Source organism: Rhinopithecus roxellana, chromosome 10 (assembly GCF_007565055.1).
Source record: "Rhinopithecus roxellana isolate Shanxi Qingling chromosome 10, ASM756505v1, whole genome shotgun sequence".
Lineage (NCBI taxonomy): Eukaryota > Metazoa > Chordata > Mammalia > Primates > Cercopithecidae > Rhinopithecus > Rhinopithecus roxellana.
The window spans coordinates 67,529,370-67,601,458 of record NC_044558.1 but is presented as its reverse complement, the minus strand read 5'-3'; the positions used below and the strand labels follow the sequence as shown (position 1 = coordinate 67,601,458).

The 72,089-nt window shown below is 40.0% G+C and overlaps 2 protein-coding genes and 1 long non-coding RNA gene across 5 annotated transcripts; 2 read left to right on the top strand and 1 right to left on the bottom strand.

Annotated features, from left to right (window-relative positions):
• Positions 1-19,154: 19,154 nt before the first annotated feature.
• Positions 19,155-33,883, bottom strand: SLC38A2 (solute carrier family 38 member 2). Of its 2 annotated transcripts, XM_010375008.2 has the most exons (16): positions 33,502-33,883; positions 32,163-32,363; positions 31,763-31,844; positions 31,499-31,614; positions 28,246-28,319; positions 28,049-28,141; positions 27,837-27,918; positions 26,048-26,130; positions 25,592-25,650; positions 25,338-25,505; positions 24,853-24,932; positions 24,655-24,755; positions 23,963-24,087; positions 23,430-23,574; positions 23,222-23,319; positions 19,155-22,144 (listed from the first exon to the last, which is right to left on the bottom strand). In XM_010375008.2, the coding sequence occupies exons 2-16, from the start codon at positions 32,276-32,278 to the stop codon at positions 22,046-22,048; spliced, it is 1,521 nt and encodes a 506-aa protein (XP_010373310.1). In that variant the 5' UTR covers positions 32,279-32,363; positions 33,502-33,883; the 3' UTR covers positions 19,155-22,045. The 2 variants fall into 2 exon arrangements, with proteins under 2 accessions (XP_010373310.1, XP_010373311.1); XM_010375009.2 differs by lacking the exon at positions 31,499-31,614 and having other exon boundaries at positions 20,321-22,144; positions 33,502-33,836.
• Positions 33,884-44,708: 10,825 nt separating this feature from the next.
• On the top strand, positions 44,709-52,790 carry LOC104671513. Of its 2 annotated transcripts, none has more exons than XR_004059664.1 (3): positions 44,709-45,023; positions 48,528-48,754; positions 49,568-52,790. It is a non-coding gene; the product is annotated as an uncharacterized LOC104671513 (long non-coding RNA). The 2 variants fall into 2 exon arrangements; XR_004059665.1 differs by lacking the exon at positions 44,709-45,023 and adding an exon at positions 45,526-45,778.
• Positions 52,791-55,318: 2,528 nt separating this feature from the next.
• LOC104671512 (60S ribosomal protein L31) lies at positions 55,319-55,864 on the top strand. Its single transcript, XM_010375013.2, has 2 exons — positions 55,319-55,588; positions 55,681-55,864. Exons 1-2 carry the CDS (start codon positions 55,356-55,358, stop codon positions 55,823-55,825), a joined length of 378 nt encoding a protein of 125 aa, XP_010373315.1. The 5' UTR covers positions 55,319-55,355; the 3' UTR covers positions 55,826-55,864.
• The last annotated feature ends 16,225 nt before the right edge of the window (positions 55,865-72,089 follow it).

Sequence of the window (72,089 nt, the reverse complement as noted above, 5' to 3'; positions counted from 1 at the left end):
GCTTTGCTGTGGGGTATCACTCAAAAAATCTTTACCCACTGTAATGTCCTGGAGAATTTCTCCAATATTTTCTTTTAGTAGTTTAATAGTTTGAGGTCTTGGATTTAAGTCTTTAATCTGTTTTGATTTGATTTTTGTATATGGCAAGAGATAGGAATCGTTTCGTTCTTCTGTATATGGATATCCAGTTTTCCCAACATCATTTATTGAAAAGACTATCTTTCCCCCAGTGTATATTCTCGGCACCTTTGTTGATAATGAGTTCATTGTAGATGTATGGATTTGTTTCTGGATTTTCAATTCTGTCCCATTGGTCTATGTATCTGTTTTTATGTCAGTAACACGCTGTTTGGGTAACTAGCTCTGTAGTACAATTTGAAGTCAAGTAGTGTGATTCCTCCAGTTTTGTTCTTTTTGCTCATGATAACTTTGGCTTTTCTGGTCTTTTGTGATTCCGTATATGTATTAGGATTATTTTTTCTATTTCTGTGAACAATGTCACTGGTAGATTGATAGGGATTGCATTGAATCTGTAAATTGCTTTAGGTAGTATGGACATTTTAACAATATTGATTCTTCCAATCCATGAACATGAAATATTTTTAAATTTTTTTTGTATCCTCTTCAATGTCTTTCACCATTGTTTTACAGTTTTCCTTGTAGAGATCTTTCACTTCTTTCCTTAATTCCTAGGTATTTCATTTTATTTGTAGCTATTATAAATGGGACAACTTTCTTAATTTCTTTTTCAGATTGCTCTCTGTTGGCATATAGAAATGCTACTGATTTTCATATGTTAATTTTGTATCCTGCAATTTCAGTGAATTTCTTTGTCAGTTCTAACTGTTTTCTAGTGGAGTTTTTAGGTTTTTCCAAATAAAAAATCATATCATCTGTAAACAAGGATAATTTGATTTCTTCCTTTCCAATTTAGATGCCCTTTATTTCTTTCTCTTGTCTAATTGCCCCAACTAGGACTTCCAGTACTATGTTGAATAACAATAGTGAAAATGGCCATTCTTGTCATGATCCAGATCCTAGAGGAAAGTCTTCCAGTTTTTCCAATTCACTATGATACTACCTGTAGGTGTGTGGTATATGGCTTTTATTATGTTGAAGTGTGCTCCTTCTATACCCAGTTTTTTAAAGGGTTTTTACTTGAAGGGATGTTCAACTTTATCAAATGCTTTTTTGGCATCAATTGAAATGATCATACGGTTTTTGTTATTCATTCTGTTGATATGATGTATCATATTGATTGATTTGTATATGTTGAACCATTCTTGTATCTATAGAATAAATCTCACTTAGTCATGATGAATAATCTTTTTAATGTATTGTTGAATTCTGTTTGCTAGTATTTTATTGAAGATTTATGCATCAATATTCATCAGAAATATTGGCTTGTAGTTTTCTTTATTTGATATGTCTTGGTCTGGTTTTGGTACCAGGGTAACACTGGCCTCATAGAATAAGTTTGACTATATTACCTCCCCCATCATTTTTTAGAATAGTTTTAATATGATTAGTATTAGTTTTTCTCTAAATGTTTGATAAAATTCAGCACTGAAGCCATTGGCTCCCGGACTTTCCTTTGCTGGGACACGTTTTACTACAACTTTGATCTTGCTACTTGTTATTGATCTGTTCAGGTTTTGGATTTCTTTGTGGTTCAATCTTATATAAAAATTTATCTGGCCGGGCACGGTGGCTCAAGCCTGTAATCCCAGCACTTTGGGAGGCCGAGACGGGAGGATCACGAGGTCAGGAGATCGAGACCATCCTGGCTAACACGGTGAAACCCCGTCTCTACTAAAAATACAAAAACTAGCCGGGCGAGGTGGCGGGCACCTGTAGTCCCAGCTACTCGGGAGGCTGAGGCAGGAGAATGGTGTAAACCCGGGAGGCGGAGCTTGCAGTGAGCTGAGATCCGGCCACTGCACTCCAGTCCGGGCAACAGAGCGAGACTCCGCCTCAAAAAAAAAAAAAAAAAAAAATTATCCATTTCTGGCCAGGCACTGTGACTCACTCTTGTAATCCCAGCACTTTGGGAGGCCGAGGTGGGCAGATCACCTGAGGTCAGGAGCTTGAGACCAGCTTGGCCAACATGATGAAACCCCATCTCTACTAAAACACAGAAAAGTTAGCCAGGCGTGGTGGTGGGTGCCTGTAATCCCAGTTACTCTGGAGGCTGAGGCAGGAGAATTGCTTGAACCAAGGAGGCAGAGGTTGCAGTGAGCAGAGATCATGCCACTGCACTCTAGCCTGGGTGTCAAGAGCAAGACTCCATAACAAAAAAAATTCTTCTAGGTTTCCCATCTTATTGGCATATAATTGCTCATAGTAGCCTCTAATGATCCTTTAAATTTCTGCAATATCAGTTGTAATGTTTTCTTTTTCATCTCCAATTTTATTTATTTGAGCCTTCTCTCTCTTTTTCTTAGTCTGGCCAAAGTTTGTCAGTTTTGTTTGTTTTCAAAAAAACACAACTTTTTGTTTTATTGATCTTTTATATCATTCCTGTTTCAAATTAGTTATTTCTGCTCTGATTTTTGTTATTTCTTTTCTTCTACTAACTTGGGATCTGATTTGCTCTTGCTCTTCTAGTTATTTTTCTTTTTTGAGACAAGTCTCGCCCTGAGGCCCAGGCTGGAGTGCAGTGGTGCAATTTTGGCTCACTGCAACCTCCGCCTCCTGGGTTCAAGCGATTCTCATTCCTCAGCCTCCCAAGTAACTAGGATTACAGGTGTGCACCACCACACCTGGCTAAATTTTTTGTATTTTCAGTAGAGACGGGGGTTTCACCATGTTGGCCTGGGCTGGTCTCGAACTCCTGACCTTAAGTTAACCACCCACCCACCTCGGCCTCCCAAAGTGCTGGGAGTACAGGTGTGAGCCACCACGCCTGGTCCACCCTTCTAGTTATTTAAGATGCATCGTTAGTTTATTTATTTCCAGTGTTTTCTTTTTTTTTTTTTTTATGTAGGCACTTAGAGCTATAAACTTTCCACTTAGTACTACTTTTGCTGTATTCCACAGATTTTGGTATGCTCTGTTTCCAGTGTCATTTGTTTCAAGAAATTTAAATTTTTTAATTAGTTTATTCATTTACCCACTGTTCATTCAGGAGTATATTGTTTGATTTCCAGGTGTTTGTATAGTTTCCAAAATTCCTCTTGTTATTGATTCTTAGTTTTATTCCATTGTGGTTAGAGAAGACACTTGATATTATTTCAATTTTTTGAACTTTTTAAGACTTTTCTGTGACCCAACATATGGTCTATCCTTTAGAATGATCCATGTGCTGAGGAGAAGAATGTGTATCCTGCAGCTATTGGATGAAATGTCTGTGAATATGGATTTGGTCCATTTGGTCTATAGTTCAGATTAAGTCTGATGTTTCTCTGTTAATTTTCTGTCTTTAAGATCTGTCCAGTGCTGTAAGTGGGGTGTTGATGTCTCCAGCTCTTCCTATATTGGGGTCTATCTCTCTCTAATAATATTTGGTTCATATATCTGGGTGCTCCAGTATTGGGTGCATATGTATTTACAATTGTACACTCTCTTGCTGAATTGACCCCTTTGTCATTGTATAATGACCATCTTTGTCTGTTTTTGTAGCTTTTGTCTTAAAATTTATTTTGTTTTATATAAGTATAGCTAACTTGTGCTTTTTTGGTTTCCATTTGCATGGAATGTGTTTTTCCATCCCTTTATTTTCATGTGTGTCTTTTTTGTATTTTATTTTTATTTTTGTATTTGTTATTTCCATAGGTTTTGGGGGGAATGGGTGGTATTTGGTTACATGAGTGAGTTCTTTAGTGGTGATTTGTGAGATTTTGGCGCACCCATCACTCAAGCAGTATACGATGAACCCAATTTGTAGTCTTTTGTCTCTCACCCCCTTCCCCCCACCCAGTCCCCAAAGTCCTTTGTATCATTCTTATGCCTTTGCATCCTCATATATTGGCTCGCACGTGTGAAGTGAGAACATACAATGTTCGTTTTTCCATTCCTGAGTTGCTTCACTTACAATGGTAGTCTCCAATCCTGTTCAGGTTACCGTGAAAGCCACTGATTCATTCCTTTTTGTGGCTGAGTAGTGTGTGTGTGTACATATATATATATATACCACAGTTTACTTATTCACTCGTTGATTGATGGGCATTTGTGTTGGTTCCATATTTTTGCAGTTGGGAACTGTGCTGCTATAAACATGTGTGTGCAAGTATCTTTTTTGTATAATGACTTCTTTTCCTATGGGTAGAATACCCAGTAGTGGGATTACTGGATCAAATGGTAATTCTATTTTTAGTTCTTTAAGGAATCTCCACAATCTTTTCCGTAGTGGTTGTACTAGTTTACATGTCCACCATCAGTGTAGAAGTGTTCCCTTTTCACCACATCCATTCCAATATCTATTATTTTTTGATTATTGCCATTCTTGTGGGATTAAGGTGGTATCACTTTGTGATTTTGATTTGCATTTCCTTAATCATTAGTGATGTGGAGCATTTTTTCATATGTTTGTTGGCCATTTGTATACCTTATTTTGAGAATTGTCTATTTGTGTCCTTAGCCCACTTTTTGATGGGATTGTTTGTTTTTTTCTTGCTGATTTGTTTGAGCTTCTTGTAGATTCTGGATGTTAGTCTTTTGTCAGATGTACAGATTGTGAAGATTTCCTCCCACTCTGTGAGTTGTCTGTTTACTCTGCTGACTGTTCATTTTGCCGTGCAAAAGCTCTTTAGTTTAATAAAGCTCTTTAGTTTAATTAAGTCCCACCTATTTATCTTTGTTTTTGCTTTGTTTGCATTTGGGTTCTTGGTCATGAATTCTTTGCCTAAGCCAATGTCTAGAGGGTTTTTCTGACGTTATGTTCAATAATTTGTATAGTCTCAGGTCTTAGATTTAAGTCCTTGATCCATCTTGAGTTGATTTTTGTTTAAGATGAGAGATGAGGATCCAGTTTTATTCTCCTACATGTGGCTTGCCAGTTATCCCAGCACCATGTGTTAAATAGGGTGTCCTTTCCCCACTTTATGTTTTTGTTTGCTTTGTCGATGATCAGTTGACTGTAAGTATTTGGCTTTATTTCTGGGTTCTCTATTCTGTTCCATTGGTCTATGTGCTTATTTTTATACCAGTGCCATACTGTTTTGGTGGCTGTGGTCTTGTAGTATAGTTTGAAATCTGGTAATGTGATGCCTCCAGATTTCTTCTTTTTGCTTAATCTTGCTTTGGCTATGTGGGCTCTTTTTTGGTTTCATATGGATTTTAGAATTGTTTTTTCTAGTTCTGTGAAAGAATGATGGTTGTATTTTGATGGGAATTGCATTGAATTTGTAGATTTTTTTTATTTTTGTGCATCTCTTGTATGTTTTTATATTTGAGGTTACCATGAGGCTTACAAATAATATCTACAACCCATTACTTTAAACCGATGAAAACTTAACGTTGATTGCATAAACAAAGAAACTAACAAGTAAGCAAAAGGAAAACTAATAAAAACTCTCTCCTTCAACTTTGTCTCCCCACCTTTAAACTCTTTGTCTTTTCTATTTATATCTTACTGTACTATGTCTTAAAAAGTTATAGTTATTATTTTGATCAGTTCATCTTTCATCTTTCTACTTAAGATATGAATAGTTTATATACTACAATTACAGTGTTTTAGTATTCTGTGTTTTTCTCTGTACTTAATATTACTAGTGAGGTTTGTATCTTCAGATGATTTCTTACTGACCATTAATGTCCTTTTCTTTCAGATTGAAGAACTCACTTTAGCATTTCTTGTAGGACAGGACTGGTGTTGATAAAATCTCTCCGCTTTTGTTTGGGAAAGGCTTTATTTCTCTTTCTTGATTGAAGGATATTTTTGCTGGCTATCCTTTTGTAGGATAAAAGTTTTTTGCCTCCTTCAGTACTTTCAATATGTCCTGCCACTCTCTCCTGGCCTGTAAGGGTTCTACTGAAAAGTCTGCTGCCAGATGTATAGGAGCTCCATTGCATGCTATGTATTTCCTTTCTGTTGATGCTTTTATGATCCTTTCTTTGTCCTTGATTTTTGGGAGTTGAATTATTAAATGCCTTGACATAGTTTTCCTTGGGTTAAATCTCCTTGGTGTTCTATAACCTTCTTGTACTTGGATATTGATATCTTTCTCTAGGCTTGGGAAGACCTCTGTTCTTTTCCCTTTGAATAAACTTTCTACCTTTATCTATCAACCTCCTTGTTAAGGCTGATAACTCTTAGATTTGCCCTTTTGAGGCTAGTTTCTAGATCTTTTAAGTGTGCTTTATTCTTTTTTCTTTTTTCTCTTCTGACTTTGTATTTTCAAATAGGCTGTCTTCAAGCTAACTAATTCTTTCTTCTGCTCGATCAGTTCTGCTATTAAGAGACTCTGATGTATTCTTGAATATGTTAGTAGCATTTTTCAACTCCAGAGTTTCTTCTTCTTGTTTTTTAAAAATTATTCTATTTCTTTATTAAATTTATTTGATAGGATTATGAATTGCTTCTCTGCATTATCTTGAATTTCTTTGCGTTTCCTCAAAGTAGCTACTTTGAATTCTCTGTCTGAAAGGTCACATATCTCTGTCTCTCTGGTATTGGCCCTGGGTGCCTTATTTAGTTTGCTTGATGAGGTCATGTTTTTCTGGATGGTCTTGGTGCTTATGGATGTTTGTCGGTGTCTAGGCATTGAAGAGTTGTGTATTTATTGTAGTCTTTTCATTCTGGACTTGTCTGTACCTGTCCTTCTTGGGAAGGCTTTCCAGGTATTTGAAGCAAATTGGGCATTGTGATCTAAGTTTTTGGTCGCTGCAACCATATCTGCATTAGGGGGCACTCCAAGCCCAATAATGCTATAATTCTTGTAGCCTAATAGAGGTACTGCCTTAGTGGTCTTAGATAAGATCTGCAAGGATTATCTGGATTATCAGGCAGAGATTCTTGTTCTCTTCCCTTGCTTTCTCCCAAACAGAGTCTCTCACTCTATGCTGAGCTGCCTGGAGCTGGGAGTGGTTGTAGTGACACAAGCACCCCTGTGGCCTCTACCACTGGGACTCTGCTGAGTCAGAACTGAAGCCAGCACAGAGCTGGATCTTGCCCAAGGCCCACTGTAATCACAACCTGACTACCTCCTATATTTGCTCAAGGCCTCAAGGCTCTACAATCAGCAGGTGGTGAAACCAACAAGTCTTATGTCCTTCTCTGCAGTGCAGCAAGATCCCCCTGGGCCCTGGGTGGGTCCAGAGATGATGTCCAGGAACTAGAGCCTACCGTCAAAAGCCTTAGAGATCTACCTGGTGCTCTATTCTACCGTGGCTAAGCTGACACTGAAACTACAAGGCAAAGCCCTTTCCACTCTTTTCTTCCCTTTCCCCAAGCAGAGGAGTCTCTCCCTGTGTCCACCAGCACTACCAAAAGCCCCAGGGAGTACTGCCATGGTGCCACCAATGTTTACTTAAGGCCCATGTGGTCTTTAGTCAGTTCTTATGATGAATGCTGCCAGGCCTGTGACTCACCCTTCAGGGCAGTAGACTCCCCTCTGGCCCAGGGTAGGTCCAAAAATGTGATCCAAGAGCAACACCTGAAATTGGGGACCCCAGCACCCCACTTGGTGCTCTTCTCCACTCTGGCCTATCTGGTACCTAAGATGCAAGACAAAAGTCCCCTTTATCTTCTCTCTCCTTTTCTCAAACATAAAGTGTCTCTTCTTGTAGCCACAACAGCTGTGAGTGTGCTGCATCATACCTGAAGCCAGTACATCTCAGAGTCTTACCCATGGGCCACAGTGAGTACTACCTGGTTACCACTGCTGATTATTCAGGGGCAAAGGGCTCGCGGTCAGTAGGTGATGAATTCTTCCAGGACTCAGTCTTTCCCTTCAAGGCAGCAGGCTCCTTTCTGGCCCAGTGTGTGTCTAGAAATGACATCCAGGAGCTAGGGCCTGTAATGGGGCCTTACAACTCTGCCTGGTGCCCTATCCTACTATGGCTGAGTTGGCATCCAAGTTGCAAACATGAAACACAGGCCTTTTTGACTAAGGTCTTTAACTTTACCAAGCATCATCAGCATAAAGCAATTAAAATGACCAAATTTCCACACAAATCTGAAGGGAAACAAGCAGTAGGTTGCTTGCAGAACAACAAACAACATAAAATTCAGCATTAACCAGAATATATCTGAAAGAATAATTTAAAACTGCCAATAGTAGTTGCCTCTGGAGAACGGAACTAGAGGTTGGGGGATTACAAGTAAAAGGTGGGCTTTTAATTTATACATGAGCTTATATTGCTTTTCTCAATTAAGCAAAATACAATTTTAAAAATTGTTTTAAAAGTATTACTAAAGTTTGTTCTTCTTAAAAGTTCCTTGACCAATCTTTTACTCTAAAACATTCCCCTGGCTGCCTCTTGTAGTATCTCTTACAGTAAGTATCTCAGTTTCCTGCTGTGTAGCTGGGCCCTCTCCTTCCCTCCTACTACCTCTGCCCTCAACTGTCATTTTTTTTTTTCCTTTTTGAGATGGTGTCTCGCTCTGTTGGCCAGACTGGAGTGTAGTGTCACGATCTCGGCTCACTGCAGCCTCTGCCTTCCTGGTTCCAGCAATTCTCCTGCCTCAGCCTCCAGAGTAGCTGAGATTATAGGCACATGCCACCACACCCGGCTAATTTTTGTATTTTTAGTAGAGACGGGGTTTGACCATGTTGACCAGGCTGGTCTTGAACTCCTGACCTCAGGTGATCAGCCTGCCTCAGCCTCCCAAAGTGCTGCAATTACAGACATGAGCCCTGCTCCTGGCCTCCTCAACTCTTTATTCTCCACAACCCCCACCTCTTTTTTTATTCTTCCTTAATTTTATCCTCTTCTCCAGCTTTCCAAACCATGCCCAATAGGGGGCAAAAAGGGAAGCTTTATCTTTTATGTCCAAAGAGGTCATCCTATAATTCTTCTCCATGAATTATACCATCAAATTTAGGAAGGTTCAGTTAGTTATTATTTTAAATCACACCTTCTAGGATGTCTGTAATTAAAAAATAAAAAACAAGTGCTGGCAAGGAGGTGGAAAATTGAAATCCTTGTGCCTTGCTGGTAGCAATGCAAAATGATGCAGTGGCTATGGAAAATAGTTCAGCAGTTTCTCAAAAAGGTAAACACAGAATTACTATATGTCCTGGAAATTCCTCTCTTAGGTATATATCCCAAAAATTGATAGCAGGGACTCAAACAGGTATTTGTATACCAATGTTCATAGCAGCATTATTTATAATAAAGTGGAAACAGCTCAGTGTCCCTCAACAGATGAATGGATAAACAAAATATACCTTATACATACAACAAAATATTATTCAATCATATAAAGGAATGGAATTTTGAAATATGTTACCACATGGATGGACCTGGAAAACACTGCTTAGTGAAATAAGTCAGACACAGAAGGACAAATATTACATGATCCCATTTATACGAGGTACCTAGAAGAGGCAAATTTATAGAGACAGAAAGTAGAATAGAGGTTATCGGGGCTGAAGGGAAGGGGTAAGAGGAGTTACTTTTTAATGAGTACAGAGTTTTTGTTGAGGATACTGAAAAACTTTTGAATATGGATAGTGGTGATAGTTATGTGACATTGTGAATGTATTTAATGCCACTGAACTATATATTTCGGAATGATTAGAAAATGGTAAATATTATGTGAGATATATTTTACTATAATACTCCTTTCCCCCAAAATACCATGTTTTTTTCTAATTGCTGTGTATTATTTCCCTTATGCAGAGTTTTTTTTTTTTTTTTTTTTGAGACGGAGTCTCGCTCTGTCGCCCAGGCTGGAGTGCAGTGGCCGGATCTCAGCTCACTGCAAGCTCCGCCCCCCTGGTTTACGCCATTCTCCTGCCTCAACCTCCCAAGTAGCTGGGACTACAGGCGCCCGCCACCTCACTCGGCTAGTTTTTTGTATTTTTTAGTAGAGACGGGGTTTCACCGTATTAGCCAGGATGGTCTCGATTTCCTGACCTCGTGATCCGCCCGTCTCGGCCTCCCAAAGTGCTGGGATTACAGGCTTGAGCCACCGCGCCCGGCCATGCAGAGTTTTAAACTCTAGGAAAGTAATATTCTCAAGGCCGCACTGCTAGGGCAGCACTGCAATTCAAATCCGGGTATGGATTCAAGCCTTCTCTCTTAATCCTATACTACACTAAATCATTATTCTATCATTTACTGTACTGCTTTAATAGCACTTCTAATTTCAAGTTATAGTTAACTATTTTCCCCCTACCTTGATTGTGAACAAAAAAAGCCTTCTCCGTTTTTGGGTGCTTAATGTTTATCTGAGGGTGTGACGTAGAGTCATCTGAAGGCATTGCTAAGGGTTAGGCCAAGACTCAGCTGAAGGCTTGGTCTGAAATGGGGCTATAATGGATTCCATCTAGTAACTCAGCAAACGTTCATGTGGCAGCTATTCCTGTCACTGTTAGGTGCTGGGGTGCAGGAAAAAAGAGCACACAGTCTCTGACCTAGATTCAGTCTAATGGGTTAGGTGGACAGGGATAGTCTCCCACTAGCTTTAGTCTAGTCGGTCAGGTGGACAGGAAGACAAAGTCAGACATGTGCTTGGCTAGAGCACAGGAAACCCTGGGAGCCCATGAGGAAAAACACAGGCGGGAAGTTAGGGGAGGCTTTTTGCAGGAGGTGGTGCTTGATTTGTGTCTTGATTAAAAATGGGTATTACCCAGCAGAAGAGCAGGAAATAGCATTCCAGGCAGAAGACAAAGCATGTACAAAGGCATGGAGGTGTAAGAGGATGGTGGGTCTGGAGATCTGCAAATAATTATTTGTGATTGGGACATGAAGTAAGAGGTGAGAAAATGCTATGATGCAGAGCTGGGGAGGAGGGAAGAATTCGGGTCATGAAGTGCTGTGAAGATTTGAAAGTTTATACTGAGAGATACAGGAAGCCACTTTAAGATTTTAATGGAACTGACATGATCACATTTGTTACATGGAAAAAATCAGCCTGACTGCCATAAGGGAAATGAATTGGAAGGTGGCAAGCCTGAAAGTCAAGAGTAGATTGTAGAAATGCCAGTGGCCTGAAACTAACAACAGGGTTGCAAGCCAAGGGCTACAGGAAGGGTCCTGTCTACAGATGCGAGAAATGGAAACAGCCTCAGAGGTCAAATATAAGGTCTAGGAGTAAGGCTGACTAGGAAGGCAGAATTGGATGCCAGCATGGGGTATGGATTTCAAGATTAGGTCCTTGGAGGACCTGCAGAGCCTTTAGCATCTTAGAGGAAACCTCAAAGCAGCAAGGCATATCTCCTTGTCACAAGGGATAGGACTAGAAGGAGCCAACTATTTAGGCCTGTGATCTTTTCTAATATATTTCTCTGTGCCTAGACTTCTGAACCTATTCTGTATCTAATGTAATCTTTTTCTTCTCTCATTGAACTACTTTGAGATTTTGAGTGATCATTGAATCAGTAATTATTCAGTATCCTAGATGAACCTGTCCCTTTGACGGAACCTTTGGGACTCAGGCCAGTAATTAGTGTTGGGATTGGACATCACCTATCTGACTCGTAGCCCACATTGGGGAAGCTGATGCGTTCAGGGCACTGTGGAATCATGTAGGCACCTCATTATATCAAGCAAGCTAGAGAAAGGGTCAATAGAGGAAACCAAAATTCATTAATACATATCAGGTCACACCATATAAAATTTCCAGTTTCATAGGTCAAAAAATGATAGAAAATTGGAAATTTCTTATGATGCAGCCTGAATAAAAGTCACCTTTTTGTCGACTTCAAAAATACATAATTGGAGTAATGGGTCTGCTTCACAGCACACTCGTGATTGGTCCATATGGGTCCTCTTTTGTGCGTCTATTTTTTTCTCCATCTTTCCCCTAGGAACACCAACAAACTACAACATTGACAGTAACTTGCATCTGCCTATGCACTCTCCCACCATACCCTTTCTCCCCCTTTCCAAACTAACCACTATCTTGAATGCTGTGTGCATCTTTCCTTTGCTTTTTTATTTAATTGTTGTATCAAATATGTAAGTATGCTAATAAAGATATCATTTCATTTTAGTTGTTTTGAACTTTACAAAAAGGACATAATACTAGATGTTTGTGTTATTGTGGGACTTGATTTTTTAAAAAATTTTGTTTATTACAAAAATGAACTGTAGTTCACTCATTTTCAGTGCTGTATAATATTCCATTGTGTGGTATATACAGTGAAAGCCACTTTCTGGGTTGCTTCATTTAATATCCAAAATAACCCTGAAAATGACTGTTTAATATTCATACTTACTTTTATTTCTTGATAATTTCTTATTTTTATGTTTTTTTTTTTAAATCTGTAGTCTTTTATTCCTCATTCCCCTCCCACCCTTTCCCCCAAGTCCCCAAAGACCATTGTATCATTCTTATGCCTTTGCATCCTCATAGCTTAGCTCCCACTTATAAGTGAGAACATACGATGTTTGGCTTTCCGTTCCTGAGATACTTCACTTAGAATAATAGTCTCCAATTCCATCCAGGTTGTTGTGAAAGCCATTATTTTTTTCCTTTATATGACTAAGTAGTATTCCATGGTATATATATTCAATCAGTGAGTATTCCACTCACTGATTGATGGGCGTTTGAGCTGGTTCCATATTTTTGCAATTGCGAATTGTGAAGTGAGTGGATTAAGAGCATGGGATAAGGACTAGGGCTTTAGTTTCAGTTGTACCACTTTCTAGGCAAGTTACTTAACCTGTTAAGGTTGAGGCTTAAACTAAAAGCTTTAGTTTCTTCTTCAGTAAAATATTGATTAAAAAAGTACCTGCCTTAGGGGATTAAGGTGGTTACCTTCTGTGCAGTACCTGAAGCACTAAATCATGTGAGTTACATTAAATTTTATTACAAAGTGAAGCAACTGAAGCATGAGTAGGTTAAGGAACTTGCTGGAGATCACACAGCTAATAATTGCAAACCAGAACTTGAATCCATCTCTGCACAACTGCAAGATCATTCTCTTTCCCCATGACCGGGAGAGCTTTCCAGAAATAGTATGGTGCTGTGAAAACTAGTGTGGAGCAATTACTGACATTGTGGATAATTAACTCCTTTACTGTAAATATTACAGTAAAATCTGTGATAGTTTATTGGGAATTATAGGCTTCCAAGTGTATTATTGTTTACATGTTTTTTTTTAAAAAAAAGAAGAAAGAATGCTTGTTTAAAATATAATTCATTGTCTCTCCCCCACAAGAAAGAAGCAATGTTCTGTTGCTTCATTGCCTTCAATATAGGCTGTAAGTACTAAACATTTCTTTTTGGAGCAGTTTATGAGAGAAGAATGTTTCCAAATTTATGAGGCTCTCATGCATTTTGAGAAGAGATTTTCATATTCCACATATTTCCTTCTTTGGATCTTTCTATTTAGGGATCAGTTTAAAAATACGATTCCTCTATCTGAAGCAGAAGGGTTGTGAACCATGAGTTCCACATCTCTTGAGACTTTCAGTCACTTTAAAGGGAAATACAGAGAAAATGAAAGGAAATAAAAAGAAATACAGCTTATTTTTGGTTTAGAACATACCATGATTCCATGATAAGAATTAAACTGATGACACTGGAAGAAAATTTATCACTTACCAAAACTTAAGGGGCATATTTCCCTTTTAGAAAAATAAATAGGTCATGCATGGTGGCTCATGCCTGCAATACCAGCACTTCGGGAGGCTAAGGAGGGCAGATCACTTGAGCCCAGGAGTTCAAGACCAGCCTGGGCAACATGGCAACATGGCAAAAAAGAAAAAAAAAAAAAAAAACCATCTTTACAAAATTACAGTAATTAACTGGGTGTAGTGGCATGGGCCTGTGGTTCCAGATACTTGGGAAGCTAAGGTGGGAGGATTGCTTGAGCCTAGGTGGTCCAGGCTGCAGTGAGTCGTGACTGTGCCACTGCATTCCAGCCTGAGTAACAGAGTGAAACTCTGTTTAAAAAAAAAGGAGAAAATAAAAATAAATAGTTGCTTGTTGGAATTGTATCCTCAAAATGGGCATCCTTGATATGTTATTTGGCTTCTTTCATTGCCTTATTGACCAGATATCTCTCTTTTAAAAATTATTGGTGTGCAATTTTGCTACATTTTCAGGAAGAATATATGATAACTTCAAAAGTTTAAGTTGCACATTTAGGACCCAGGAATAATTCCCCACATCTTGAGAAACAAATGATTCAGTATTGGTTTATGATTACTTGTCATAAACCATTAAAGACCTTCAGAAATGAATCTAACTGAAGGTCAACACATTCTTCTTTAAGATGTCTTCCCTTTCCTATTTAAAAATACCACCATTGTTGACTAGGGAACAGGAGGTAGGATTACATGACATCTGTGTCTATTTTCCACTTTGACTTCTTCACTTGCCCTGTCTTGGAGATACCTGGAAAAACTTGAGTATCTACTCAGCAACACATCTGCAGTCCAGGACACCTGGCCTCTATGTGAACCTCACGTCAATCTTAAGGTTATTGGGTTATACCAAGCTAAAGATAATTGTGTTGTATAAGGAGGCTAAGGCCACCATCCTGTCAATAAGGAGAGAAAGAGGCTGTTCTCAGAAAATGGGGACTCAGAAGCTAAACCTAAACGTCAGGCTAGTAGGAATCTTATCATCATGAAGTCTTGTTCTCTTGAAATAATTTAGAGCCATGTTTTTCAAATCACATTACATAGAGGCCCAGGTTAAGGCAACACTTCATGGACCATTATGGGCAAATGGAGGGATGAAGCAGGTGAAAAGCAGTTGGGAGGCTGAGTTCTCAGTCTCTAGATTTCACTCATAACCCTGTTTCAACAAGGTTGAGCTCAACAAGAAGAGCTCTGTCTTCACCTACTTTATAGATTAGGATCTACTGCAGATATTTTAAGGTAATCTGATGAAAAAGTTGAATTTATTTACCAGAGCTCCTTTTAGAAAAAGTACTGTAAGTTGCTAGAAACAATACTTAGAAAAGTCATTTAGGAAGTGTTGGAGTAGAAGTGAGGTCTTCAAGAGCAGAATGGAAGCAAAAATGTGTGGCCAGTAAACTCTCATCTCAGGAAGGTAAGTTCTGATAACTTCAAAGCTTTTGTTTTCCTGAGAAGAATAGGCAGATTTGAAGGCAGAGCTGAACTACCCAGGAGAAGAGGGGACAGGCCATAGATGGTGTGGGAGGAAGGGCAGACAGAGACAATCTCTAATTCACAACACCACCAGAGGGACTTGGAAGATCTGTCAAATGGGATTTTATAAAGCTGCATGCAGTAAGGTGTGCAATGTAAAACCCTCCTTTGCTATCTAATCCTCCTGATCCCCAGTATTATTTAGTAAAACTTGCACAATAATGCTTGGAGCTTTTACTGAGAATAGATTCTTTTTGGAGAAGCCAAGAGGCACTGAGATTTCTAAACATGGTGTAGAGAAAAAACAGAGACCGCACATTTCATTTTCTGATTCACCAGGACTCCCACGAGGTAGCAGGTAATACTCACTGCTAAGGTTTATTACAGGAAAGGATACAGAGTAACAGGAAAAATATATGAAACAGTGGAGTCTAGCTTTAATACAGGCTTTAATACCTTTCTTGTCCGAGATCACACAGGTGTGCTCTTTTTCTAGCAGTGAACTATGAGGACATGTGTGGATTTTCTCTGCTCAGGTAAGCCCAAATGGCTCAGGGATCCATGGCTTTTTGGAAGGGTAAGGGGGTGGCGTGCTAGTTAACATAGGCATATCCAGTTGTGCAACCATCCTTGGCCACCCAAAATCAGGACCCCAACAATGAAACCATGTGCACATTATTAACCCTGGTGTTTGTGCAAAGCAACCTGACAAACCAGTTCAGCATGGTCCATTGCTCCAGGTGAATATAACAAAATCATCAGTCACTAACATAAAGAACCTTCTGAGGGCCACATTCCCAGTAGTTAGTCAAGGGTCACTCATGGTTCCCTTGAAGACATAGGAGGGAGCCACCAGACTTGCTGTGTTAACTCTTTCCTCACAATATGTAGGGGAGAACCAAATCTGGCTAGAATTTGAAAAAAGGATTTCACTGCCACAAAATCACTTATGTGGTAGAGGTTAAAGATGGCTTTGCCACCTGGAGGCCGATCACACGTGAACTAAGAAAGCCTTCCTGTTGTGAGCCTCTGGTTGAAGGTAAGTGAGCTATATTATATCTTTTAAGTCAAAGTGTCTAATTTCATAGCACATGCAGTATTTATCTTGCAAGCGTTTAGTAAATTCTTGCTTAAAAGTTGGAGCCTCACCTCCACTGTACTATAAGAAACTGTAAGAAATCAAGGGTACATTTATTCATTCAACAATTATATTGAGTACCTGTGCAGCATTGGCTAGATACTGTTCTGAGTGTTGGGGATTCATTTTTTTTTTTTTTTTTTTTTTTTTTTTTTGAGACGAGTCTTGCTCTGTCGCCCAGGCTGGAGTGCAGTGGTGTGATCTCGGCTCACTGCAAGCTCCACCTCCCAGGTTCATGCCATTCTCCTGCCTCAGCCTCCCAAGTAGCTGGGCCTACAGGCGCCGGCCACCACACCCAGCTAATTTTTTGTATTTTTAGTAGAGATGGGGTTTCACGGCGTTAGCCAGGATGTTCTCAATCTCCTGACCTTGTGATCCGCCCACCTCAGCCTCCCAAAGTGCTGGGATTAGAGGCGTGGCCACTGTGCCTGGCTGTGTTGGGGATAAATTGATGAAATGATTGACAGATGTCTGTTCCTATGAAGCTTATAGTTCTTGTGGTGGGGAAGTCAGAAAAAATGTGATTTGAGGAAGCAATCAACCATTGAGTTGGGGCGAAGTCATAAAAGAAGGTTGGTGTCCTGCATGGAAGCCTAGAAAAAAGAAATTCAAAGAAAATAAATGTATCGATATCTCTGGATTGTTTCATTAAACATTTTGGTGGTTGCCTTCTTAGCTAGGGTTCCCAAGCATTCCCAGTTTGCCTGGGACTAACGGGGTTTCCAGGATGCAGGTCTTTCAGTGTTAAAACCATACAGTTGGTCCCAGTTTTCTAGCCTATTTCTAGTGCATGATCACTGTACCTCTCCTCTGAAAACTATTCTGTCCACTATTCGGGTAGGTCCTGGCAGCTGTTGGTACTGTGTTACCCTGCCCACCTAACTACATTTGAGATTAGGGTGGAATCTTGATCCATTATTGACCGATTTGTTTATATTGAGAAATTGAACTGAAAACAAGCAGCTCAGAATCTAGTCACATAGCTCTATAGTGAAATTTCACACACTTCTGTCATTGAGGTCTCTAAAACAAAGACAATTTTTGATTTTTGGGAGCTGTTTATCTTTTAATTCTCTGAGGCATCCCAATCTCAAGGAGTTCTCTCCATCTGACATTCTTGCTTAAATTAATTTAAATGGATTTTTTTGTTATCAGAAATTTGACTAAGCCAACTATCCAGGTGTATTTCTAAGTCAAGACAAACAGCTCTGGTTCTTTATTTAGAAATGTTCCTACAATATTCCTTAAGCTTAATGGAAATCTCTCTGGAATAGCCAGCTCCCTGGTTAGAGTACCGTATTTTTATTCAGTGGACCTGTCAACCCACTTTCTTTCCTTCCTTACTCCCTGCTTTCCTTCACTCCCTTCACTCCCTTTTTTTTTTTTTTTTTTTTTTTTTTTGACAGGGTCTCACTCTGTCACCCAGGCTAGAGTGCAATGGCATGATCACGGCTCACTGCATCCTTGACCTCCCTGGGCTTCCAAGTGGCAGGGACTACAGGTGCATACCACCTGGCTAATTTTTGTATTATTTTGTAGAGATGGGGTTTCACCATGTTGCCCAGGCTGGTCTCTAACTCCTGGGCTTCAGCAATCCACCCTCCTTGGCCTCCTAAAGTGCTGGGATTAGAGGCATGAGTCACCATGCCTGGCTTCACCCAGTATATTTCTAATTGTAAATAAATTTGCATTCTGGTTCACTTCGGTAATTTTTTGTATTTTATTTGTTTTGTTTGAGACAAAGAGTTTCACTATGCTGTCCAGATTAGTCTCAAGCTCCTGGGCTCAAGTAATGCTATTGCCTAAGCCTCTGGAGTAGCTAGGACTACAGGTATGCCACCACGACCAGTTGGTATCATTTTTTTCTAAAAATTAGCACATTTGAAAGTGTATGGATTTTGTTAGAACTCATCTGACACATAACCCTACCCTCTTTCCAATGAGCATGTTAGTTCCATAATGGTAGGTATTCAGTTAGAGCTTGCCTATGAATACATGAAAATTCCACAAATCATTCTTCAATTGATTTGTTGCAAATTCTGCTGCCTTTCTTAATCCTTCTCATTTGACCATCATTAGTAACTGCATATTAAGTTTCTTGGAGACGTTTCCTGACTTTGGAACTACCATCGAGCATACTTGGCTATCCCAAGGTGTGGTCTTTTTTGTTTCAGCTCTGGTTATTTCATTTCACAAGCCTCAAGCTTTTCAGACTTATCAGTAGGCCATACCTAAACTAGCCTGTGTATCTTAGTAACCTTCCCACTTCCACTGTCACTCAAGTAAAACCATGCTGTTACATACATCAGCTTGTCAATTAATTCCTCTTTTCCTGTGGCTTTTTCACCAAAGCTGAACATATCCCAACTTCTTTCTAGGCCACTTCATTGCTCCTGGAGTTTGTGCATCAGAATCACCCGAGTGACCTTAAGTAAAACAAAAACCATATCCTGGGCTACCCTACAGCTGGACCTTTGCCATCAGAGAACTTAGGCACCTTTTAGAAAGCTGTGGTTTTAAGGCTCTCCAGTTGATTCTGATACATTATTGGCCTACTTATTTCCATCAGCAGGGCTGAGCCTGGGACCTTAAGATTGGCATCTTCCCCCAGGTCTCCAACTTTCCATTCCTTCTCACTTTGGAAACTTAGAATCTCTGGGAACCTAAAGTAAAATAAACTTTTTTTCCTGACCATTCTTTTGTTCGTCACAAACATATGGACACCTAGCAGGTGCTAGGTACTGCAGTTACAATGCAAATTGCATTAGACACTGCCTATTCCATTACCTGAAAAAAAAAACAAAAACAAACAACAACAACAACAAAAAAACACTGCTACTCAAGATTAAGCATGTATTTATTTTAGTTCAGTTAAAACAAACATACATTGTTTCATTGAAACGGTGTAGCACTCTTTGCCAACAAGCCATACTAGAATTGTTGGCCTCTAACAGTACAGTAGGGATATTTACACTATATACACAAAGTTAATACACCCAGGTTCTCAAAGGTCTTCCATTACACTAGATCACACTTTATTTCATTACACTAGATCACATTTTGATTACTGCATTTTGAAAATTTATACCTTATTTAAATTTTAAATAAGAGATCTGAATTTGCACCAAGATTTCATGAAAAAATTTAATGTTGTTTATTGCAAATACAATTTAAACACTTTTTTTAGTGTTTGTACACAATTTGTCAATTTTTCAATATTCAATTTTCTGTACAGGTACTTTTGGGACAATTCTTATAGTTACATAATATGAATTCATCAAAATGCAGTTAAGAAACTTATAGGAATATATACACTTGAACCCAAGACCCAAACCTGACATTATATACAACCTATTTACAAATACATATGGACAGACAATATATGTACATAGATTATCATAAATATTGAAAAATAGGTTAGCTTTAATGGATTAATGTTGTTCTATAAATAACATTACAGTTATAACTGAAACATCCACGGAAGACAGTAATGCAAAATGAGGTGACAAGACAGTGGTTTTAATACTGAAGACTGCTCATTAATGGGAATTCATTGTTTAGGAACCTCAAGGCAGACAAGATAGCTCCAAGAGAATCATGCATTGGAATTTTCCCTAGGTAGTTGATTTTGAACCTCAAATAACCAGATGATTGGAGGAGCTTCCTCACATTAATTTGCTGCAGAGAAAAGAGTTTTTTTTTTCCATTCCTTCCTGGTTGCCACAGTATCTTCTGTAGAAACAACTGTTGGTATTCCCTGGCAGGTCTTAGATACAAAGTCAGTAACTTATTCCAGGAGCTCATGCAAATGTGCCAATTCTTGGTCTCAACTAGAGGTGAGGTTCTGCATTCGAATGGAGTGTCTAAAGCCCAATTAAATGAAAGCAGTGCTGTAGAATCTGTCTTCCCACTGCCTATTTGTAGATGGTCCCCAATTATTTTATCTTCATAGGAACAGACAAAAGTGGACCAATGGTTTCACCCAATGTAGCACTACAAGACGTCTTCCAGTTCCATAAGGGTCCTTACACATGTATCTTGTTTGTTAATTTAGTCACATATAATACAAGAATGTGTAACAAAAACCACGTCTGCCACGTTTCTGGCCCTTGCCCCAAACTCAACATTTTTAGTTCAAGGGCAAACCTTAGAGCCAGATGACCAATTGACAATTCCATTATTTGCTTCCCTCAACCACTTAATGGAATTATGTATATTAGATTTTAGACATTATGCCTGATGAGCAAAGTACCACATTACCTTAATAATATATTCACCATACACTGTGACGTACGATAAATGTGCTCTTAAAGCCAAGTTTCAAAGTAATTATTTTCACTTCTAACCAGGATTGAAATGGAAGGGTTGACATGCAGTTGGACCAAAACGACTAACACTCAGTTTGCACTGTTTTCCCTAGCTAACCATTTGTTGGATGTAAACAAGTAATTCTACGTTGTACAAGAATGAGATGACAGTCCAGTGCAAATGAGTTTTTATAAAGCTTACTGCATGAGAAACCCAGTGGCCTACGCAAAGAGAACTTACATCATACCAAACATAGGTGTACCCTGTGGATTAGACCTCTACTGTAGACAAAACATGAACACAACTAAGCCATACATTGTCAAGTAATTCACACTTCCAGTAGGTGAGCATTTTGAAAAAGTGTACTCTCGGGACACAATAATTTTGGCCTATTGCCATCAAATGCCCATTTTCCACTGCTGGAAGCAATGTCAAAAAAGGGCTGGCCCAAAAAAACACCCAGAGCTGTCAATACAACACTGGAGACAGATGCAACTGAATAAACCCTGTCTTACCCAATTGCACTATTTGGTACCTCAAAATTAGTTATTTTATTTCCCACAGAAATATCTGCATTATCTTCCATTCTAATAAGCTGAAGACACAAACATTTCAGTTTGAATGAACCAAATTGTTTGGGGACAGAGAAGAAAAGTGATGAACAGAGTTCATCTGATTTGGTATAGCAATAATCAATCAATCATCTTTTAAGTAATGGTGACGTTTAAATGGAAAAAAACTACGCTCCTAATTCATGGTACAATTTTTCATTATATCATTTTCTCTAAAAATTATTTTGGGTAAAAAAGTATTTGGCTTATTATGCCTACAAAAAGGCAAATCATTTCATTATAGTAATATGCATTTTTAAATACCAATGAAATTATTTTATGGAATTTATTGATAACTGCTTCTGAATAAAGTTCAAAAAAAGCAATTTTTTAAAAGTAAAAGAGTGCTTCTGAGGTCTTTAAGTATTTTTGGTACAAAAAATAATAGTGTTTTTCTCAATGGTTATTCAATACTTTGCTGTAAATTAAGAAGAATTATTTCTCACATCGAATGGTTCCATTAGGCACATTCAAGTAAAATCATAAAATATCCAAGTTAAACAATGACACAGCCAAGCATGTGGCTTGATAAAAGTTAAGAGTTCGTCCATTCTCTGGAATGGAATAAAATTGTCACTTCCCTTAACCCGAGACTCGTGGTTTTGTTGTTCATATCCATTTCTAACATACAGATAAGTTTCTTTTAAAAAAAAAAAAAAAAAAGTTCACTTATTCTGCACTCAGAAGAACCAGCGAAGAATCTGCACTTCAAAAGGAAGTGAAACTGAAAATATTAGGTGAAATTTCATAGTAGTTGAGTTTACTCAACACTGGCATCAGATGCACTGAGTTTGAGTTTGAGTGGTGCCAATTAATGACCACCTCCAGGTGCATTGTGTACCCAATCCAAAACAATCAAGGCCATGCTTCCAGTCATCACCAGTATGCCACTTAACAGGAAGAACAAAGCCTGCAATGAGCATAGAGAAAATTGATCAGTAAGTAATAAAACATATATGCTAAACATTTCTTTTTCTACTTTTTGAAATGTGCTTTAATTACTAAAGTTTATCTACTGTATCATGTTCTACAGAATGAGTAGTTAACTTGCTAAATATAAACTCCTAAGTGATCAGTAAGTTATCTGCGGTACAAAATAACTACCTTTGAGGCCTTCCGAACTTTTTCACTTTTTCATTCCTTTGTCTCAAGTGAAAAGGGAATTTTCTTGCTAAACAAACTGCTTCATATAGAGCTGGACTGGATTTTTTGCAATTTTTTAGAGCAAAAGTAAAGTCACAAAATCAAACCCAAAACATCCTAAAATGCAGCAAAAGTCAAAGCCAGAGGTCTTCCCAGGAAATACTAATTCCTAAATCCTACCCTTCAATACTGCCACTATGTAATTTAGAGTAAAACAAGATGACAGTTGTTGGTTTATAAACAATTCCAGTACTTTAATCAGAGCAGAGTGAAGGTGGAAAATAATGACTAAAAAGCAGTCTTTTTCCTAAATACCACCCACCAGGATTCTGGTACTAGGAACCACATCATTTTTGGTTAGCACATCATTCTCTGCCACCAGCTGGTACCACATTTTCGAGTAGGTACGTAATAGTAAACACTATGGAGAGATGGCCTCCCTGAGAGCTTCACTCTGAAGATGGTCAGTCTCATTCAACGAAATGCCCTTCCTTCTCTTTTATATATTCAATGCCCATTTAAGTCCCTGTCACACAGTAGGCAGTCCAATGAAAACTGGTTGAACAAATGTTGAAAGCTTAGTATCTCACGCTAGTCTTCATCCCTATTCCTATCTCCAAAGTATCTAATAACTTTATTGCAATTAACTTAAGTATTTATTAGATGGCAAACTATCTTTCCCCTTCCCTCCGCAACCTTCCATCTGTGAAGTATACTATTACAAAAATGTTTACTGGAAACTTCAAAGTGAAACCACAACAAATAACAGCTACGAGAATAAAATTAAAATCAGTTAGAGAAATTTAGATTACTACTGTTTCTATGGTGATAATCTTTCACTCACCCCAATCTTTTGTACAGATTTCATAGGTTCTTTCTTCACCAACTTGATATAGAAGGCAGAAGGAAGAATAAAAATCAACATAGCAGCTGCAGATGCACCTGTAAAAGAACATTTGTTTCTTGAGGATTCAATGAACCACTTGTCATTCTTTCTTTAAATCTTAAAATCCTTGATGTCTGAATCAACTTTGACACTTTCTAAAACTTACCAATAAAACCAAAGATATCCCTAATAGTTGGGACAAAGATGACAAGTAAATTGGTAAATGCCAAGATAGACACTGTGATGAGACTATGACGCCACCAACTGAAATCTTTTGATGCACACAACAAGTGAGTTACAGAACTCCGGATCTGCAAAAATAAATAAATAAATAAAACGTCTTTTAAAAATAATAGCAATATAAAATTTAAAAATCCAGCTCCAATGAATGAAAGGAATGCCCAAGTAACAAGGAATCTATCCAAAATAGTAACTATTTCTAAATAAAACTGTGCCTCTTTCTCTGCTGTTTCCTGAACATCTGAACACTTAAAAGATCATTTTATATCTTATGGTGAAAAAAAAGTCCCCAGGGTATTTTGAAAATATACACTGTATTTTTTAAAAGTCCCTTCAAAACCACCACCAACTCAGTGTTGTTCTACTGGTGTTTCCCTTCTTCCAGAAGATGAAAATCTCACAAATATTCACATGTTTAAAAACTCATTCCTACTGAAAGCAGAGCAAGTGATTACTTACTGGGAAAATAACTACTGGTACTGTCAGGGTCACAGCCACTAACACAGCCAGACGGACAATGAGAAGAAGAATATCAGTTCCCAAGATAGTAGAGTAGGTATGAAGCAATTCTGACTCAACATGTTCTACAGGGAAATACCAAAAAAACTTTTGAGTGTCTGTTTTCATTGAAGACCAAGTAGAAAATTTAACAGCAAAATGTGCACCAGTTAATTTAGCTACTCACAAAACAACTATAAACTAAGAGGCTAATAAGATTAGTTTCGAATTATGGTTAATGCAATTAAAGTAACATTGAAGGAAAATTTTTCTAAATACCACATAGAGATTTAGCCACATGACTCCCATTAAAAGCAACAGGAGTTAAACAGCTAAATCTCCTGGCTTGGCTTATAATTTGTGTTTGTGTTATACAGTCTGAAGGTGATGGGAGAGGAGACAGGCAAGATGAACTCAGAGGCTGGCATATCATACAAACATGCCATCAAATGATTAATGATGTTTTCAAACCTGGATTCTAGATATTACTGATTAAATACACTACAGAAAATTCTAAGCTCTAAATATAATTTCTCATCACAAATATGAAATATATTAAGACTATTTTTAAAGTGATGGAACTATACACAGAAAAGTAGCAGTTTCATTTCAATAAGATTTTTTTTTTTTCCGGTAAAGGAGGCATTATTTACCGTAAAATGTTAGGTATCCAAAGAGGGCAGCAAGCAGATACATGAGAAACATAGCAAAAAATGAAATCTTGGACACATTCATCATTCTTCTACGGCTGCGGCTATATAATTCAAAAGAAAATTCAAATGTGTATTTCAGCAGCAGTTACAGCAGTTGTCTAATATTTTCTCAAACTGATATAAAAATGAAATACTCACTCTTTCAGTTCTTCATAGATGGGAAGAATAGCAGGATGACAGACAAATGAAAAGGTCAGAATTGGCACAGCGTAGACAGTCTGAAACAAAACGTAAAAACCTACTTAATCTGATGTAACAAACTCATGCTGTCACATTTCTGCAGCATATATTTTATGTAAACAATCTTAGAATCAAAGCCTAAAAGTTTCCTTTGTGTAATTAGCTTCCATTCCTCTAATCTGTTCAAGAAGTATGATCAATATCCTCACTTCTGAATGTGTCGATTATTAGCACCATATGATTATCTCATTTTTCGATCTATTTTAAGATGTAAACCAAAACTTTCCTCACAGTCCTCAATAATTAGCTTATCACATGTTTTCTAAGAAGTACCTGTTATCCTCCTCCCTTTATCCTGGGAGTTATTTTTAAATTTCCAGTGAATAGCTTCCCTCTTTTCTTCCCTAAACTCTTCTTTTGAGAAAATAAGCATACTTAGTTACCTGTGAGTTGAAAATAAAATAGTGAGGTCTGCAGGAGTCATTTTCAGTCACGTTATGTGACAAATCAGGTACAAGAGCTGTTGGCTGTGTTAAGGTGGTGTTTATTGTTTCATTAATTATCAAAGCAGCTTCCACAGGACACGGAACCTGAAATTTCTTGCAAATGACCTAAAAATATATTATTTTGCATGTGTTAAACTAAGTGACATGGCAGGGTTTACAAAAAATATTTTCTAAAGAAAAATCATACCCACCACAATCAGAAAGAACACCATACACAACAAGGAAAAGCCACTGGTATATCCCAAATATCCTAGAAGGGGGGTGGCAGGAATCAGTATTAGTTTAATGAAACAGATTTAAAGCAAATATATTTTTCCCACTGAATAACTCAATTCTGCTGGGAAGACTTTAGGCACTAAAGTATGGCTACAGTACTAAATTTCTAATTCTTATGATACTAAAATATAGAATTATTTAAATATACTTGTCATAACCCAAGCTAATAAAAACTATGATTTGCATTATTTCTTACAAAGTACAATATATAGTGTCAATTAAATATTTTGGCTCCTAAATGTTGCATGCTGTGAGTCCCAAAGATACACCTTTCTAGGGCTTTTTCATTCTGACTAATTTCTATTAAGAGAAAGCCCAACTAACTGGTGAAAGGCTCATTTCAATTCTCTTTTACAGATCAGTTTGCTCACCTAAATTTCTAAACAGCGACAAAGGAAGAATAAGTATCAATGACACCAACAGAACCAAATAGTCACCATTCAGATACCACAATCTAAAGAAAACAGAAACAAGGTCAAAACAGTCACAAATATCTTCAGAATAATATATATTTCTTCTAATAGGACTCATTTTATAGAAATACCATGAAAACAAACACAAAAAAAGACATGTTTGGAAAAAGTTTCCCTTGTTCAAGATAGGAATAACTTTTTAACTTTGTGTGCTAGATGAATATTTACTCAGGTTAGAAGTCGGGTATGAAACAGTGTAACTTTTGTCCCACTACTTGCTCTGGGAAACCTGCCAGCTGATTCATAATACAAAATGCTTCTCAAAGACTTGATACTAATGCAGGGAACAAAGCTGCTTTGTTAAGCCAGTAATCTTATCTTTAAGCACTTTCAGAAAAATTGTACACCAATTTTGGTACAGCTTTAGCATGTAATTTCTAATGCTGGAAACTAAAAAATTTTAAAACAAGTTTTTTTTCCAGACATGTTAGCAAATATACTTATTAAACATTTCAATGAGGAAAAGTTTTCATAAAATGCATAAGCAAACTGCCCCCTACACCCCAGAAAAATTATAAAACTCAGTCCCCCAAACCAGGACTTATTCCAGGTTATCAGAGTATATTGTGACATCTTGAACCACCTTTAACTCCAAAGACAATCCCTTTTGTCTTTGGACAAAAGTATCCCTTTTGAACTTATAGAAAACTCCAAAAATATCCCTTTTGAACTTATAGAAAACATTATGTATGTCCCCTAAGCCTTTTCCTTTTTAGGTAAATCATGAATTGCACTCTCTTCTAAATCACTATTTTCAAATTCTAATTGCCTCATAAATTCTGTTCGCTTCAGCAGTAAGTACTCTGTAGAACACTAATACTTAAAGACCAGCTTAAAAAATTAAATTTCTAAAGCCACATCTTCGATAACGGCACTTCTCTCTCTATTTTGACATAATGAGCTGCACGTGGGGTGGGAAGTAAATTACCCTTCCCCATGTTTACTTTAGATAAAAACCTGTGAGTTCACTGGGATGAATAACTTCGCTAGAAGAAAATGGTTTCTATATCATGCCCAAACATTTTCTGGCACAGTATCTCTTATCCAAAATGCTTGGGACCAGAAGTGTTTTGGACTTTGGAGTATCTGCATATACATATTTGAAGTATCTTGGAGATGGGACTGTAGTTAAACACAAAATTCACTTATGTTTCCTATACACCTTCTTAAACCCACAGCCTAAAGGTGATTTTATGCAATATTTTAATTAATTTTGCACACCTGTCACGAGATCAGGTGTGAATTTTCCACTTGTAGCGTCACATTGGCACTCAAAAAAAGTTTTGGATTTCAGATTAGGGATGTCCAACCTGTATTTTGCATTGAACAGATTAAGTCTTAAGAATTCCAAACTTACAAAAATAGGACGGATTAATTTTTAATGTAATTCAAAGCTTCAGTCCTCACTTAGGATATATATTAAAAACAGCTATAACTTCTTTAAGTATGAACATAAAGATAGAAAGCAAGTTCTAGAAAACCTGTTTTAGAAATTAAGATATCCAAAATTGTGGGGCTAGCTACTATCTTTTGGCCTTTCATTCTCCGAAGTTCGAATCAGTTTACGGGTCAGTTTCAAAAGGAACATTTATGGATAACTAATAATCATTTTGTATACAACTTTGATAAAAATATATCCACTTTTGACTATAATTGTTTCTTACGAGTAACCTTACTTAGCACTTACCCAGTGTTATCTTCAATGTCCATTAATGCCTGGATCACCAAAGGCAACTCATATTTCACTATGAAGAGGTAGCTTGACATAGCTAGAGGAAAACAAAATTATACCATTACAAGTGCAAAATGTGGCACGTGACACCAAAATGCATATGTCACCACTCTGTGCTATACAATGAGCATAAAGTCTACCCAAATTGTCTTTTGAAAAATTCTTACCTCCAATGTTCTGCATTGTAATGGATCCAGATGCTGCAAGCTTTCCAACTAATCCAAATGCCTTATATCCCAATTGTTCATATAATAAAGACCCTACAATTTGAAGAACACAGAAGCATGAAGCCAAGGATTTTAAAAGAGAAATAAAATCATGATAGGTATACATTGTTTTAGAAAAATCAAGAATGCTATCATACCTCCTTCATTGGCAGTCTTTAAAAGGAGATGAACAGAATACAGGGAAAATATTGACACAAACGTCAAGAGAATTCTGATGAGAGAAGGAAAAGGCACAGGGTTATAAATAAGCATGGCTATATTTAAAGACAACTCTTTCTGGTTGTTTAAATAACATTATGTGTGAAACTTGTCCTATTTGTGTCAAAATGCCCCGAAGAACTGGCATTTCCTCTCCTGCTAACTGGAGTGTCAACATTGTCTCTTGCCTGGCAGTAAAAACTTGCATCATTTCTCAGGTGATAGTTCTACAGCATTGGTTAGGAACAAGGATGTCTACCCACTGAGCCAAACACAGCATGAGACACTGGAAAGCTCACCTTCCCAGTGGAGTTTGAAACTTGTATTTTGATTCTGGCACCACAATAATGAGCTGTATGCTTGCCACCTTTCTGCACTTCAATAGTTCCCTTTATCTGTAAAATATCAGTAATATCCGCTACTAAACCTAGCCCACAAGATTCTTGTGAAATTCAACTGAGACAGGTTCAGGAAAGGTTTTAAAACCACATGGACCGTATACATATAAACAGGAATGAGAGGCCAGGTGCAGTGGCTCATGCCTGTAATCCCAGCACTCTAGGAGGCTGGGGCAGGATGACCGCTTGAGGTCAGGAGTTCGAGACCAGCCTGGACAACATAACATAGGGAAAACCCATCCCTACCAAAGGAAAAAAAAAAAGCCAGCTGTGGTGGTGTATACCTACAGTCTCAGCCACTCGGGCTGAGGTGGCGGTATCACTTGAGCCCAGTAGTTTGCCACTGCACTCAGCCTGGAGGACAAAATGAAATACTGTCTTTTTTTAAAGGAAAAAAAAAAAAAAGGAAAAGAATGTAAGGGGGAAATGACACTAACATGATACTAACATTTTAAGAGTGAGGCACTACAAGCTTTACTAACAACTGGGCACAAATCAGAGAACTAACCATTGTAATGACATACTACATTGCACCCCATGGCAAGGAATACAGGCCCAGTATTGTCACAGTTAAAACAATGTCTGTGCTAAAATGAGTAGGGTATCAGCTTGACTGTCTAAGCCTTTCCTCCCTTGACCCTTTCACTTGGATTCAGCAAGAGAAAAAAAAAAAAAAATAAGGTAACATAGACTGACTAAAGGGACCCTAATGTCACTTTATTTTCCTTTAGGGTAAGGGTTCTCCCTCATTCCAGCTTTACTTTTCTTCCACCTAGGAGAGCCCAGAGATACAGACTAATTTTTAAAAGAAATTAAATAACAAAACAGGGAAACTCATAGAAAACCCTGCAAAAGAGAAGAGTTGCATATTTTTTGATTCCGTGTGAACAAATTGCACACAGTACCATGTAAGGTGCTGACAAAGAAACTGATGTCTATTAGTTAAACAGAGGAAGTGGCTTTACACTACCATTCTAAATGCCAGAAGTTTTACAGGGCCTAGTCTGAGGTGACATCATCAACCTCACTTCTAACTGGAGAAAAGATGTTGGTTTAATTAAAAACAAACCAAATTAAGTCCTTCCATGTCTTGCACTGAAATGAGGAGCGGTGAATAGACTTTGTAACCTTTGAGGTCACTTTCAACCTTGAGATTGATTCTACTTAAAAAGGTTAGCTATAGAGTTGTTGAAGTGGACCGTGGCAGCCATGTGGTTTTTGGCCCATTTAACTCTATACCTCTAAATATAAAGTACATACTGATGAATAAAATCACACTTTAGCAATCTTATTTAGCTATTTAGTAAAATGGTGAATCAATGACATAAGCACCTATTAAAGTATAATTCCAAGAGTACAAGGGTTACATCAGAATTTGACCTTCACTTATGAAACAGAGGTGCCATTTAATCTCCATTAAATTCTTACTTTAACTACACTGGCTGCACTCTAAAACTGCCTCGTTTTTATACCAAGCACTAACAAGGATTTCAAATATTCAACAGTGATGCCATTCAGATTCTCCACTAAAAATTCCTGAAATTCTAGGATTCTACATAAATCGCTGGTCCTTCACCTTAGTAAGGGTTCTCTCAAAAAGCCTCATCCTAATTGAAGCAAGCCAGAGTGAATCCTAGCATCTAGTACTCAAAGCCAGGCTTAACCTCAGTGTGGAATTTCACAAAGCAGAGATTTGCAAAGGTCTGCTTTTCTTTTCATGAACATTCTATCATGCTGGAGAAAATAACTTGAGTAGAAGGCACCAGTCAGCTAAGTAAAACGCATCTGTCACAAAGGGACAATTCCATGCTATATACGTGTGGTTTCCTTATCTGTACAATGAGGCATTAAGGTACACAATCCTCCACAGAAATTGCCTTAGCCAGGGGTCCACAGGTACTTAAACTGAAGTTTAAGTATATAAAAGTATAGTGGGGCTATGACACAAACATCACTGAAAAATACATGCTTAAGACTGCATGTATTTTTGTTTTGTGCTTTTTCCCTGGAAATAAGATCCACATTTTTCCATCATATTCCCCAAGAGTCAGTGATGCAAAAATGGCTAAGAACCACTGCTCTGAAGTCTTCTGTACCTCTAAGAGTCTATCCAGGTATTGATGCTGGAAAGCACAGGAGTAATTAAGTCGAACTGTGCAACTGTGGGGGGAACCATTTAAAAATAAGTACTTACTAAAATACTCATTTTTTTGCCACAACATGTGGCAATCGAACAGGTCTGACAAAAGCAAACATTAAAAAAACATGTATGGATTGCTTTTCAGGGTCCAGAAAATTATGACTCCTTCATCTTAAAACAAACATGTTCCAGGGTGGGTAAATACCACCACACCTTGTATGTTCACAGGAATTTTCTTTTCCTTATTCATGTAAGGGGCCACAGGTCCTTAAGAACTGTGTCGATTTACCAAACTGATTTGGAGCTTAATAGGATTTTCAGCTTCTCAAAATTTATACCTACCCTGGATTTAGCCATAGTTCTTTTTCAGTATCTACCATCTGTTACAATTTTGTTTTAACTATTCCCACTGACTTAGAAGACTTCTGGCTTAATTTGTCAGTTTTAAGGACTGCCCTATTTTTTTTCTAGTTGGCTTTCTTGATATTGTGCAGTATGTAGCAGAATAAAGAGATTTTTGGGGTTTCTCATACTTTTAATTTTAAGCAAGTAACTTGAGTCAGCTACTGCAACTGTAAACTCAGTTTCTGGAGCCAAAATGTTTTATCATAGTAACTGCCCTGCATGGCAGACTCACTACTTACACATACTTACATAAAAAGAGCAATTCCAGTATTAGCCATGGCATAAGAAAGCCCAAGGATTCCACTGCCCACAATCGCATTGCTCAGATTAAATACTGACATTCCAAAGGAAGTAGTACCTGGATGCTACATAGAGGGAAAACGATAACCAAACATATAACAATAATTAAATGGAGAAAACCAGGTTTGGGCAAGTTAGATTTGAATTCTAAAAGTAAAACTATTCTTTTACTCCATAAAGCCACTGACATACAAATTATTATTTTTAACTTACAAATTCTGTTTCATACTTCTTCTTCCCCATATTCGATTCAAGTAAAAAGTTCTGGTTTTCAGGATCTACATCTGCATAATGGCTACAAAAAATATAGACATATATAATTGTAAACTGGATTGAAATATCTATCATTATACACAAGACTGCTTGAACATAAAATACCCCCCACCAGTATAGTTCTGATACAACACCTTTACTTAAATGTATAAATATTAACTAGGAGTTGACTTTCACACGAGCTATCTTGTCATTACAAGATAATCGGATACTCTTTCAGAGATGACACACATTCTCTAAATGCTATAGCGAATTAAAGCAATGGAAGCAAATTCCTAGGTAACTCCCTGAACCCAACCCATGCAAGCCGTTTTTTCAGAAGTGTCACAACTTCTCCCACCTTTTCAGAGCAGCTTGCTTGGTGGGGTAGGAGTAGTTGAAGTCGCTGTTTGAACTGTAGCTGCTGCTGTCTTCATCCGGGGAAATATTGAACCGTCCCATTTCGGCCTTCGTCATGCTAAGCACTGGGAGGAATCGGATGCAGCTAGCAGCGCTGGGCTCCTTTTGTCCTTGGTCGTGGGTACACCGGCCGCGAGTCGGCCTGCGAAAGTAGAGACGGCGCGTCAGGACTGCAGCGCCCGCCCGCCCGCCGTGGTCAGGTGACGCCGCCGGGAGGCGCAGCGCGGCTGATTCATCCCAGGCCAGGCGAGTGGAAAAGTACCAGCCGCGCGCGAGGGGCGGGGGCGCGCCGAGGGGCGGAAAAGTACAGACGGCTGAGCCGCGGAGAACAAAGATGATTCCACCGCTGTGCTGCGGCCGCCGAGGCCCCCTACTCCGGCAGATTTCAGTATTTCACCCTCTCTATTGTCCCCAGTCGGAATGGAGGGGGCGAAGAGGGCTCTGTTTTGCTTTTTCCCAGCCGCTGCAAACGTGCACAGGCACTCAGGGCACACATCCAGCCCTGACCCTGGCTCGTGTGCATGCAACCTAGGCGCGCGGCTTCCCGTTTCTAGCATTTGGAACAGCAATGCTGCGTAATCTGTCCTTTACTGCCCGGAGTCCCCACACCGGGAAATGCCTCTGCCGCAGACAGCCTTCCCCAGAAGGAGGCGGAAAGGGCCGACACTACTCCTCTCTCGAGGGGGGCGAACGACTGGGCCCCGGGAGCTGGGGGTTTATTTACACACGCGCGCGCCAGTGCCCTCAAGCACACCCGTCCACAAGCAGCTGGCCCGCGAGTGCTTCGCCCGCCCAGCCCCTCCTATGTCTGGAAAGCAAACTGATGCAATATCGATCGTCGATTATCAAATGTTCTCAACTTGTCTTCCCCAATCTTGGCCTCTCCTATAATACATGCCCAAGCTCACCTCCGCCGCCCCCAGATTCCTGGTTCCCTGGACTTAATTTTTTTTTTTTTAATTAAATGCAAATCAGTCACAAGACATGCTGCAGCAGAGCCGCGGGGCAGGCTGGCTCCCCTCCCCCTAATGGGAAGATGCAGCACCGCACCGGGCAGGCACGCGGCCCCGGCCCAGCGCCTGCTCTCCTGCCCACGTCGCGGGCGCGACCCCCGCGCGGCGGGCCAGGATGGAAGGCTGGCCAGGCCAACCGACAACGCCCGCCTCGAAAGGAAACGGACCCCGCGATCGCCTTCCCGCGCGGCCCCTCCCGGAAGCCCCTCCCCCACTTTCGCCCGGGTCCCGCGCCCTCCCCACAGACACCCCCCCCGCACGCGTTACCTCGGTGGTCTGTGTTCTTGTACCCCGGAAACCTCACGCAGACGTCTTCGGTGGGTTTCTCTCAGTCAAATACAAATCATAAAAAACAAACAAAAAATTTCCCCAAATCCAACAACAGGCAGGAAAAATAATTTTAATAAAAAAGGAAATGACAAATTGCCGCCCCAATCCTCCGGCGTCCGCCGTGTCAAAGGAAAGGCGCGAGTGTGCGGGAACGCGTGGTCGGGCTGCTGCTGCTGATAGCAGTACTGGAAAGGCGTTCACTAGGGCGGCGGCGTCGCGGGGCTCTGGAGCAGCCCTTCGAGCGGCGGGTTATAGCAGCACCCCGGGACGCGTCAGTGGGCGGGGCCGCTGCCGCCCCGGCGCCTTCTCTTTGTGTATCAACACCACCTGGGCCCCACCTCCGACCCGCCCAGCCCGAGGCCCCGCCTCCCTGCACCTCCCTCTGCGGCCCGCGCCCGCGGCCCAGCCCCGTCCGAGGGCGCCCCCAAGACTCTGCCGCAAAGCCAAAGCCCACTCTCTCCAGCTTCCTAGATAGTCTGGAAAGACACCCAGATGCTGCCCCTGCCTATCCTTTTCAGCCCGGGTTGGTGCTCAACACATGCGGTTGTCTTTGAGGAGCCATCTCCTTAAAATTTTCTCCTGTCCGAGTCACCAGCAGTCCTTGCTTTGGGGGCACATATCAAGGCTTTTCGGGGACACCACCCTCCCAACCAAACACTTTCTTGATTGTTATTTTTGTGATTTACAGTGAGGTTTTGTCTCACAAACTTGGGCCAAGGCAGCAACGTTGTCCTGATGGTTTGTTTTTCTTTCTTTTCCACCTAGACCTGCTTTCACTCTTCAAAACTAGCCCGAGGTCGGCGAGCAGCTCCTTTTCCGGATGTCCTTTTTGTACGGCCATGGAAAACCGGACTAGCAGAAAGGCTACCTCTTGGCCAGCAAGCCAGACCCCTTAGAAGGAGGCCCCGGTGGGGAGCCCGGCGCTCCTAAGGCTGCTTGGGAGTCCCCAGTTTTCCATTCGCTGACACGTTGCTTCTCTTATCCCACCACCGCCGCCCGGTGCAAAGGCACTGCCTTGTCTGAATGCGGGTCTGAGGCGCTTTCTGCAGAGCCTGGTCCTTTCCCTTCAGTGGTGATGTGGTCTTGCTGACCCAGGCAACTAGGGGGCCCCTTCACTGTGGAGAAATTGGTGCTGCGGGAAAGGCAAGACTCACTGCCTTGCTGGAAACAAAGACCCCTTAGGAGAGAGAAATGTTCGTGGAATGAATGAATAAACAAGTTTGACCTACTGCTCTCTTCCTTATGGGGACGTGGGAGAAACTGGGCAGGGCACAAAGGAAAGGGCTGGGTGTGATCACAATTTTTGCTTTCAGTGTTTTACTGAGGAAATCTGTACAACTGCCTATTTCCGCCGCACATGAGGCTTCGGGTGCCCTCGCCTGCACCAGTGTTTATGATTGACAAGCGAGGGCCCAATTTCCCCCATCACACTCCTGTGTTCCCTACCCCAAACCTTCTACTCCGCTCAGGCCAGTCTTAAATAATAGCCATTCTTGCTTTGGTGGCCAACCTCCTCTCACCCCCTTAAATGCCACTATCACACAAGGCTTAGCCTTTGAGCCGCAGGAAAGCGCCCCGCATGCCCCATAGCGTCCCTCCCTACTCTGCCCTCTTTTTGCAGGTACTATTTTCTAAAACAATATGGTGATGGACTTTTAAAAACCCGTGCTGTCATGCACTCAAAATCATTCCAGACTATTTGTAGTATCATCTGCCCAAAGAGATTGTGAACTCCCCAAGGGCAGGTTTGGAATTTGACACACAATTAGGGCTGAAAAAACTATCTTCCTTCCACATACATTCCCCAGTAAAATCAATCAACTCTTCTTGTCACAACAATCTTGGTAGTGGTAGGTTAGAGAGGAGTCCCGGGAAGTTTCTTCAGATCAGGTTTCAAATGATAACAATCAAAAGGTCTTAAACCACTTTTTCTTTCCAGATGAATCTCTGGTCGTTTCCTCTGCCCAGTTACAGGTGCTAAGGAGGCCCTCAGGGTTGGTAGTTATGGGTGGCAAGTTGCACTATAAGTAAATCTCATGTCCTTTGGACTTTTTGGTGGTTTGTATTGCAACACATATTTAGGAGAAGCACAATACCTGTACAGCTGAGGGCAAAGTGGTGGGAGGGGCAGAGGGGGCTGCAATATTGATCTGGTCTCTATGATCAGACCTTGAACAGTAAATGACAAAAAAAGAAGGGGGGGGGGGTAAACTTCCATGTTTTTATTGACAGTTTGGTTTGTCTTTTCGAGGGCCAAGCTGAGGCACACCTGCTAACTCCATCAGGCTTCCAACTGAGGCCTGATGTGCTCTGAGCAATTGCTGTTATGCTTTGGGCTTGAATGCATTGGACACAGTGTCCTCATTCAACTTCTGGGAAACGATATTGCCAAATACCTATTGGTCAAAATTTTGTTTGATTTCTAAGCTACTGTTCTAGAAGAGCAGCATTTTTTAAACTTTCAGAATGGGACCAAGTGGTGGATAGTGATGAATTCAGTGGATTACTACTAGCTTTTTATTTCCTTCAATGCAGTAGAACAGAATACTTTTTTAAAAAATCAGTATGCGATATGTACTATTATTCTGCAAATCTTTTATCTTGGTTATGCGTGTATATATATATGTATATATTTGTGGTTATCTGTGTGTTAATATATGTGTGTGTGTGTGTGTATTATGAGTTGTGATGTAAAACAAGTCCCCAACCCCTGGGCAGCAGATTGGTACCAGTCTGAAGCCCGTTAGGAACTGGGCTGCACAGCAGGAGATGAGTGGCAGTTGAGCAGCATTCAGCCTGATCAGGGGTGGCATTAGATTCTCATAGGGGCACAAACTCTATTGTGAACTGCACATGTGAGGGATCTAGGTTGCATACTTCTTATGAGAATCTAACTAATGCCTGACAATCTGAGTTGGGACAGTTTTATCCTGAAACCATCTCCAATTTTTTGTGGAAAAATTGTCTTCCACAAGACCGGTCGCTGGTGCCAAAAGGTTGGGACTGCTGACGTAAAATGTATTTCTTGCTGCGGGTTGGGGGATCAAAGAATTTTGAAAGCTACTGAAAGTGAATCTTATTTCCTATCCTAAGACAGAAAAACTATCACAAATATCAGTTATCAATTCTGGATTTTCAGGAATGCATTGTCAGGATACAGTGTTAGAACTATTTATTGAAGGTAGGTGGCTATCTTCTGTACAATTTTTTGACCACTATTTCCTGATAAAATAGAGTGGTTCTGTTTCCTGGAAGCTGTCATTGGTCGACATTTTCTACTTGTTGTGAAACAACTGGTTTTTAAGATGACCCTCAAAATTCTATTTATCCAGCACCACAATTTGCCAAAAATAGGCTTACACATAAAATTTGCTTCTATCTACCCTCCATTTCCAACTGTATAGTTTCATTCGCAGATTAGCTTCTATGGCTTTCTTTGATCTGGCCCAGTCTATATTTCCAATCTTATTTTCCATTATTCCTTGTGGTAGGCAGCTTCTAGGATAGGCCCCAATAAATCACCACCCGCTGGTATTCATACATATTTGTAATCCCCTCTCCTTGAATATGGGCTGGACCTAGTGATGCACTTCTATCTGGCAAAAGTGATGGCATGTCACTTCTGAGGCTAGGTTACAAAAAGAAAGGCCAGGCATGGTGGCTCATGCCTGTAATCCTAGCACTTTGGGAGGCTGAGGAAGGTGGATCACCTGAGGTCAGGAGTTGGAGACCAGCCTGACCAACATGACAAAACCCCGTCTCTACTAAAAATACAAAAATTAACTGGACGTGGTGGTGCATGCCTGTAATCCCAGATACTCGGGAGGCTGAGGCAGGAGAATGGCTTGAATCTGGGAGGCGGAGATTGTGGTGAGCCGAGATCACGCCATTGCACTCCAGCCTGGGCAACAATAGTGAAACTCTGTCTCAAAAGAAAAAAAAGACTGTGGCTTCTATCTTGTTCTCTTGTTCACTTCCTCCGGCTCTCTTCTTCATTTGCTTTGAAGGAAACAAGCTGCCATCTTGTGAGCTGTTCTATGGAGAGTCCCACATGTCAAGGAACGGATGTTTCTGACAACTACCAGGTAGAACCTGTGGCCTGCCAGCAGTCATTTGAGTAAGTGTGGAAGTAGATTCCACCCATTTGAACCTTGAGATGCATGTAGTCCCAGCTAATATCTTAGCCAGAGGACCAGATAAGCTCAGCCCGGATTTTTGACCTACAGAAACAAGTGATAACAAATGTTTATTGTTTTAAGCCACTATAGTTTGGCACATTTTATTACTCAGCAATAGATAACCAATATATTCCCCTTCACACACCCTATGCTTTTGCCAATATATGTTGCTCAGTGTTCTCAATATAAACTGTTTTCCATTTAAACCATTTCTACTACTTGGAATGTTCTTCATACCTCCTCTTCCCTGCCACTATATATTTACATTATATCTTTCCTTTGAAGCCCAGCTTAAATATCACAACTTGTATCAACTCCTCTTTATTTGGTGATCCCATTTGAAACTGATTTCACTTTACTTTCAACTTAGTGCCTTATAAATATCTTTTTTTTTTGATGACACTTCTTTTTCTGTTGTCCACATACTAGATCTGATGTTAGTGTCTTTTCAGGGCAGTCTCTTGCTAATCACATCCAGTCTAGTTACTTGTAAAAATAAGGCACTTTTTGAATATATAAATGAATTAAATACTTTTTTCTTTATAGTACTGATCACCACCTGAAATTATGTTAAATATGTTCATTTATTTACTTTTTTATTGTTTGTCTCCCTCACTAGAACATAAGCGCACAAGGGCCGGGATTTAATCAGCTTTGATCACTGCTAGTTCCAGCACCTGAAGTAGTGCCTGACAATACATTTGCTGAATGAATAAATGCAGGGTAAATAGTTTTGAGGTTCTCAAGAACCAGGAGAAACCTATTATATGTTATGTCTAAAGGGCATCTATCCTATCCCTTACTTCCTAAAGCAGAACTTTTGATTTCTCTATCAAAACTATTTTTCTTCGAACCTTTCCAAGTTAGAATAACACCATGATTCATAAGGGAGCTCAGGCCCCAAACCAAGGAACCATCCTGAGTCCTCCTTTTCCTCAAATAACCAACCCATCAGCAAGTCATGAGGGCTCTGCCTCCACATATATTCAGAATTCTGTTACTTCTCACCATCTGCATTGCTCTGGCCCTAGTGGGACTATCATCTCTCTCAAGACATCTCCTGAATCATAGCCTAACTCATGTGTGGGTTTCCATTCGTGGTGCTCACAGTCCATTCTCTACCTGCGAGTCATTTAGTAGCCATCTTGGTAATCAGATTGAAAAAACAGTACATAAAGGGTTTGGTATTATCCGCAGTTTTAGGCATCCACTGAGGGTCTTGAAACGTATCTCAAGTAGGTAAGGGAGAACTACTATATCTTTATGCAGCTCCCTTCTTATCATTTAGATCTTATCTTAAATGTCACTGACTCAAAAAAATCTTCCTTGGCCATTCCAGCAAAAGTTGCTCCTTGCTGTCCTATTCCCCACTGTCCTATTTTATTTTTTAGTGCAATGTGTGAAAACACATTATTTGTTTGTTTGCTTATGATCTTCTGCAACATTAACTCCATGAGGAAAAGACTGGTTTGGCTGATTATTAAATGAATCTTCAGTGCCTAAAACAGTGCCTGATACATAAAAAGTGTTCAATAAGTGCTTGTTGATTTAGTACTTTCAACTTTTTCCCTCAGTGCCTAGCACAAAATAAACTCTGAATCCATATTTGTTGCAATGCCTTGTTGGTAGAAAATACAGTGTTTTTTTTTTTTTCTCAGACCCAGTCTTGTCTTTTCTTCCCTCCCTCCCTCTCTCCCTCCCTCTCTCCCTCCCTCTCTCCCTCCCTCTTTCTTTCTTTTTTTTTCTTTTTTCTCTTCTTTTCTCTCTCGTTTCTTTCTTTTCTTGCTCTGTCGCCTAGGCTGGAGTGCAGTGGTGCGATCTTGGCTCAGTGCAAACTCTGTCTCCTGGGTTCAAGCTATTCTTGTGCCTCAGCCTCCCTGTAGCTGGGATTACAGACATGTGCCACCATGCCCGGCATTTCAAACCCAGTCTTATGTAAGACACAAGCATGAGAATGAATTCCAAGCCTTGCTTTCTAATGACTTTGTTTCACCTAATTAAATGCCCCTTTGCTATGTATACAGTCTCACTCCTTTGTCTTAGGACAGTATCATTCAGAATTCAAGTATGAACACTGGCATTGTGGAGAGACAGCGAAATTAGTTTTCCTTTCCTCCATCTCCCTTCAAACCACACCTTTCCCCTTATTCCAATGACTTCCATATTTTCTTATTTTATTTTATTTTTATTTTTTTAAGAGACAAGTCTCACTCTGTCGCCCAGGCTGGAGTGCAGTGGCGCAATCTCGGCTCACTGCAAGCTCTGCCTGCCGGGTTGATGCCATTCTCCTGCCTCAGCCTCCTGAGTAGCTGGGACTACAGGTGCCTGCCACCACGCCCGCCTAATTTTTTGTATTTTTAGTAGAGATGGGGTTTCACTGTGTTAGCCAGGATGGGCTCGATCTCCTGACCTCGTGATCTGACCGCCTCGGCCTCCCAAAGTGCTGGGATTACAGGTGTGAGCCACTGTGCCCACGTTCTTATGTATTTAACTTTTTTTCTCACATACTGAAGACTGGAGAATAATTAAATGTTTAAAATTAACTAATAAAAATTGTATTTATCATATACAACACCATGTTTTGAAATACGTATACACTGTGGAATGGTTAAATTGAGCCAAATAACATATGCATTACCTCACATACTTTTTATTTTGTGGTGAGAACAGTTAAAACCTATTTTCTTAGCAATTTTCAAAATACAATACATTGTTATTAACTATAGTCATCATATTGTACAATAGAACTCTTGAACTTATTCCTCCTATCTAACTGAAATTTTGTTATCTTTTGACCAACATGTCCCCAAACCTCCTCCCCTCCACTCCCTCAGCCTTTGGTAACCATCATTCTGTTCTTTACTTCTATGAGTTTGACTGTTTTTAGATTCCACATACAAATAAGATCATGTGATTTGTCTTTCTGTGCCTGACTTTTTTCCACTTAGCATAACGTTCTTGAGGTTCATCCATGTTGTTGCATTTCCATATTTTTAATATTAATCTTTCCAGGTGCCTGAGGAAATTCTTGTCTCAACTCTTCTTTTTATGATTTTGTATATTTTATTCTTGGGATCATAAATAGAAAGTGCTTGATAAATGAACGGTTGTATTCAATCTTTGTAAGATAGCTCTCAAGTCTAAAGCGACAGTATGGACTCTGTGAGCACTTTGCTGACTTTATCATGTTTTTCTGGTGTTGACAGATACTCTATTAGATATCAATTGCTATGTAACAAATTATTCCAAGACTTAGTGTCTGAAAGCAACAATAGTTTAAAATCTTTCAAAGCGTCTACGAATCAGGAATTCAAGAGCAGTTGAGTTGGGTGTTCTGGCTTTAAGTCTTTTATGAGATTGCAGTCAACTGTGAGAGGGCTGTAGTCATCTGATGGCATGACTGGGGCTGGAAGATCTTCCAAAGTCACTCACATGTTGGCAAGTCGGTGCTGGCCGGTTGGTTCCTCTGCAAGAAGGTGTCTGCACAACCCTGACTGAATGCCTTCAAAACATGGCAGCTGGCTTAACCCAGAGCGAGTTAGCCAAGAGAGAGCAAGGCAGAAGCTGCAATGCCTATATGAACTAGCCTTGGAAGTCACACTTTATCATTTCTGCCATATTCTATCAGTCGCAAAGGCAAGCCCTGATTCAACATAAAAGGGGACTATACAAGGGAGTGAATACCAGGAAGTAAGCATCACTGGGGGCCATTTTGGAGGCTGGCTACCACAGAGGTTGTCAGCAGAAAGAATTCTATTTTATTTTATTTTATCTTATTTTATTTTATTTTGAGACAGGGTCTCACTCTGTCGCCCAGGCTGGAATGCAGCAGTCTGATCAGAGAGCCCAGGTTCAGGTGATCCTCCCATCTCAGTCTCCTGGGTAGCTGCGACTACAGGCACAGGCTACAACGTCTGGCTAGGCTAATTTTTTGTGGAGACAGGGTTTCAGCCAAGTTGCCCAGGCTGATCTCAAACTCCTCGGCTCAAGCAATCCACCCACCTCAGTTTCTCAAAGTGTTGAGATTACAGGCATGAGCCACTGTGCCCAGCCAGAAAACTTTTTTTTGGCAATAAACACAATATGCAATTGAAAGTGGCTTAAATAATGACACTATCTCACATAATAAGAAGTATGTAGATAGTGCAGTTCTGGGGTTAATTATTGGCCCTGATACCTCCCTCCAAGACAAAGAGCTCATTATATTTTCACTTTGCCTTCTTCAACATGCTGGAGATCTCTCCCATCATGGTCACATGTTGGCTGCAGTGGTTTTGGGGATCATAGGCAGACAGAACCACATCCATTGCAAAAGAAAGGAGCGTCATTTTGTGAGTTAATTTTATTATGAGAGATAACATTTCCTGGAAATGCTGTTATTGTTATCTCAGATTCCACTGGCCAGGACTGGATAACATAGTAATGCCTAAAAGACATATTATATTGTAAATCCATATATTTCCAAGCATCAGTATTTTGTAAATGCATACCTCATTTTTCAGCAAGAAAAAGAAAATTAAGAGCCCAGAGAAACTCAATCTTAAAAAAATTTAGAAATATGACCGGGCGCGGTCGCTTATGCCTGTAATCCCAGCACTTTGGGAGGTCGAGACGGGTGGATCACCTGAGGTCAAGAGTTTGAGATCAGCCTGGCCAACATGGTGAAACCCCATCTCTAGTAAAAATACAAAAATTAGCTGGGTGTGGTGGCAGGTGCTTGTAATCCCAGCTACTCTGGAGGCCAAGGCAGGAGAATGGCTTGAACCGGGAAGGCGGAGGTTGCAGTGAGCCGAGATCGCGTCATTGCACCGCAGCCTGGGCGACAAGAGCAAAACTCTGTCTCAAAACAACAACAACAACAAATTTAAAAATATTTAGATAGTTTTACAGATACTCTAGTACAGACATACTCAATTCTGTCAAGACTGAAGAACTTTCCAGGGACCTAGTATCAGAACTCTGTTTCTCTCATCTCCTTACCAAATAAAAGAGGATGGCTTGACTAATGACCTTCTTGTGATACTTACCTGTTGGCCTTTTCATTTGACCCTGGAATGTTCTGTTTTGCTAGGTGTAGTATATGCCAATGAATGTGAAAGAAAACAGTGGCAGAGAGATGAAGGATTTATTGACAATGGTTCTTTGGCTAGGTAGAATGACACCTGCTAATTACCAATAAGTGTCTTGGAAAGTGAAATGTTAAAGCAAAATCACAGATGTGATTCTCATATATATGCTTAAGGTTATTCAGAATGTGGTAAGGTCACAGAAACAATCAACAATTAAGCTAGAAAACAAACTGTATATTCTTAGTAAAGAAAATAGAAGTTTTATTGAAGTGCTCCATTGTTTTTAAAAATTAAAAATTTCAGATCCTTACAATTTTCCAAAATAGGATCATTAAAATAAACCTTTATTTTTATACTTGTTAGAGGTCTTCTTGTCTGGAGAAATGACAGTGACTGAATGTCTGTGTTCTACCCAAAGCACTCATAGGCCACGATGGACCTACATTCCTGGCCTTCAGTCAGTTTCCGGATCCTTCTTTGCCCAGGGCTAAGACACTTAAATAAGGATTTATTAAAATTAACATACCTGCAATTCTGGTTCTTAGATGGGAAGCATTTAATATATGGGCTTGGTTCTGAGACTTTACTTGATAAAACTCCAACTGTTTTGGCTGACATCTTTGGCACTTTGTGACTGATTAAGGCACCTGCCTCCGGTTCCATGTCACTTCGTCTTGGGAAACGTGGCGCTAATGCCACTTTTCAACCCCCACCCTATTCAGCGACTTTAACACGGGCGACAGTCCAGGGCTAAACAGTTGCTTAAACAGTTAAATGTGTGTTTTCTTGAGGTGAACCACGTACACAACAACCCCCTTTGAGTGAAACAATTTTGTTGTGTAACGATTTGTCACTTCTACATGGATGAGGTCAACGAAACCCTCAAAGTTGCTGTCTCAGGAATACATTTTGTTCGTGGTTGGGAAAACGAAGTGGAGAATGTTATGGCATAGGGAAAATAGCTTGTTTATTTTCTCAGTGGTTAAGTGGGAGTGGGTAAAACACAATTGGCCGTGCATGTGCTTTGTTAAAACGGTGGTGCAGTAATTCTAAATGAGAAGACAAGAAGCCCATCGTCACCGTCTTCTCCCTTTGTCTCACATTCCCCCCGGAGGTGTGTGGGGGGATCTCACTCAATGCGGAGGTGGCGGGGCTGGGGGGCGACGCCCCAGAGGCGAAGGCGGAGACGTCAGGCGCCGCTCCTGACCTCTCAGGATACCAGTCGGCTACACGCAAGGTCGGGGGCAAGGCCGCGTGGCGGCTTGGAGCGGCGCGAAGGAAGCGAAGGCTGGCGGCCCCAGGGCAAACGGTTCTGGCGGCGCCAGCCTGGGGCGCTGCAGCGGGCGGGGCGTGCGCAGGGCCGCTCCCGGGAGAGAAAGGAACCTCCGCAATGTCGGGGCCGGCTGTGGCCGGAAAACGGAGGGAAGAAGGAAAAGAAGGAAGAGGGAGGGGGAAAAGGAGGTGGGGAGACGAAGAAGCGGGGAGGCGGCGGGCAGGGCCTGCGGCGCGCAGCCCCAGTAGATCTCCGGAAATTTTCCACTAAGCTCCGAGCGCCAGGGCCGCCCAGGCGCAGCCCGCCTCTGCGCGCCTGCGACCCACGTGACGGTGATTCACTAGGCGCCCCCTTCCCAGCCCGCGCGCGGACTTGGAGTTGAGCGGGGGAGCAGGGGCTGGGGAGGAGGAAGAGGAGGAGGAGGGAGGAAGGGTTCGGGAAGAGGGAGGAGGGGAAGCAGAGGGGATGAGGAGATGTGGAGGCGCCGGCTGGTACCTGGGGCCCGCCTCCCGGGTGTGTGGGGGTCGGGTCGGAGGCCCAGTAATGCCCCCTCCAGTCCAGCCTGGGCAGCCTGGGAGACTGGCGGGTTCGCGCCAGCCACGCTCGCCTGCGTGGTGGAAAACCTAGAGAGCCCTACAGCGTCAGGGCTAACCCTGGGCCACCTCGAGGCCCCGCGGAGTTTTCGTTAACGCGCCGGGCGGTGCAGGGATGCCCTGCTTGGGAGAGTGCAGGGTGGGAAGCGGGCACGCCCTGTTGGCAGCTGCCAGCGCTTGTGTACGTGGCTGCTGACGTGGAGAACTGTAGCTGTGGAAAGCCTGCGCCCCAGGGAGGGACGCGGGGGTGCAGTCGCGGCCCATTATCTGTGCCCGGGAAGTCCTGAAGGCTTCAGGAGCTATCACATTAAACCCCCAGACCCACGAGAAAGTCCTTGAAGCTTCGGTGAGCGTGGGATTTGGCATGCTGTTGGTTCCGTATGGGTCCCCATTAAGACTTAGAAGTCGGCATACCAAGATTTCCTCTTACTCTTCGGCTGTGTTGAGTAGACATTACACTAGACACCCCGCTCATGACTCTGGTCTTGCAAGGAAACATTTATTTCAAAAATACTGCAAGCGTTTCATCTCTCGTGTCCTTTTAGGTTCTTTCTAGTAATTGTGAACTTTTCCTCTCAAGTCATTCCATCAAAGTCTTGGAAGCAAATGAAAAAAACATACTGGCCTGAAATAGACTTAAGATCTTTCTTTACCAACTGCGTTTCCGGGGAAGACAGCCTGGTGGGTTTGCAGTTCAGGTTTCCTCACAGCCTCTCCTGGGGGTCTTTTTCCCTCTCTGGTACCTTGAGGCATAGGACAGAAGGGAGCTGCTGAAGTTTCTGGATGTCCCTTGTTTTTTACATTTGTTTTAACTTCTTCTGGCCAGGACTGTGTGTATTGTTTTCTCACAGATTTCTGCAATTAGAATTATTGTAATTAGTAAGAATAGTATCTTCATATAAGGCTTAGGGTACACACTAAGGTCTTTATAAATATGTGCATATTCATTTCTCTCATCAACTGTGAGGAGGTACGGGCTATTCTTACCCCATTATTCACCTTTTGCAAATGAGGAAACTGATCCTTGGAGAAGTTAGATAACTTGCCCAAGGCCATTCGTTCTCTAAGAGGAGGAACTGGAATTTGACCCCAAACTGTCAGGTAAATTCAATGCTTTGTTCACTATGCAGTATAAATTCTTTATTAATAAATTTAATTGTATTGAAATTTTAAGTTTACATTTTGGTGGGATTTTCCCCCTATTTTATTAAAGTGGCCTTCCTGAATTTTATTATGGAGGGATGTTTAAAGTTAGTTTGGGTAGAAAGCCACACACAATTTTAAAAAGGAAGTCTTATGAAGAAATCATGCATTCCAAGGCAGTGTTACATTTTTCTTACATGGTAGATTATTGAAATATTTGACCTAAGAACTTACTTTTTTCTCAGGAGAAAGAGTTGTCTTCATACACCTTTAACCCTGAGCCAATGGTGAATCCTCCAGGAGAATGACGATGAGGCTTTTTAGTCTTCGATATATATCGATTGAAATGTACTCAAGAAGTGAATACCCTTGAAAGGACGATGACATAATGCCAAATGAAAAGGAAATTTCCCAAAGAAAGCTAGATAATGGATAGATTTGATAACAAGATACTACTGGTTTTTTCCTTCTGGAACCTTCTTTTCTGCACTTGAAACTTTCCCCATCCAGCCAAGACTGGGTTAGAAGCCCCTTTTGTGTGTTCGTGTGGCCCACAAGGTCTGCCCCTGTAGTGGTACTGACCACGCTGTATTCTCGTGGCCTGTTCACCTGGCTGTGCTTCCCAAGAGAGTAGGTGCCTCGAAGAGCAGACATCCTGTCGGGCTCAACATAATACAACAGCGTGTCCCCAGGGCCCAGGACAGTTGTTTGTCCTAGAGTTATGGGAGTTATTGAGCTAAGCAATACTTGTTAAAAGCATGAGCTTACACAATTGATCAGCCATGTCTTGTTAGGATGTACAGAATTGGGATTTAGCAGAAACTGGGAGAGCAATGTACCCATCAGGAACTGTCTGTTCAATCTTGGTCTGTATATATCCCACTGACCCACATGTTATTTTGCACATAATAGTTTTTTGATGTTTATTAAGAACAAAAACAACCTCTTTAAAATTGTGTGTCCAGTTAGCTAACTTTATTTCAGCATCCAATTAATAATCAGAGGTTTAATAACTACAGCCTTAATTCTGGCTTCACAATGATAGAATGATAAAATCAGGATTTTTTTTGGCTGAAGGAGACCTTATAACTGCTCTGTCCAATACACAACCACTAGCCACATGTCTGTTTGAATGAATTAAACTTAATAAAATTAATAATTAAGTTCTTCAATAGGGCATTTTAATTGCTCAGTAGCCACATGTGACTACTTAAAAATAAAATTAATTGTATTCATTCAAAAATGGATAGCACTGACATAGATAGTTCCATTATTGTAGAAAGTATTATTGGACAGGGCTGGTAAGTTACCAAAGGAAAAAAAACAGGTAAAAGAAGGTATTTTAGATAGCATTAGCATTCTTACATACAAAGAACATTACACTCATATTCCAGGTGTCTTTTATTAGGTTGGTGCAAAAGTAATTGAGGTTTTCGCCATTACTTTTAATGACAAAATATTTCATATATGATAAACATGTTTCCTTAGCAGTCATACCTTAATTAATGCATATTTAAACATATTCAGGAGAATGAATGGTTCAAAAGGATTCCTTTTTGCATTCCTTTAAATCATTCCAGTTGATCCTTTGTGAGTCTTATTTTTTTTGTTTAAACATACTGAAATCAACTTGAATCACTACACAAGATTCCTTAGATTTGGCTGTGCTTTTTAAGCTCGCATGATTGAGAAACTAAAATACTCAGTAATGTTGGTAAAGGACAAATGCCAGATAGTTTTGGACAGACCAAATATATATTTAATGACATCACACATGCAATACAGACAGTTCTCAACTTACAAACGCTCTATTGAGAAGCAGCCGTAGGTTAAATATAAAACATACTGGGTGTACCTTCTTTAAAATCCTCCTAAGAACAGTACCGCCAGGGTATCCATTGTATAAACGAATTAGTATATAAAAAAATAAAAATAAGTCTTAGAGAATGCTGTAGAGGCAATAAAGAGCCTGTGTAAAACTCTGGGGGAATTAGTTGAGGTTATTTCCACAGTAGAGCAGATTTGCTTAAGTAACCCCCTGACAAAAATAGCTTAGTTCCGCCACCCACCAGCATGCCTGCTGTGTGCATTTCCCCCGGTCCTTCAGTCGTTAAAACTTTCTCATTTCATTTATACTCCAGTTTCAGTTCTGTTGATTCAAAGTTTTGGGACTTAGGGCAAGTTTGCTAGCTTCTCGGAGCCTCAGTTTTTTAAACTGTTAAATAGGAATAACAGCATGATGAGTGCCAAAAATTAAAGAAAAATTTATGTGAAAATATAGATTAGAAAGAAAACTAATATAAATGCAAGGGATTATGATCATAACTGCTCATAAAACTTCAGTACTCCCTGGGAAGATCAACTGGCCATCAGTCATGTGCACATGACCAGAATCTGGGCCGTCATATTTTTTTAAGCAAGTTGATGGCCTGAGGGTTCTTGGCCAGGTGGGAGGAGGCTGCTCTGGGATGTCGAAGAGAGATTTTAAAAAGGAGATGGAAGGCTGTGAAAACATAGTTCAAATTGGAGGGAGCTTGGGCAAATACTACCTTTTCCTTTAAGGAATGAATGTAATTGCTTGCATTTTCTCTCTGCTTCCATCCTGTCACATTGATTTATTCCGAAGGCTAAAGTTTCTACTTTACATTCTAATTCATCTGACATAGCGTGTTTTTAAAAACTTAGCATTGTTGCTTTGATTTTCCAGTTGTCTTTTGCTGATGGAGCCTCTGTGAAGGGCAAATTCGAAGTACAGCTGGGTGCTGCAGTGCAGGAGTGGGAATGTGTGGCTGTGGTTATGAAGGAGCCTAGGCAGCTATGCCTTTAGCCCCTGGTGAAGCAGTACCGGTCACATTTTGCCAGTCAAACGGAGAGGCAGCAGTAGTAAGACCAGACCAAATCAAACCAAACCAAGCAAACCACAGGGGAATGGAGGTAAGTGAAGAGCGCCAGAGAATGATGGCTCACAACAGTTCTAAGCATGGTGCATATATCAGTTCAGTTAAGCCTTATGATGACCCTAGGGGGTCAGCACTATTATCGTTATTATCCCCAACTGAGGCACAGAACAACTGTGTGACTAAGCAACTGTGCTCAATGTCACACCACTCTTCAGTGATAGAAGTGACATTTTAACTCAGGCAGCTGGATCTGGAGTTTGTCCTCTTAGCAATTCTCAAACTTTCTGGTCTCAGGACCCCCTTGCAGTCTTAAAAAGTGTTGGATGTCAATGTATTTAAAAGTAATAACCAACTCACAATATGCTGATATAAATAACATTTAAAAGTGAAAATAGCTGTGTTTCTCAAAGTACAAAAGGTTGAGAATGGCATCGAAGAATGAAGAATCAAAGAATGGTATCACTTTATAGTTTTGCAAACTTATGCACTATACTGTACCTCCTTTGGTGTGACAGTGGTTAGGAAGAGAGGAAATGAGAGAGACTAAAAGGTACAAGTGATGGGAACTCAAGACCTGTCTCAGTGAGCCCCCACACTCTCGTATGAGGAAGAAATGATAACTAAAGAATCGTCTGTAAAGTGTACAGCAGCATCTGGATTTTCATGCCTGGTTTAATCTTCAATAGATTGTTTGGATTCATTTCTCTCTCTCTCTCTCTCTCTCTCTCTCTCTCTCTCTCTGTGCATACACACACATATTTGAGGTTAGGTTAAAAACTTTGTCATAAAATATATGTAAACTGGAAAGGATTTTAGAGATTATCTGACAATTCTTTTTCTTTTATAGATGAATGCATCTGAGGCCAGACAGGAAAATGACTTATCGCTGGTTGAATTGCTGGTTAGTGGCTGGATTGGAGGTAGAACCCAGATCTTCTGCCTCTTTATTCTACTCATGTCCTGTCATGGAAATTAGTCAATCTAATTGCTGTTATTATAGAAGTCCGTTTCACCAGAGAGTTTGTGAATTGACAACCATAAAATCTGTGGTAAATTCACAGGCTTCATCAATGCCATTGTGAAATATTGACCCTCTGCTTCCCAGATTGCAACTCCCTCAGGCTTGGTCTGTTTGCTGTTAGGATTTGTTACAACTTCTTGCTTATTGCCTTTTGTTTCACAAGCAGTGCTGAATATGGGCTGGGTATTGGAAAGAGGATAAGCAAATGAGAACCCACAGTTCTGTGACGTGAAAACACTGATTGGCCAGTCCCCGTTATCTGCAGGATGTGCTTTTCTTAAGGATGAACATATTTTGGTTCACAGGTTTCCAAGACAAGCACATTCCTGCCAACATGATCCTTGGACAAACTGTTCTGGAATTTGAGCTCGCTACTGGAAGAGGGTTAAGTCCAGGACACACACACACATTTCAGTGGGGGGCAAGCTGTAGTTGGCTATGTTAGCACCTCATTATACAACAGTTTCAAGATAAAGTGATTCCAGATGTGCTCTCAGCAAGTACCTAGTACTTACGATTTTTACCCATTAGCCTAAAATCTACTTTCAGAATTTTGGGGAAGCCAGAGTTAGTTAATTAACTAGTTATTCTTCATAAAGTTGATTCTAAGTTGACTATAATTTGCAGTATGTTTCAAGTTAGAGGATACCCATTATAACCATATAAAACATACATATTTATAGACACATATATATATATTATCACACAGACTTGCCTTTGACAATGATTATAAGTTCATTTGAAGCACTAGTTTAATGATCATTAGGTTCCTTTGTCCTGGAAATTTCATTTAGAAACATTAGGAAAATATATATCTAAGAAGTAGTATTCTAGTTTCTTCTTATTGATGAAGCTGCAGTGATAGTCATTGTTAGTCTGAAGCATAAATTTCATGAGTAAGTCCTGGTTAAAAGGCTGCCTCCCTTGTTTAAAAAAACAAGATTTGAAATTTTTTGCTTTGTAACCTAAATTTACGAAAAAGAGTTAAAGAGAAAAGATGATGTTTTCCCTGATAATTCATATTATTGTTAGGAATATGGAATTTTTGCATCACTTGGCCCTAGAAGGTGGAGAGCTAAAGGTGAACATTTCATTTTGCTCTCAAATATTTTAAATTTGTCTGCAGAAATTATGATTTCTGCTGAATACAATGGAAGCCTTCTTAGCTGGTCTTACTTGAGTTGAGAATATTGCATCGTAGTATCCTCTTTTGATTTTATTTTGCTCTAAAGTACATTTTTAAAAATTTAGGTATGATATCTGGCATCAAGGACAACACCATTTATTTGCCAAAGGGTGTAACCTAGGGCATTATACACTAAATGGGAATATTGGCAGACATACTCTTCAGGGGTACCTGTTTTGCTGTAGGGCAGTACCTACAGCAAAGCAGTCTGGGTATGATGGACTCTGGATCCAGACTGTTTGGTTTCATTTCTGCTTCTGCTTTTTACTAGCTGTGTGCTTTAATTTCAGGAATGTGAAAGATGAATAATAACTCACGAAGATTTAGTTAAGTCTGAACTTGTAAAGGAAGCACTTGGAACCATGCCTGCCATATGTTAAGTACTATGCAAGTGTTAGCTTAAACAAACAAACAAATCTCAAATTTTGTTTTTGTCATGTCAGAGAGGCTAACATCAAGTGATGGCTGAAGCAGCAAACAACTAATTAAATTTAAAAGGAAAATGATCTTTGGAATTAATCCTTTCTTGTGAAAAGTTTTCTAGAGCTTCCATCCAGCTGTGGCTAAACCTGGAGGTGAGGAAAGTGTGGCAGAGTGAATGCCATTGATTAAAGAAAGGCCAAGACCTTGCTCTCTAACAATTGTTTCTATTATTTCTATTTTGAGAGAAAGACCCTTAGTGTTACCCATCAGCAGGAGATGGACTGTAGTCTTTGTGTGGATTGACAAACATTTGTAGTTTAACAATGCGAAGGGCTTTCTTTGCAGGAAATGAAAAAGTTGTGATTTTCCGTAAGTCATTTAGAGAGTCACTATTGAGCCAGTCAGGCTGGGCCCGCTAGTCCATACAACGGTTCTGTGACAATTAGTCTTGTGCTGTTGTAGCATTTCAGACTCATGGAGCCTTTTTCTTAGAAGACCTCTCATCCTTCTGGCTGACACAGTCCCATCCCAGGGTGCAGGGCCTGAAAAGTGGAGTACAGTCTGGATTTCAGCCCTAACCATCCCCGCCCCACAGGACACGGTGCAGTACACAAATGGCACATTGAATGTGGTAGCCATGAAGACAGATTTTTGAATTTTACTTTCTGTGCTTCAGCTCAGGAAATATGTTTATTTTATTGTTCAGTCATAGTCTACTTGAATAGCTGGATCTGGGGAAGAGATGGTTCAGTATTTTTTGTCATTGAATCCAGTGGTTGATTGTTAATTATTACTTAAGATTATCCACAAACATCCTGCTGACAGTCCAAGACTGTTTTCTATCAGAGGTTTTATGAAGCCACTTAATTTAGGGTTAAGGTCCTGCTGAACCTTATAGGAGTCTTTAAAAGCAAGGAGAAAGGCATCAGAATATCACACCCTTTTAGCTATAAATCATATTTCTGTAATGCTGTTGCTACTTTTTTTCTGCGCGCTCTTGCAATTTAAGATGATGCATTTTATTTCCAGTGGTTTGCAAGCTGTAACTGAAAAACAGAATGCTCGGAAAAGCCTCTGGCTAAAAACCAGTCTATTGACATAGAATAATGTCAGGAGTGGCCCCAGGAGATTTGTGGATTTTGGCCTGTCTTGTTTCTTATCCAATATTTCTTTTCAGTATTATCACAGTTAAATTCCTCATTGGATATGCAATAGTTTAAAATCACATTAAAGTTTGGACTTAAATCAAGCATAGCAAAAAGTCTTGATTCTTTGACATTAGCTCCCAACATTCTTCTATTACGGTTTCAGTGGTCCTGAACTTTGGAAGATGCTGATCAGGTAATAACTCTACTGTCCCCTACAAGGAGAATGCCACCTGTAAAAAGGCACTGAGAAGTTTTATTGTCTCAAATATATTTATTCTGATTCTTAAGAAAACTTGAAGTAACTTGTGTTGTTTTGTTCTTACTTCTTTTTGTTTAGAAATCTTTAATTTTCATTTCCCCGCCCTGAGTCTTTTCCATTCTGAAATGAGTACAAACTGCTTTTTAGCTCACACATATGCTCCAGAAACAGTTGTTTCGATGATTAAATTTTTATCTGACAGTAAGTAACATGCACTTAATACATTATAGTTTATAAAGTACTTTTTCAAATGCCTTACACGTTTAATACCATGATCTTTTGAAATGGACATTACAATTTTCTCCTTTTCTGCAAACTGGGAAACTAAAGCTCAGAGATCCACGTACTGTGCTACCCAAAGAATATAGGAAGACAACCAGACTTTTAACCTTTTATTGATTAAAAAAGATGTGTCCTCACAATTTCCATGTGATTAACCAGTCCTGAAATTATAAGACATCCTTTCCTCACTTAATTATATGTAGTGTTGTTGTGGGACTTTTTCTTAGTTCAGCTAAAGATGGGGTTTTTGTCACAGGGCCGTGAAAATTTAGGCTCACAGACAATTTAAAGGGTGACTAAGGCAGGGTTTTATTGGGTGAAAAGGAAAACAAGGGGAAAGGGAGACTCTTAGCAAAGTGAGACAGTATGCTTCTTGCCCCTGAGCTTCTTGCCTTGCAGACTGAATCCCAGGTTTCACCCAGGAAGAGGAGGGGCCAGACTCCTTCCTACAGACTTCTGTGGCTCCACCCCAGTGCGCAGGCCCATAGGGGTTTTGCGGGGTAGCCTTGCCCACATGACTGTCTCAGTGTAGTACATGTGATATGGCCTAAATTGGGAAATACCTAAATTAGTAGCTACCTGTGAATTTGTCCTAACTTATTTAGATAATCATTTGAAATGATTTAAAATTATTTGGGTTTTTAGCTCTGACCACACTTATACACACACACACACATACACATAAACACACAAATTAACAAGCCTTCGAGCAAAATTAATGGTAGTGCATCTGCAGCTTTTCGAAGTAATCAGAGAACCTTGAACCCTAGCTTATTTGACATTTTCACCTTTTCTAACTTTTTTTCAGAGTGTGTTGACATTCAGGTCAATTTTGAGCTGCTTTTAAGAATACCCAGTGCCGGCCGGGCGCGGTGGCTCAGGCCTGTAATCCCAGCACTTTGGGAGGCCGAGACGGGCGGATCACGAGGTCAGGAGATCGAGACCCTCCTGGCTAACACGGTGAAACCCCGTCTCTACTAAAAAAAAAAAAAATACAAAAAACTAGCCGGGCCAGGTGGCGGGCGCCTGTAGTCCCAGCTACTCGGGAGGCTGAGGCAGGAGAATGGCGTAAACCTGGGAGGCGGAGCTTGCAGTGAGCTGAGATCCGGCCACTGCACTCCAGCCCGGGCGACAGAGCGAGACTCTGTCTCAAAAAAAAAAAAAAAAAAAAAGAATACCCAGTGCCTAGTATAGTATAGGCATTTAATGCCTTTCAAATAAATGACTGAATTGTTCACCATATGGGCAAAAGACAATTTGTAAATAGGTATCTGTAAATGCAGAGTACCTAAATGCAATACAAATAGTAGTCACATTATGTTTCTTGTTTTAAACTAGAAGATTTTGGCGTAGTCTGAAGTGGTATTATAGGAGCAAGGACTTTGGAATCTGAAAAGATCGAGAATTGAATCTTCACCTTAGCATTTACTGCTGGTTACTACACCTTCCTTAGGCATTCCACGTAACTTCTCTGATCTTCAATGTCTTCACCTGCAAATTTGGGATTATATTATCTACCTTACAACATCACTGGAAGGACCATCTAAATTAATATATGCAAGGTACCCTGCACAATGCTTAATGCATAAAATGTGCTCAAAGTTCATGCATTTTTAGAATTTATTTGTGTATGCAACTTTGTAGCCAATTAACAGAGCCCCCAAGTAACAGCTTGTATATTTTCTGATTAACCTTTGTATGTAAAAATCCAGCTGCATAATCTGTCGTATAAAAGACCCGTGGTGATGGTAGTATGGTGTATACTACAGATTTTATACATAATCTGGAGTATAAAAGACCCATGGTGATAGTAGCAGTTCAACATGCCTATTCTAAACTCTATACAAAGAATAAAGGGCCAAAAATAGTTAAGATAATTTTGAAGAAGACCAAGGTGCAGATATTTACATTAATAGATCTCAAGACTTACTATGAAGCCATAGTAATCAAGGTGGGACAGTGATGGCAAAGGCATAGACATATATGCTGATGGGACAGAAAGGACAGTTAGGAAACAGACCCACACACAGGTGGAAACTTGTTATGTATAAGAGGTAATATAGAAGAAGAGTTTGATGATTCAGTAATGGATTCTGGTACAACTAGTTATCCATATGGGAAAAAGTAAAATTATATCCCTATATCATGCCATGTACAAAAATTAATCACATGTAGGTTGAAGACCTAAATGTGAAAAGTACAATTTTTAAACATCTAAAAGGAAATATTTTATCACCTTTGGATACCTAAGAATTTCTTAAACAATGTACAAAAACAAACATTAAAGAAAAAGATAACTAACTTGGACCCGGCAGAATGGCTCCCGCAAAGAAGGGTGGCGAGAAGAAAAAGGGCCGTTCTGCCATCAACGAGGTGGTGACCCGAGAATACACCATCAACATTCACAAGCGCATCCATGGAGTGGGCTTCAAGAAGCGTGCCCCTCGGGCACTCAAAGAGATTCGGAAATTTGCCATGAAGGAGATGGGAACTCCAGATGTGCGCATTGATACCAGGCTCAACAAAGCTGTCTGGGCCAAAGGAATAAGGTGCTAAAGTTATCTGTATTTGAAGGTGAACTTTTGCAGTGACACCAGCTTCACTTCCACCCTGCAAGAGCCCGTATCAGTTCAGTAATTTGGAATGTCCCATACCGAATCCGTGTGCGGCTGTCCAGAAAACGTAATGAGGATGAAGATTCACCAAATAAGCTCTACACTTTGGTTACCTATGTACCTGTTACCACTTTCAAAAATCTACAGACAGTCAATGTGGATGAGAACTAATTGCTGATCATCAAATACATCAAATAAAGTTATAAAATTGAAAAAAAAAAAAAAGAAAAAGGTAAACTTGACTATGTTAAAATTGGAAATTTCTGATGTTAAATAATACCTAAATAAGTGAAAAGTGAGTGAGAAAGATATTTAAACATAAAAAGTTTTATATACAGTGTATATAAAGAACACCTATAAATCAATGGGAAAAAGACAACCCAATAGAAAAATAGGTAAAAGATACAAACAGGCAGTGGACAGAAAAGAAAACCTGAATGGCCAGTAGCCATATGAACATAGCGATCAAGGAAACATAAAATTAAAACCACCAGAAAGTAGGATTTTACATTCGCCAGAGATCAAGTATTGGTGAGGATGTAGAGCAAATAAATTTTATCCACTGTTCATGGGATAATTTCACTGGCATCACCACTTTGGAAAACAATTTAACAAAATCTAGTACAATTGAAGACGAGCCTATCATATCACCTGCACCTACCTCTACTGCTGGGTCTAATCCCTACAGAAAGTCTCCCAGTACCTGCCACAGTTCCTAGTGCCAAGTAAGAGCTCAGTAAATAGATGTTAAAAGAAGGAAGAAAGGATGGAAGGAAGGGAGAAAGGATGATAGCAAGGAGAGAAGGAAGAAAGGAAGGAAGTAAGGAAGAAGGGAGGAAGGATGGAAAGATATAAGACTATCTGTGTCATTGGCTTCTTTTTTGCTTTGTTTTGGGTGTTGTGGGACTGCTGCTTTCTTGTCTGCATGGTCTCAAACCACCCTATAGGTTTGTCAACTCCAGTGGAACTTTGGGAATCTCAGATGATTCACCTCTACCTCTCAGATTTTACTCTGAATGGCAGTAAGGATTTTCATAACCGATGAATACATTCTGTAAATGCATTTCCTTACAGAATTCACAGTGGTACTTCTTTAAATAGTAAGCTCTGATTGCATATTTGAAGTGAATCTATGTAAGGTGTAAAATGAGATGTACCAGTATATTATGGGTAGCATAAAATATTAGTTATTACTGGATTTTAAAAATTCTTTCGGCAAAGAAAGATGAGGCTTGATGCCCTGAAAAGATAAAATACAATGTTTTTTTCAGGCATATGAGTAATCAAAAAGCATTTCACTGGTTTGTGAAGAAATGGGCATTCTTTTTAAATAGTAAATATTCATACACAGCCAATTTTTAAAATAACATATATTCCCTAGAGCATGGAAAACATGGCAGCTCTTCCCATAGCTGGAAGAATGTGTGGTTACCCTGGCAACATCATTTTAGTTCCTGCTTCCAAGTACCACCTGGTGATTTCAAGTCTTAACAGCTGTGCAGCATCTACATTTCCATTGAGGAAATAAAACACATTCATGCATCATCTAATGGAGAATTTAAGAAGAAACGAGCTTGCAAATTTGAGAAAGGAGGGAAACGAATAGCACTACCTGGCAGCAAAGCTAATTGAGGTTTAAAAACCGTTAACTGCAGTCTTGGAAGTGTTTCTGAAGCAGCTAAGTCCACTGCATTGGGCTATGGGATTATAGGCCGATTTCCCATCAGAACTCTAACGTACACATAGGTTCAGTAGCCTAAGAACATTTTGTTATCCCATACTCAAAATGTGTATTTGTAAGTGCAAATTGGCACTCTCCATCCTAACAGGCATTTTAACAAAATGGTTGTGTCCATCACTGTTAGAGGTAGAGAAATATGAAGAAAACAGTGTCCTCAGCTTCATGCTTGTTTCTCAGTGCTCCTAATTTTACCCGAAGTTTTGGCACCTTCCTTAGATCTAGTCGTATTGAAAAAGCCAGATCCTTCAATAATTTCCAGTAAAATGAGTTTTTAGGTAGTTGAGTGCTGTGGGGAGGAGTAACATTGCTGGGCTGTAAGGAGGACAGTGGGCTAGGAAATAGTTTTCCTGTCACAGAATAGAAACCATAAATAAACAGTTTAAGGTATATAAAGTTTTTACTTCCCATTTTTCTCTTTGATTATTGTGATTTATATGTATATTATTAAAAGTTTAGTATAGAAGAAATATATAACAACAGGAAAATCACTGAAGATGCTGACATTAATATATTGGGAAATTTCTTCTCTCTCTCTCTTTTTTTTTTTTTTTTGAGATGGTATTTCGCTCTTGTTGCCCAGTCTGGTGTGCAATGGTGTGGTCTCAGCTCACTGCAACCTCTGCCTCCTGAATTCAAGCAATTCTCCTGCCTCAGCCTCCTGAGTAGCTGGGATTACAGGCATGCGCCACCACGCCTGGCTAATTTCTTATTTTTGGTAGAGCCGGGTTACTCCATGTTGGTCAGGCAGATGTTGAAGTCCCGACCTCAGGTGATCCACCTGTCTCGGCCTCCCAAAGTGCTGGAATTGCAGCCGTAAGCCACCTGGGAAATTTCTTTTAATCTTGTTTATGTATTTTTTTCACCTTTATGCATTTTAAAAGAGCTACTCAGGTTATCTGTCCACATCACAATTGATTTTCTGCAGTACTAATTATGGTCTTTACTGCTTCAAAGGAGTACTTTAATTCTGGTATGGCATTTTGTGTGCCGTTGTATTTTTTTCTTATTCCAGTGGCTTCATGTTCTTTTCTGTGTTCATTTTAGCCTATTCGTTTTTGAATTTTTTTCATCTTCACAGAGATTGTGTTTTCATACACCTCTGTTTAGGGCACCAAACAGATGTTACTCAAAAGTTTCTATGGTATTGTAGAATCTTTTCAGAGATACTGTGTTGACTTTGTCCTGCCTCATCCTTGGACAGGGAGCGGTCTTTCCAGCCTAATATAACTAGGGTGTACAGAATGTCCCTAGCACTGTCCACTTGTATTCTGAGAACTTCTCCTTCTCTGAAGCAAACATTGAAGGCTGGTTATGTGCCCAGTCTCTGTTCAGTTTCCAGGACTTAGGATTCCTTCCCTAGATCTCTCCATAAATACTTGACTTCCTACTATATGACAGATACCATTATAGGTGCTGCCGATATAGCGGTGAACAAACCTAGCTTACATAAAATAAGTAAACCTGTGATTATATAACATAGATTATAATATGAAGCTCCTGGTAAGGGACATAGGAGGGAGTCTAGGGAGGCAGTTAATTAATTAATTAATTAATTAATTTATTTATTTTTGAGATGGAGTCTTGCTCTGTTGCCAGGGTGGCATGCAGTAGTGTGATCTTGGCTCACTGCAACCTCCGCCTCCCAGGTTCAAGTGATTCTCCTGCCTTAGCCTCTCGAGTAGCTGGGACTACAGGTGTGCGCCACCATGCCCAGGTAATTTTTGTATTTTTAGTAGAGATGGGGTTTCACCATGTTGGCCAGGATGGTCCTGAGCTCTTCACCTCATGATCCACCCACCTCGGCCTCCCAAAGTAGGAGGTGGTTATTTTATATGGGACATTAGGGAAAGACCCACAGACCGTTAAGGTAATATTTGAGCTAATAGAATTGAGGGAATGAGTTCTGTGGTTATCTAGAGGAAGAGAATTCCTAGAAAAGAAATCAAAGAAAGCCTTTTAAGCCATTCTAAGGCTTTGGCTTTTATTCAGAGTGAGATGGGACACCATTTTAGGGTTCTGAACAGAGTGATGGCCCAGATGCCGAGTGAGCTGAGTGCTTTAAGAAAGAGGGAGTGCTAACTCATTTTATGAGCCCAGCATCATCCTGATACCAAAGCCTGGCAGAGACAACAAAAGAGAGAATTTTAGACCAATATCCCTGATGAACATAGATGCAAAAATCCTCAATAAAATACTGGCAAACTGAATCTGGCAGCACATAAAAAAGCTTATCCACCACGATCAAGTTGGCTTCATCCCTGGGATGCAAGGCTGGCTCAACATATGCAAATCAATAAATATAATCCATCATATAAACAGAACCAAAGACAAGAACCACATGATTACCTCAATAGATGCAGAAAAGGCCTTTGACAAAATTCAACAGCTTTTCATGCTAAAAACTCTCAATAAACTAGGTATTGATGGGACGTATCTCAAAATAATAAGAGCTATTTATGACAAACTCACAACCAATATCATACTGAATGGGCAAAAATTGGAAGCATTCCCTTTGAAAACTGGCACAAGACAGGGATGCCCTCTCTCACCACTCCTATTCAACATAGTGTTGGAAGTTCTGGCCAGGGCAATCAGGCAGGAGAAAGAAATAAAGGTATTTAGTTAGGAAAACAGGAAAAAATTGTCCCTGTTTGCAGATGACATGATTGTATGTTTAGAAAACCCCATTGTCTCAGCCCAAAATCTCCTTAAGCTTGATAAGCAACTTCAGCAAAGTCTCAGGATACAAAATCAATGTGCAAAAATCACAAGCATTCCTATACACCACTAACAGACAAACAGAGAGCCAAATCATGAGCGAACTGCCATTCACAATTGCTACAAAGAGAATAAAATACCTAGGAATCCAACTTACAAGGGATGTGAAGGACCTCTTCAAGGAGCATTACAAACTGCTGTTCAGTTAAATAAAAGAGGATACAAACAAATGGAAGAACATTCCATGCTCATGGATAGGGAGAATCAATATTGCTAAAATGACCATACTGCCCAAGGTAATTTATAGATTCAATGCCATTCCCATTAAGCTACCAATGACTTCCTTCACATAATTGGAAAAAATTACTTTTAGGTTCACATGGAACCAGAAAAGAGCCCACATTGCCAAGACAATCCTAAGCCAAAAGAACAAAGTGGGATGCATCACACTACCTGACTTCAAACTATACTACAAGGCTACAGTAACCAAAACAGCATGGTACTGGTACCAAAACAGAGATATAGACCAATGGAACAGAACAGAGGCCTCAGAAATAACACCATACATCTACAACCATCTGATCTTTGACAAACCTGACAAAAGCAAGAAATGGGGGAAGGATTCCCTATTTAATAAATGGTGCTGGGAAAACTGACTAGCCACATGTAGAAAGCTGAAACTGGATCCCTTCCTTACACCTTATATAAAAATTAATTCAAGATGGATTAAAACTTAAATGTTAGACCTAAAACCATAAAAACCCTAGAGGAAAACCTAGGGAATACCATTCAGGACATAGGCATGGGCAAGGACTACATGACTAAAACACCAAAAGCAATGTCAACAAAAGCCAAAATAGACAGATGGGATCTAATTAAACTAAAGAGTTTCTGTGCAGTGAAAGAAACTACCATCAGAGTGAATAGGCAACCTACAGAATGGGAGAAAATTTTTGCAATCTATCTGACAAAAGGCTCATTTCCAGGCTCTACAAAGAACTTAAACAAATTTATAAGAAAAAAATCAAACAACCCCATCAAAAAGTGGGCAAAGGATATGAACAGACACTTCTCAAGAAGACATTTATGCAGCCAACAGACACATGAAAAAATGCTCATCATCACTGGCCATCAGAGAAATGCGAACCAAAACCACAATGAGATACCATCTCACACCAGTTAGAATGGCTATCATTAAAAAGTCAGGAAATAACAGAGGCTGGAGAGGATGTGGAGAAATAGGAACACTTTTACACTGTTGGTGGGACTGTAAACTAGTTCAACCATTGTGGAAGACAGTGTGGCGATTCCTCAAGGATCTAGAACTAGAAATACCATTTGACCCAGCAATCCCATTTCTGGGTGCATACCCAAAGGATTATAAATCATGCTGCTATAAAGGCATATGCACAAGTATGTTTATTGTGGCACTATTCACAATAGCAGAGACTTGGAACCAACCCAAATGTCCATCAATGATAGACTGGATTAAGAAAATGTGGCACATATACACCATGGAATACTATGCAGCCATAAAAAAAGGATGAGTTCATATCCTTTGTAGGGACATGGATGAAGCTGAAACCATCATTCTGAGGAAACTGTCGCAAAGACAGAAAACCAAACACCGCATGTTCTCACTCATAAGTGGGAATTGAACAATGAGAGCACTTGGACACAGGGTAGGGAACATCACACACCAGGGCCTGTCATGGGGTGAGGGTAGGGGGGAGGGATAGCATTAGGAGATATACCTAATGTCAGTGACTGGTTAATGGGTGCAGCACACCAACATGGCGCATGTATACATATGTAACAAGCCTGTACGTTGTGCACATGTAACCTAGAACTTAAAGTATAATAAAAAATAAAAAAAAAGAACAAAGAAAATGCAGTGAGCCATGAGCAAACCATTGCTCTGCAGCCCGGGCACCAGAGCAAGACCCTGTCTCTATTTTTTTTTTTTAAAGGAAGAAAGTAAAAAAAAAAAAAAAATAGGGAGTGATCAAGTGTGCCAGGTACTGCTGACAAGGTGAGGGAGAGGAGGCCTGAGAACTGACTATTGGATGTAGCAACAGGGAGGTCATTGATGACTTTGACAAGAACTATTTTGATGAAGTAATGAGGTGAAAGCTATTTGGAATGAATTCCAGAAGTAATGGGAGTAGTTGGACTGGAGGCAGAATAGAGACTACACTTTAGAGGAGTTTTACTCTAAAAGGGAAGAGAAATAGGGTGGTATCTGGAGGAGGATGAAGAGCCAGGAGAGTTTTAAAAAATCTTTTGGCTGGGCGCGGTGGCTCAAGCCTGTAATCCCAGCACTTTGGGAGGCCGAGATGGGTGGATCACGAGGTCAGGAGATCGAGACCATCCTGGCTAACATGGTGAAACCCCATCTCTACTAAAAATACAAAAAACTAGCTGGGCGTGGTGGCGGCGCCTGTAGTCCCAGCTACTCGGGAGGCTGAGGCAGGAGAATGGCATGAACCCGGGAGGCGGAGCTTGCAGTGAGCCGAGATCGCGCCACTGCACTCCAGCCTGGAGGACAGAGCAAGAGTCCGTCTCAAAAAAAAAAAAAAAAAAAAAAAAACTTTTAAGTGGAAGAAATTATGACAGCACATTCGTATGCTGGGAATGATCCAGTAGAGAGTGACAACTTGATGACACAAGAGCAGGTGGACAATTGCTGGAGCAACGTCTTTAAGTAGGTAAGAAGGATGGGCTCCAGTGCATAAGGGGCAGGATGGGTCTTAGCTAGGAGCCTGAGCTATTCAACCATGGCTACAGGAGGAGACACGCTGGGTGTTTGGACATAGAGACGTATACGTGGGTGGGAGCACAGGTGCCCACTCTGGCTCATCAGGCCTCTTGCCGGCAGTTAGTACATTTGACAGATGAAAGTGTGGTCTGTGGTTCTTGTGCCATGTGCACCAGTGTGCTGCATGAAAGGCCAGCCCTCTCATTCTCCCCTCATGGGCACACACAGACATGGGCTCTTTCCAGGCCTTTCTTCTTGTCCTCACCACTTTCTTTTGGTAACATAGCATTACATTTATGTCCATTCTGCAGTTTAAGAAATCTTGAGCTGAGACCAGCATAGCCATTGACATAAGGTCACACACTGATAAATGTTAGATCAGAGAAATGAATAGACATTTTGACTGTTTCTGGGTTCTTTCACATCGTTATCAGGTGTAGCCAAGGAAACAGGGAAGTTCTTCTTCTGAAGATTCTTGAGATTTGATGTCCATTCAGGTGCACAGGGGAGCCTTTACCAGATGGAGAGGAGCTCCAGGTATGTACAATGTGCAAATAGCCTTTGCCCCATTTGCTGAGAAGGGGCTTGGAGCATTGGGGAGCTTCTCTCCTCATCATAGCCTTTGAGGGACTGCACTCTGACTACATTTTCCTGTCTGCCCATCCTCCTCCATCAAAGTGGAGTCAGCCCTCCACTTTTCCCTTTTGCTCCTTATATTTGGAGAGAAGCAGGATTTATGTGCACATTCAGTTGGCCCAATCAGAGACTTTTTGAACCTGGAAAAAGCCATTGTAGAACTTCTGGGCGAATCCTCTCCTTATCTACTCCGCCTTCTTCATTTGCCTATGTTGGCATCTCAGACACTATCTACCATCTACTTCTAGTACTTTCTACCCTCAAAACAGGAAAACACACACACACGTGTAGGAGCGTACACACACACACGCGTGCGCACGCAGAGCTGCTTTGTTCCCTTTTGGAAGGAGCTGTAAGAAAAATTGTGAGGGTTTAGCCTGAAAAAAACTCTCCCTGCTGTTCCCAGGGCTGTCATGGCAATCATTATTTGGGCCACTGGAGGCGGGGCTTTGGCATGCATCTGGCAGTCACCGTAAAATGCATTCCCCTCAAAATCTGCTACTTTATATTAGGTGAGCTGTACACTCCAAGTAGTAGGTGTTTTCTATTACACATACATAGTGTATTAAGTCTCAGTAGATGATTGTCATGTTATGGCTAACCAGTCTGAACTCTTAATTATAATGAGGCATTATTAAAAAGGTTCAGAGGTATAGATGGATGAAAAGGGTGTTTCATGTATTGAAATAGGAATCACTTAACCAAATAATATATTTAGATGAATCTTAAACTTGCCTTACAAACAGAAGTTGAGGTTAAAAAGAATTTAGAAAAAATAAATTTTTAGAGTGTTTGAGAATGTGTATATAAAATATTTTCAAAGCCATAATATGGATGCTCTTATGGCTCAGAAGCGTGCCTACTAGAACACATCTCAGAATCAGAGATGTTTAATTCTATCGCCTCCCAGAAAGTTTTGCAGGGTTTCTCACTTGAATTTGCTTCCCTTTGCAACCTCTTGTCCTGAAGGCCCCCTTCCTACCTGGAAATACTGAGGCATGGGTGTGATGAGAATTAATCATTTTGAAGAGAATGAGATGATGACTTTATTAACATTTCCATATATGCTGATTGTGTGTGTGGTGGGGTGGGGGCTGGGGTGGAGGCTTAAGGCAAAAGCTAGAATTAGGTCATATGAATTATGGGCTTGTTTGCAGACTGGGCCGCTCATGCTCCCAATCAGTGCCAGTAAATCCTGCAGACAGCTTCAACACCACTACTTTGTTTCTATCCTACTCATATAAAATTCCATGCCAAGGTACAAACCACAATCCTCCCTTTCTTGGTTTTTCATGCAAAAACTATTTTAGAATAAATTTAAATGTCAAACCTTGAAGAACTTTGAATAGTGGAGGCTTCAGCTCATTTAGTTCACAGGATAGCTAAAAAATTAGAACAAAATTAGGATGAAAGTATTAACATTTTAGAGGCCTATATTTTTCACTGAATTTCAGTTCCAGAGGAAGACAAAATTGCTATGTTGGAAGAATAGGATAAAAGAAGAAATACTGAGAAAAGCATAAATGTCAACAGCACCACTTTCATGCTCAGGAGAAGCCCAGAGGCCCCATGTGTGAATAACATCGCAATGGCTGCTTTATGCAGTATGTAAATAAACACAGTCCCCACACCGTTTAAAATATTCAACACTGACCTACACAGGCCTAGACATAAAATGCCAGTCCAGACAGACGTTTGTGAATATATACACATAACACATTGCAGGAAGAACTTGGTGCCTTTTTCCAAATATTTTGTTATGTACACATTTCAGATTAGAAACACTTTTAGTATTCATAGTCTGAGCAATGGAAAACATTTTTAATCAGTCCTAGACAGCAGGAAAACTTCCTGCAGGAGTTCTACAAGATTTATTCTTCATTTAACAGATGTTTATTTGAAATAGAAGGCAGGAAGCTATATGATGTGTCTCTAGCTTCAAAGAGCTTAAAATGTGGCAGAGACCTTTAGGGGAGTTTGGTCATCAGGGAATTAAAGATAACTTTCATACAGCTATGTGAGAAAAGTACAAAATCATAAAAAACAAAGAAGAGGCCACAGTTATGATTCCAAAATGACAAACTAAAAAAGAACATCCAGGCAAGAACCAAGAACCAACAATACCATACATTAATTATTTGAGTGTTTCTTATGTTACAGAATGTGTTCCAATGAACTTTGAGAATCTAATGCAAGTTATGGGCCCAGAATATCTATATATCCTCAAACATTTGCCCAAAATGTCAGGGATTTTATGTCCTTGACAATGTCTGAGTCCATGGGCGTTGTATTTTAAATCTTTTATAGTTACATTTGCCATAGTTAATGTGTTATGCCTATTTATACTCCTGTCTCCTCCATTAGAGTACAAGCACTTCTAACACAGGAGTACATTATGTTGTATATTTTATCCACACCTCTTTCTGTTTTGCATTGTGCCTGATGTGTAGAAGGTAGTAAAAATGCTGACCACCCACTTGCCTACCTCAGTGTTCAGGTGTTAGGTTAATGCAGCATCTTCCAAATATTAGTCATTTGAGTAACACCCTCACCATTTTTGCAGTAGTTGCTTACCACCTGTATTATTTTACAAGATACTGGTTTTTGGTGATAGACAGCATTAAATACTATCAAATTTCAGAGTTGAGTATGTTATTTTCATTCCATTTCCTTTTAGCTTAACTCATACCAAGGAGGCAGTCCTAATTTAGTTTTGGTGTATCTTTAATATCTCTCTGATATTTGGGGATCTTCCTTTGGAAGGAACACAGAGACTTTTGAAGGCAGGAGTATCTGGCTAGAAGTGAATAACATTACTTTGTTTCTTCTTTCATTGTGGTTAGTTTTATGGAAAGTGATAGTAATTTTCTATTTATAGAAGTGAGAAAATTTTTTTAACACAGACTTAAGTTTTAAAAAAAGAGTTTTAAAGAAAAGCATCACATCAACTATCTATTGCTGTGTGGACTACTTCCAAAACATACTGGTTTAAAAAACAATGACTTATTTGGATTCTATGAGTTGGCTGGGCTCTGCTAGGCAATTCTTCTCTCCATGAGGTCTGCTGGGGTCCTGTGGCTTGAGAGTTTGGTTGAGGCTGGAAGGACCAAAATAGCTTTATTCATTGCTGTGGTCTGAATGTTGGTGTCCTCTCAAAATTCAAATGTTGGAACTCAAGACTCATTGTGAGAGGTGAGACCTTTAGGAGGCTCTGCCCTCATGAATGGAATTAGTGCCCTTATAAGAGAGGCTTGAGGGAGCCTGTTTGCCCCTTCTGCTGTGTGAAGATGCAGCAGGAAGGCTCCATTTAGGAAGCAGAGCAAGCCCTCACCAGACACTAAATCTGCTGGTGCCATGGTCTTGAACTTCCCTGCCTTCAGAACTATGAACAGTAGATTTCTGTTGTTTGTAAATTACTCAGTCTAAAGTATTTTGTTCCAGGAGCCTAAATGGACTAAGACACTTGTATGTCTGGCAACCTAGCTGGGGTGGCCAGAATGGCTGCAGGTGGTCAAGCCTCTCCCTGTTTAGTGGTATCTCATCACTTCCTAGTGATGAGAGACCACATGGAGCTTTTTAACATCATGGCTGGATCTAAAGACAGTAAAAAAGAAAAGTACAAAGCCTCTTAAGGCCCAGATCTGGAAGTCACAATGTATTACTCCTGCTACATTTTATTGGCTAAATCAAGTGACAAGACAAGTCTGGTTTCAAGGGGAGGAGAAATAGACTCCACACCTTTTTGGGGGTTTAATGGCACATATGTTCAGAAATTGAAATAATCTTTGGTAAAGATTTTACAAACAATTACACAAATTGTTAAGTACATAGTAGGACAGGTTGTAGCAGATATGGCAAAAATTGTGAAAGTGATATTCAAATGACTATTTGGAAGATGCTGTCTTAACATAGAATATGTTAAGAATAACATCTAAATATTGCAGTAGACAGTAAGTTGATGATTTTTAGTACCTTGTACATACTAAGCACAGCAATATAAACAAAGGAGTTTTATGAAAAAGATAACATGATATAAACTTGTCCTAGAACTTCTTACATTCTAGTGAAGAAGACAGATACATAAATAAATATAACACAATTACCATGATGCGTGTTTCAGTAAAGGGTTTGAAATATAGAGTGCTGTCATTTTATGTAAAAGTCTGAGTGCAAATGGATTCTCTTGGGCCCATGATTTGTAGCAGATCTCAAAATTTTTAACTGTGAAACCCTAAAAGGACCTAAAAACACTGAAGAGACACGATGGTGTGAAGCACAGAGATCAAAGCTACTAACAGTAGTGGTAAGGAAAAGGTTTCACAGAAGTGGTAATATTTAAAGGTAGGAAAGAGGGAGAATGGAGGAGGAAGAATTGACATGAGTTGGATGCCAGTTAGATGTGGGGAGGTGAGATGGATGTAGAGGAAGGAGAAGAAGAATTAGGAATGTGGGGGAATTGAAGAAAGGGAAAGGGGAGCAAGTAATTAAAGGATGACAATTTTCTAGCTGGGGAAAATGGTAGATGGTGGAAAATATAAGAGGAAGAATGGGTTTTCTAAGTACAGCTTTCCAGAATTCAGTTTTGTCCAAGTTGTGATTGAGATGCCTATGTGATAAACCAATAGACAATTGGGCATGCAGGTCTGGAACTTGCCTATCTTGTGCCAGGCACCTTTATAGGAATTGCATATAGAGCCGTGAATATCCTAAAGATATTCACATTCTAGTGAATGTGAATACAAAATACAAATGTTATCAGAATTCTTAGATTCTAATGTGGTTGGCAGGGAGTGGGGTGGGGGCGGAGCGGAGACAATTAGTATGTAAAAAAGTCAATGTAAATTTTACCCAATGTTAAATACTAAGAATAAAGTAAATTTAATTAATGGGATAGAGAGGTCTGGGGAAGCTACTTTATCTAGAGTAGTATGGAAATTGAAGGCAGCTTTTTGAACTACAACTTAAAGCTGGGAAGGAGGCTGAGCCTCTTTAGTTTGATAAGGTAGGACAATTGTACCAGCAAGAGATTAACCATTGTGATTTAAGCTGGTGTCCTTCAGATACCACATCATTGTGAGGAACTCTTCCCCCAGCACCTCCACCCACAGACATCTTAATCTTCCCCGTCTAGCAACAGAACCATGTGGAGCAGATAATGAGTATAAATAAAAATCCATTCGTGTGTCCAGGACACCAGAGGAATGGAAACTTCAGGGAGAGATGAACTATGAGAGTTAGGAAGAGAATGTAAAGAAGAAAATGGCAGGGGGAAGTCACTCACTGACCACTGATGGGATGGACATACATATGGGGCTCCCAAAAGTCTGGGATTGAGCCCCACTCCCACAGTTAGTATCGAGGAATGAGTTAGTCTAGAGATGACACTCTCAACTCCTCACCCCACTTTGGATGTTGTACAAGATGGATTACATCACTGTCTGAGATGAGTTACCTCACTTGAACTTGAGTGAAGAGACTTGAGTAAACTTAGATTGTACAATATTCTAGGTTTGGGGTATACTGACTTGAGGTAGTGATAGGACACCATCTTCCCTCCCCACCCACTTGCACATGGCTGGACCCTCCAGTGGGGAAGATAGAGTGAGAAGAGAGTCGTCTCTGGACCAGTATACCACCAGAAAGACTTTGTCTCCTGACATCTCCACTTCACCCATACTAAGGTAAAGGTATTCAATATTTAAATAAGTAGTTTATTATAATATTATTCTGATTTTCCAGTTATTTATGAACATACCAGTCCCCACCCCATGAGGAATGTGCACAGTGTTAAGTAAATCATTCTATTTCAGTGATTCTGACCACATCTACCTTGACTGGTACCACTATGTCTCTCTAGATTTAAAGTGAACAAGGATAAATTAGTTCATGATCTGTATCGAAATTATAGAATCTCATAAAATAAAACCTTCAGTGATTGGAACGTATTATCATTTTAGAGCTTGTAAAGGTGTCAAATGTTGGGCAAAAATTAATTTAAATGATTGGATCTATTATTTTTTTTATTTTTATTTTTTTTACCTTAGGTGAATATTAGTTCAACACCACAGCCTTTGAGTATTACTGGATATTGTGGGCACAAGTGAGCGATGTGGTAGCTTACTTGTCACAGCTCTACACCTCTTTCTGAGAGAAGAGGTTTGGGTTTGGGAATATTTTAGACCATTATTTTTCTGCCATTTCCTGTTGTCACCAGGATTCAATCTGTAACTGAGGTGTTATTCAAAATACATATGTAATCAGAGAGGAATTAATTCCTCAAACACAGGCACTCTATAGGACTCTAAAATGCTAAAAAGTACATATTAAAGAAAAGTTGGGGAAATTCAGGATTGGTGGTATGGTGCTGCTGTTTTCCTTTAGCCCATTATTTGTGACCTTGACTATTTCAATTATGATGTAAATCCATGGAATCAAATCACTGACATGTTTATGATTCGTAGTCACATTTGATAGTTATTTATACTATAGAGGTGGCAAGGACACTTTCCACACACAGTGTGCCTCCTGTCAAGAGAAAATGAAAACCTTCCGGTAAAGTCTCAGAGCACTGGCAGGAGGCTTTGTGAAGTCCAATGGGGCTCTTAAAATGGGAATCTGAACCATCCATTCCAAACTTAGTGGAGTGAAAAGATAAGGGAAAGATAGTAGTGTTGGCATCCCTTGTGTTGGTGAGCTGCTACTACCAGCAGTAATAACAATACACCTAGTGGATAGCAATTACCTGGTGTTTCCTGTATTCCAGGGACTGTTCTAACACGTTCCACACATTAACCAATTCAATTCTTGCAACAACAATTGATGTCATTAGTGCCTTCTTTTTACAGGTGAGGAAACTGAGGCCCAAGAGGTCACACATCTACTAGGTGGAGAAGCTGGGATAGGAACAAGTCCTGACAGGTGAATAATACTGATTATAAAAGTGAGAAAGATAGGATTTTTCTGTAAGTGAGAAAAATCACTTGACAGAAAGTTGCTCCCCTGCTGAAGCCAATGTTAGCTCTGAGGAGGGCAGATGCCAACCTCCTAGCCCCAGGCGTCACAGCTCCCGGGGCTGGGCCCCCAAATCTGAGAAGCGGCTCCTGACTAGGATAGAGGCTGCAGGGGCTGCTCCTGAGACTCCTCTCATCTCCAGCCTCACACATCCCAGAATCAGAAAATGAGCTGGAAGGATGCCTAGGGATACACTGAACTCCCTATTTTGCAGAAAGGGCCCCAAAGCAGCACATAACTTTACAGGGATTGTTTTTATTCCTTTGGTTCTGGGAAAGGAGACTTTTTCAGGGGGAGTTGCGATGAACTGAGCAAGAATCTGGAGCCCTCGTTTTTATTTGTACCTCTTGTCCTTGACAGACAAGAATCACAAGGATAAAAGTTAAGATAAAAGGAAAGAGATACTACCAAGCTTTATGGAGAAACATGTGAACAGGAAGGAGGCTTTCAGGCAGGATTTATTTATAGTTCTGTGGGGACTGTATGCATCTGTGTTTATGGGTATGGAGCATCAGGAACTGTGAATTTTCAATTTCTTTAATGTTCTTAGTTGGTGCCCAGGAGGATTCATTATTTTAGTTTTCATAATGATGCAATTAGGAAAAGTCAGAAACATCAGAATATCTCATTTGCTCCCAGAAGTTCTTGTTGCCACCTCTTCATGAGTGTGACTGTCCTGGGCATTCCTTGATGTTCCACATGTTGGACGTGGGAGCATGATTATGCCCTGGACCCTTGGTGTGGACTGGGGCTCCACTCGGGCACGTTGGAGAGAAGGCAGCTTCCATTGCTGCTGGGTTTCATCTCAGCCCTGTTATTACTGTGCCCAGGAAATCATTCCCTTTGCCACTTCCTAATTATGCCTCTGGGTACTTTATGGTAAGGGTGACATTTTTCTCTTGACAGGCAGTATTATAGTATAGAACTGTGCTTGACACTCTTTACTGCTTTTAATAACCACAAAATCTCTTACAAGATGTCTGGTACTTCGTAAACATAAGTTTATGGTACCATTTTATCTGTCCTGAAATGGTCAAGGTCATAGATAATGTGCCAGAGGAAGGAAGACAGTGAACACACTATTATAAATAGATGTGTAGCTTGAAAATGACCCTTTCAGACATGGGGACATTAGTTGGCAATAAGAAAGGAAGTGATGAAATGTAATAACAATTTTATTTTATTTAGGAAAGTCTCCAGGGGTATGCCAAATGCTTCCTATTGTGTTTAATCTGATTGGCATTTTGGCATGTTAGAGGTTTAAACATGTATTATAGTTATTTCATTACAATGAAAAGTGAATTAAAAGATAAGAATGAAGCAGAAACGCAGTTTGAATAGTCAAAAATTAGCATATGATACATAATTTTATCTTAAGAAATCTAAGTGACACATGTAAGAACAGTGTACCTTCATTTGTCATTCTGAATTTTTAGAAACGTAGGCATGGGGGATCATTTTAGGTAGTACTGAATCCCATTTCTTTTTCTCTTGCTCTCTCATTCATGCTCAACAGAAATATTTTAATAATGAAAGATCTAAAAGGTTTATCAACTTTGTTATTTCGTGCT

What these genes read in the sequence shown, in the direction of transcription:
- SLC38A2 (XM_010375008.2), bottom strand. Translation starts at nt 32,278, where the DNA reads ATGACGAAGGCCGAAATGGGACGGTTCAATATTTCCCCGGATGAAGAC. An exon ending in AAGCAAGCTGCTCTGAAAAG is followed by an intron (nt 31,845 to 32,162) that starts GTGGGAGAAGTT and finishes TATTTTTTGTAG; the next exon opens with CCATTATGCAGATGTAGATC. An exon ending in AGAAGTATGAAACAGAATTT is followed by an intron (nt 31,615 to 31,762) that starts GTAAGTTAAAAA and finishes CCCTCTATGTAG; the next exon opens with CATCCAGGTACTACTTCCTT.
- LOC104671512 (XM_010375013.2), top strand. Translation starts at nt 55,356, where the DNA reads ATGGCTCCCGCAAAGAAGGGTGGCGAGAAGAAAAAGGGCCGTTCTGCC. An exon ending in GTCTGGGCCAAAGGAATAAG is followed by an intron (nt 55,589 to 55,680) that starts GTGCTAAAGTTA and finishes TTCAGTAATTTG; the next exon opens with GAATGTCCCATACCGAATCC.